Genomic DNA, 72,089 nt, shown 5'->3' with positions numbered 1-72,089 from the left:
GTCCAGGTAAGAGTAGGTCCGGGTATACCCTGCCAGACTCAAGGTCAACTTCAGAGGATGAGATCGCCAAATACTGTGACGTGGTCTTTTACCTTGCTTATCGCAAGGTCGAGTAAAGAAGATGAGTGCGTCAGGTCCGGTGACGTAGGATCATACTTCGAATCAGTGGTGTTGCTGATCCAGACTTATTTTTTTGACATCGTTGAGTGATATTACCACTCTTGGCAATCTGAGGCAACAACACCGACCTTTGGGTTTGCTCCAACATGATACTAGCATCAGTAACTGGTAACGAACCCAGTCAAACCTGGCGAATTCGTCACCCGATGCATTATACTATTCTTTACTAACGTTGAGAGAGTCAGAAATGATTTGCTCGTTAACAGTAATGTTTGCCTATTATCGCCAGGAGAAAAGCTAGGAGTGCAATTGCATACACTTATGTCAACAATGAACGGCGTGCTTTATGTGTTTTGTCAACGTCAGTTCAAATTCATGGCGGTTGCTTAGCGTGGTATAGAAGGTAACTGTTGAAATACGTTTTGTTTACCTGGTTACAGCTGTTGTGTCAACGCATTGCTGTGGTGTCCATGAAGGGCTACACGATCTGCCTGCTGCTCAACTGAACGTGACAGGGGAGCCTAATATTACACCGTCATTGTTGGTATGTTTGTGTTACGCACATAGCGTTCAAGAAGTCTATATGTTGTAGATACTTAGAACATGCCCATGCGGGGTGGAGTTGATCGCCATATAAATGGCCTTATTAAATATTATTATTATTATTGTTATCCATAAAATTTATCATTATTGTAAAACCTGAACGTTACGTTTAACACCACTTCACCTGACCCCTACAACATTTTAAAAAACACATATACTTGCAGCTCTTCTCACCATGGTCTGTGGAGGTGATTCAAAAGTCGGAGACATCTCTTCAATTATCGATGTTCAAGGGATTATACAAGATTGGGCATGGGATACCTTCATTAAAGACATAGGATATTTTAGAAGGTGTTTCATCAGACGAAAGGACTTTGTTATTGACGTCCCAATGAACTATTACCAATTTTCACATTCGGATGCAGTGCTGGAAGGCTTGAATATCAAGAGCGATTCTAAAACAGCACCAGAGATTGGAGAAGGTATGCCCAACACATCCATACTCGCCACTGACTATCATAATGACACAGACATGGAACAAGTTTACAACTTCAGAATGGAACGTGCCAGAAAAGCAAGTGTATCAGTGACCTTCCAGAAAGGATTTACAATCGGCGGCACTGCTAATTTCTCTGTTTGTGGTGTCGATTGTGGACTTGAAGCAAAGCTTGAGGTCACAAAAACAACTGAACAGACATTTGAGGAAGTCTTGACTTTTGAAACAAGTTGTGAAATCAAAGTTAAAGAAAACACTAATTGTGAGGCCAAAGTTATCTTCACGGAGAAAGAAATGTCCTACAGGTTCACAGTTGAGACCACCATGAGAATGCCATCAGGCAAAGCTCCAGTGTACATAAGAAGGAAGAAGGACAAGAAGGTAATGATGTCGTGGAAGATTCAGGATCTAAGACACATTTTTCACAAGTATAAGGAGGAGAAGGATCCGGATAGGAAAGTGGACTTTGTGAGGGAGACAATTATGTTGAACGGGAGAGAGTACAACAACTATGCGATCAAGCTGACAACGAAAGGGCTCGTCGAAGGAACGAAGTTGTCCTCTCAAGTGGTGGAGCTACATGCAAAAGGAATAGACAAGAAGATTGTCCCTGAAAAGAAGAATGATGTGAAGAGTCCAAAGCGTAAAGAAAATTCAGTTAAGGGAAATGTATAGGAAAACGACTGTATTTTCACATTCCGAAATATCATGTGTTGGGATAATGGGGCAGTTTGCCCCTCCATAGAAGTGTGTTATCCGCCAATGTATCTCGACAGGCATTTCGAACATTATGCTATTTCGTTGAACACACATTGGATTACAGAACAGATGGTGTTTTCACGTCTCCGTTCGTAGTGCTCAAGAGGCAGAAAACATGGGATATTTGTTGGATAAGTACAACTGTGGGATATCTCATATGAGTTTCAGTAATACAGCTGCAGGTTGTATTAATTGCCAGTGATGACTTACCACAGGATCAAGCTGAAATGAAAAATGTTCACAGTGATCTTTTTGTGTCTATTCTGAATGTGTTACACGATAAGGCATGACAGGACAATTATAAAGTCATGTTGAAAACAAGTTTGATCATAGAAGGAATAGATTATTCTGGTCTTCGTTGTGATCAAATGGAGCTCAAGAGTACAATGAGAACATGGTTTAACTTTTTAAGTAAAGATTTAGGATAAATCATTTTGTGTTTCGGTGGATTAAATATGTGCAGCTTACAATCTGCAATACAGTTATCAGAAAACGAAGAGGATAAAGAGATATCAAGAATCTGTATGTGCTTGGAAATACATGTGTAGACTCGATGATAATTGCAACATAAGTTAGTATGAGTAAACATTTAATTTTATCGAATTATTTTTGGGGGTATCATACGTTTTCAGACGGCAGTGCTTACTCACCCTATGAGGTGTGTTGCGCAGCATGGACAGTGATACCTGAATGATGGCTTGTGTTTAAGATAAAGTTGTTTTGTGCACCACACAAAATGACTGTATTACCCAAATTTACTAACATTAGGGAATATATGTTGCATCCGGCGGCCATATGAACAACGCTTGAAATCTACGTATCATCTGGCTGACAGATTTACACACGTTTAAAGTGTTAAAATAAACGAACATTCAACTCTACATTTACTTGTATTTCACAGGTATGTAAATCTGGCCATTGTTTTCATGTGTTTTCTAGCATGTGTAACGTATGTAAATGCTGTGATTGTAGGACATGCATTTCATTACCTTTGAAATCTCGTGTGACCAGGGTTAGGTTTGTAATATATTTAGTACACGCGTAAATGGTTGGTAATGGGTAAATATAGTGTTACCAGATTAACACTACTTTAACATGTATTTCAATGGTTCTGTAATATAACTGTCACATCGGGCTCGTTACAGCGTCGGACCACGCCATAATGCACGGAGATCATTAGAACCACGTGGCGAAGTGATACCCATGACTGAGCACCACTATTAACGTGCCTGCCTTTCTTGACATACACATGATGTCTGTTTAAAAGGTTACAATATTGGGTCTATGGGCCAGAGCGATATGCATGTTAGGGAGTGTGTGTGTGCATGTGTGTGAGAGGGAGAGTATGAGTGATTGGGTTGGCCTAGGGTGGGGTGGTGGCGGTGGGGTACTGATAAGCCTTTCTGATCAGTAGGTAATACCGTTTATACTTTTTGCTTTGGAAATTACATTATATACTAGGCACATAAAGAAACTGTGCATTGTCAAAATATTATCCCAGTTGATAAGTACGATAACAATGTCAAAGGTACATATAAACTGTAATGGAGGGATCATGAGACCATAACAAGTTGGGAGAATTTCAACTGAAAAGTCAATCACAATGACGTCACGAGTCCACAAGCGGGACCGGGGTCAAACGACCATGTCACAAGCTCAATAACGGGTATGTCCACCATCGACATTGAGAACAGCAGTGCATCAACGACGCATAGAGCCTATCAAACGTGCAAGGAAGGTTTGTGGGATGTCACGCCAGATTCTCTCAAGGAATTGTTGCAAGAGCAAGGACGTTATCTGGCGGATGAGGAAGACGGCGTAGACGTAGATCCATCTCGTCCCAAACATGTTCTATCGGGGAGAGATCCGGTGAATTTTCAGACCAAGGCAGTAAGTCAACGTTGTGGTGTTGCAAGGAATCCATAGCAACCCTTGCCGTATGAGGGCGGGCATTGTCCTGTTGGAATGTTAACCCAGGGCCATGACGTCGCAGAAAAGGAATCGCCACAGGTCGAAGAATTTGATCCCTGTAGCCCACACCAGTTAAGTTGCCCTGAATGATTACTAAGGGGAGTTCTTTGGCATGCTGTTATTCCACCCCAAATCATCACGGAACAACCACCAAAGCGATTCCTCTGCAAGACACAGACCTGTGCATAACGTTCTCCCACGCGTCTATAGGCACGTTGACGTCCATCACTATGGGAAATGTTAAACCTGGACTCATCTGTAAAAACAACATTTCTACACCAAAACAAGGGTCTGCGGACATGATTTCGGCACCACATTCGGCGAGCTTGTCGATGACGTTGTGTCAGGATAGGCCGTATGGCGGGACGTCGTGTTCTGATCCCGTGATGACGTAAACGTTGTCAAACTGTGTTGGGGAGGATACGGCGAAGTGCTGGGATGTTCCGGCAGTCATCACTGCAGTCTGTAACCTGTGGCGAAGATGGGTCACCCTTATCCATCTGTCCTGTCTTGGCGTTGTTACACGTGGACGTCCAGAATGTGGCCGATCGATGACGTCATTTGTGTTCTGGTAGCGTCTCATCAGTGCAGAAATGGTGTTCCGGTGGCTGTGGAAATGTGCAGCCACTTGTCGTTGAGACATTTCCCCACAGGACCACCCCAATGGCCTCATGACGTTGTGCAGACGTGAGCCTTGGCATGCTATGCGTTTCTATAGCCGTATAACTTTCTGAACGATCGCAAGGGCAGGGGTTGAGCTTTCCAAAGTGACAGTATTGTATGGCATTCATTTGCTCTGTTTCTCTTTCCCGGAATGCACGTGCAACAACGTCCTGCACGTCTCAAGGACGTAGCCACTGATATCACGGAACGTGGCACGTGCATGCATGTTGGATACATGTCACTAATCTCTGAGTTTAAATCCTTATGTGTCTACATAGGTTTGATAAATTTAGATTTTAAAGTTTTGTATGCACAGTTTCTTCATGTGCCTAGTATATAAAGCTTTGCAACCTATCGGGCTTACACGAAAAATGATAATTTTTCTTTCTTTCTTTTTCTCTTTCCTTTCTTTACACTTCGATGTATTAGTTTGAACACTTCGATGAATTATTTTGAACACTTTGATGTATTAGTTTAGACACTTCGATGTATTAGCTTGAACACTTCGATGTATTAGTTTGAACACTTCGATGTATTAGTTTGGACACTTCGATGTATTAGTTTGAACACTTCGATGTATTAGCTTGAACACTTCGATGTATTAGTTTGAACACTTCGATGCGTTAGTTTGAAAAACATTATCAACGTGCGATGTGTGCACATGATACTTAACACTGACGTAGTTTCATAGGGGTCGTGTTGAACATAATTTTGGTCTGTGTGCCTCAATGATAACTGTACTGAGCTATGACACCTCTGTGAACTGTTAATCATTGTTATGGTATGTTATGGCTTTGCCGGGTTTAACAGAAACCAAGTCAGAACCTCGCTGCTGGAATCAAAAGAGCTACGTGCTGTTGTAAGACCATACCCCTCTTTTTATACCTGAACTGGTATACATTTGCTGGACAAAGAGCAAAGTAATATTCAAGGTTGCGGTACTTCTCATAGCTACATGAACAATTGTCCTAAAGGTGCCTCCACATGACGATTGTGAACCTTGGTCTCTCCTCTCGGTGTTCACATAGTACATTTGTTTGTCACAGGTACAGTAGTTAAGCTGTCGAATGGTGTTTACAGGTTATTCATTGAAGACAAAAGATGTTTACCAGTCGTTGTCAAGTTAAGATGGTGAGTGCTCAGTGTAGGAATTTATGCAATATGGAAATCGGTAATGTATGGTGCATGCAGTGACATAATTGCTATATTGCACCTGCAAGCAGGACCATATAAATGTAAATAGTATCAACAGGGCACACAAAGGGTCCTGTGTAAACTCAACTGACACCTTTCACACCAAAGTGTGAAGAAGGTGGGTTACTTAGAAATACTAAGCTGTATATATGGTATACTTTGCTGTACATAACCAACGCATGCATACAAAACATCTGGAGTGACAAAAGACTTAGTGAGTGAATACGTAAATATTGCTTAAAGGTGAGTCAGCAGTATTGCAGGTATTTGCAGCTAAGTTTGTAAGAATATATGGCGAAACCCTTAATTGTGTATGATTATATCAAAAGTGTGATATTTATTATCCAAAATGTCTTCTGGTGGAACTACGGAAACATAAACGACCCACTCTACTAAAATTCATTGTGTATGTAGAATATTTGTGCATATAATATATTGTGAAGCGGTTGCAATGGTATGTATGTATGTCCGCCATCGTGTTGGAAAAAACACACTCATACACTCACTTGACTTTCTATGGCATGTTTGAACAAACACAGCTGTTAACCTCAATGATCTTGAAGAATATCTCATTTGTAATCGGTGTGATGGTCTAAAACTAGAATACGATAATGATCACGTGACCAGCTACCTTAAACTCTTAGTGATCATTTTTTTTCATTTGTTCCCATGATTGAATACAAGTATATAGAGTAAAGCAAAAAGTGTAAATATGCATGATCAAAGTTCATCAACTGGTAGCATGAAGAAATTATAATGCAATAAAGTTATTCAAGTTTGATTACAGATTAAGTCAGAGATTGAAAACTGAGGATAAAGGAAACCATTTATCTGAAAATTATCAAAATTATTGTTCCTTCTGGATATGACCTTTTCAACAGTATAAGTGTCTTTCAAAAATTTTAAGACATTATTAACTTTTGGAATTATTTTCTTTAAATTTCAAGTATACATATGACTTTTAGCAGAAAAGATTATATGATTTAGCAATGGCTTATTACCAAAACCAAACCAAACCAAAGTCTCTTCTTATTTCAAATTTCTGTTTGTTTTGGATTATCCAGTTTTCAAGTTTTTATTCCAGAAAGTTTGGGTTACAACATATTCCCAATATACATGACATAAAGTTTCACTATCAACATTACAAAAACATATATGTTCCTCCAATATCAAATTTGAGTTTCAGATCTTCAAAAGACATAAAACTTTCTTCATTACAAAGGCCCTTAATTGTTCAAATTCCATTTTTAGCCCAATGCCCAATAGATTGATTTGGGTTTTTGAAATTATCACCATGAAAATAGCCCCGGGCTTAGACATGATTTTGAAAATGAAAGTTGGGCAAGGCCTCAACACTAACTAAATATACAGCTTTGCAACCTATCGGGCTTACACGAAAAAATTGGCTTGCAACGCGCCTGGTAAATGCGTTCAAATGACAGGTCGGCATTATTCTTAAGTTCATCTCACAGTACAAGGTTCACTTCAGAAGAATTTCAAAGAGACTCCCTTCCTATTCCTAAAATACTTTCAGTAGTACTTAAGCAGTATCGGGATATATCGTCTCTTGTGGAGATACATCGATGTATCACGGACCCTTGCGATATTAATATCCTGATGTATTGTCTAAATGTGTTTTGTATTGATGCATTCGTATCGCATAGTTGACTATGCAAACATCAATACTATCGATGAATCGTTACACCACTACGTGAGATGGCCTCTTTTGATTCGGAATACAGATGTTGTCCCATACTCTCAAATTTCAGTTACCCGACGGAATATACTGTACACCTATTTTGATTCCATCTCTTGGGTAGATTATAGAAAGTTGTAGTGATTGCAATTACTAGTAGTTCATAAAGTTAGATAATTAAGCAGTTTCTGTAATTATTGAAAGCTTACTACCGGACATCATTTATGTTGCTCATGCGTTTTTAATTTTTGCTGTTTGCTGTTTGATTTGTTATACATTATATACTAATGTTAATCATTTTGGCATCCCAATATCATGGAATATAATGTGAACTTATAAATGTATCAAAGTACAGAAACGTTTTATAACTATGCTTTACTGTTATTGGGTGAAACTGTTAATTAAATGTACCTCCGTACAAAATTTCCAGAAATTAATAGAAACTGAAAATTGCTAAATAAATGGAAAACTAAATTGGGTAAAGATTGCAAACAGTTATTATTTATATACCTGTTTTAAATTATCAGTGAGCATGTCATGTCACAAACATAAAAACTGAAGGATGGGTGTAGAAACAGTGGGGGGAAAACACGTGCAAAGTCTCTGAGTCAGCTGAGATTATCCTTCAAAAACATCATTTGTACATTTAAAAATCACTTATCATTAAGTGCAACCAAAGCATTACTAAAACGCCATATTTCCAGACAGCATAACATCACCTTTGGCTTAATCATAGTCACAATGAATTATAGGCTGCTATGCGTTTTCCAATGTGATTGAGTCAGTGAAATACTAATATTTACCAAATCAAATTCTAAAGGAGTTTTCTTAAGCAGTGACTTAAAATCATACATAGCTAGACTTGCTTAGATTATAGACTTCATATAAGACATCATAGATATTTCACAAACATGGTACAGGACCCTTAGCCTCATTAGCGTATTGCCTCACCACTTGCGAATTAAGCGTTGGCAGATGTAAATGTTACTGAAGATGTTGGTCCCCCCGCCAGCCGCCGGTGTTTGGTATTGTTAACTCTGTAACACGAACCCTGCAGTGAGTTTTAACATACGCTGAACCTGGGAATATCTGGATATGCTTCATTTAAGGCGTAAGCATTACAATAAGGGCTGGGCGGAAGGGGAAATAATATCGTTCTGTGACTATGATAAAACAGAGACTATATAATAGACTATTGTATGGTCTCTGGATACAGATTGGGACAAGATATGGAAAACAAAATATTTGGACAACAGACCATTGTTTGAGTCTTTTAATTGTAAATATGATTCCGATAGCTTAACCTAGATTTCGATATTCTTCGAATGTACATTTGGTTGAAACTGGAAAGTATACATGTATCCCGTGACAAGAACGAATACTTAATAATTCAAAAGCAAAACAGCACGAGTATCCATTTTGTCTTTGCCTACTTACGCTCAATCACATGAATTGTGACTCCAGGTCACGGAGCATCAGTGGTTTAGGGGCCCGTATTCAATTCTCGTGCGATTCCATGTGTTGTTGACGCGGCATGGACGCCTGGTAACATCACTATTTGACTATGATTCACAAACACATGCTCATGATATGGTTGGAATCGTGCCATGGATTAGCAGACATTTATCATGAAAGGTTTTTATGTAGGTGGCTTGAAACGCGCTTTGACAAAGGCCTATAGGTTCGATCACATTAATATTCGTTTTACAGCTTCTTTTCTCTAAACATGCTCACGCCAAAACTGATTTAAATTCTAATCACCATGACAACCCTGTGACATTTCACCTTATGTAAGAGAGAAATAATACGATGCTGGGTATGGCAGTACTACTGCAGATGATAGTGTATGTCGTAAATTTCAACGAGTTGCTGCAGCGCTATCCCTAATCACTGGATATCTATACCATTATATGTGTGATGGAGGAGAACCTGCGTCGCTACTTTTCTCAGTAATCAGAATACATATATGTAGCGTGAAACAGGCAGATACCTATAGAAGAAAGTGTTTGCCCTACCTGTAACAACCATGTCCCGTGTCTTTAAAGGGGATATAATGTGGGAATGAATGACATGTACTTTCATCTGGGCCCGTTTATGATGATTCATATTGCGATCTTTCACAATAATCTCACTGGCTTTCAGATTGAGGGTACGTTTCAAACATAACCGGTATTTCTATTATTGTATTTATACAGAAACATTCTTCGAACTTTCTCCATATACGTAAGCCAGATACATTGCACACTACCCCTTTCTCTCTTGATCTTCTCAAACGACTGTTGCAAGTTCGAAAAGTCTTAAGACTATTCCCTACAAATCTGTAACTTACACATTGTACCATAAATGGGTAGAGCTTCCGTTCGGGGAATATCAGGAAGACAACGATATCATTATCTCCAATGTTGTAGAAAGCACTCCACTTACTTAGGAAAACAATAACCCACTGAGATATTGCATTCTTGTCGGAATCAATATTTTCGGCACCTGTCAGATCTGAACTTGAACATGTGAGGTCTGCGTCGATGTCAGGTTAAAGGTCTGCAAGATGTTTAGCAACACTGGGGCGTAATAGTCATAGGTCTGCTCCAAACAACGGAATATATATATTGTTAGAAGGTCTTCTCCGACATGGAAAATTACAGCAATGCAACATCACATTTACTTGTGTGACATTTGCTTTCGGAATCTGGGTTTATGGATCGTCAATTTAAACAGGACAATCAAGACGAATTTTACAAAAGGCACAGAGGCCCAACATGCCAATGGTATACTCAGAGAACGCACCCGCCTGTGCCATCCGGTCATAATCGCTACACGATAAAAACCATTTATTGTGTGGCATTATTACAGCAAAGGCTGGGAGGAAGGCGAAATAACATGGTTCAGGCACTGTGAGACTATTAAGAAAGGTCACATGCAGTGCAATAATATTCAAATTATGTACTGCCAAAACTTATTTTACAGTACTGATGCGCGAGCTGAAGACACTTACGAAATTACGAGTTGGTTCGTGTAGCATATTTGGCCGTGCTCAAAGAGAGATAGACTAATGCTTAGTATCTGAATATATATAATTTTGATAGTAACAAACAAGCCCATTTAAATTGGAAAGGAGCCCCTGGGAGACTAGCGATTCAGAACCTGTGGAAATCTAGACTTGCTTTATTTAGGGCTTTAGCACTGCAGAGAAGGCTTAGAAGCAGGGGAAATAATGTGGTTCAGGGACTGTGAGACAGACTACAAGTGAGATAAAGTGCTATTCTGTTGGGACAGCTAGGGACACTTGCAAGGACAAAGGGGCAGCTCATCGCCCTTTTGTTCACCACTCACAAGATTTGCCAACACCGCAGACTAAGCGTAACTGATACTGGCAACAAGTGCGAGAGCAGCTTAATCAGCCATGTAAGCTTGCGTAATACCGCTTTCTTAGTCAGGCTCTTTTGATGATAAGAATACTGAGGTCACGTGAACGTTGATTTCAAACGTACTAAAATGTGTGAAAATGAAATTACATGAACCAAGTAATTCACATAATGGAAACAAATGACCATCTTGTTTGAGCACAGGTAACATGAAGGTGTATGAACCGTTCATATACATACCCCTGAAATCTGGTATGATACATAAATATCTAAGGTGTGTAAACATTTGCACATGTGTAAATATACAAGTGTTTCCCCGCCTAAGTAAATTTACATGTTTCCAACCTGGGTAAACTTAGAACGAAATCGGAAATTTCAGCACCCATTGAAATTCAAAGGAATGCATCGGAAATACTGTATGATCATGTATTTACCGGGGTATCTGTTTTGCAATTCATGTTTGGAAATGCCTGACAATCCGGTCATGGCATACATGAACGAGGTACTTCTGCATACGAAAATTTACGATGAGCATATGTTTCAAAGGTATAGATTCATATGAAATATATGCCCGAAGTTAGGAAATATCTGAAAACGTGCGTAAATCCGGTCATGGCATGTATTTCCTACTATATTTACGTTTATTTCAATGGTTTACTATCCGGTTTTTTGGTCCTGTGGAGAAGGTTTTACAGTTGTTGACATCAGTAGCGATTTTTTTCTGAAATGTCCGTAAACAAAACGAGGGTACTCATCTATATTTGTCTGATTCAGTTTTATGCCTGCCGCCATATAACTGGAATGTTGCTGAGTGCGGCGTAAAACTAAACTCACTCACTCACTCACTGTTTTATGCATTGAATGGTTTATGCATTGAATGCATTATATATTCATTCAGCCACTTATTGTAGATGGGATAACCTTAAATGTGACCATCTCATCTGTTCCCATCATTACTGCTATCTTTGGGGACCCGTGAAGATCCGGGGTAGAATAGGTCTTCAGCAACCCATGTGCTTGCCATAACAAGGCGACTATCTTGTCGTAAGAGGCGACTAACGGGATCGGGTGGTCAGTTTCGCTGACTTGGTTGACAAATGTCATCGGTTCCCAATTGCGCAGATCGATGCTCATGCTGTTGATCACTGGATTGTCTGGTCCAGACTCGATTATTTACAGACCGCCGCCATATAGCTGGAATATTGCTGAGTGCGGCGTAAAACTAAACTCACTCACTCACTCACTCACTGTGATCTTTGGGACATGTCAGCACCGTCAGCCAAATAATCACTGAATGTGGGTACGTGATCTCCTCGGTTACACCCCGACAGCAACACACCAACACACTAAAGAATTGATAATTTAACCAAATAGCTGAACATATTATCAAACAGTGTCGTTGGAGATGGTCAAATATGCTATACCTAATCACATATGAAAAGTGATGTTTGTATGACGGATTGTCATAAAATGGTCGTTTAGCAAATGATGATTCCACTGTGTGTACCCTGTACACCATTCGTAACTACTCGCCTCTTTCCGTGGGCTACAATGACACGAGTAGTTACGAATGCCTGTACACAGTAACAAGGAGGGCGTCACATCAAACGAGAGAACAGCCAACTCGGAGGAAACTGACATGGATGAATGCATGTGCAGCGATATATTATCCTGAGCGTAACGCACTCACTTACTGAACTGAACTGAACTTTATTTACACTCCGGACGCGTTCTGCGGCATGAAATATAAAGTGGACATATATACATATCGCTTGGTTGCATGAATAAACTGTCTGTACATACATTTGACCAGTTAAATGAACAATATTACACATATACGTTATTGGTTATCTTTTGTGGTGGCGTTGCTTAAAATGAGACCTTATTATTTTGCAAAATATTGCTAATTTCCTAATTGTTCCTAGTATGTTAGAGTGAACAAGCTGGTTCATTTTGTGCATGTTCGGGTTTCTACAGAAATAGTTGTTGATATATTTTGTCCTTTCTTGGGCTAAGGTAGGTCAAATGAACAAAACGTGAAATTCATCACCAATATCGTTTGCATTACAGATGGTACATAATCTTTCATTTGGGGATGTTTTCGATTATTTCAAAGCAGAATTTCGTCAAGGTAGAGCATTTTGTGCAATAAATACATATATGAAACGTCTTTCTAATAAGAAAGTAAGATTGTTTATGAATAACAACTTCTTTTATTATATATGATGCGACGTTTCGGTATGGATCCTTACACCGTTGTCAAGCAAGAGTGAAGTACTACAGCACAGAACAGACATATATACATGAACAGGGATTAAGTAACATGTTGTTATTACTTTATCCCTGTTCATGTCTGTATGAAGTCTGAGTTTAGTTTTGCCGCACTAGCAATATTCCAGCTATGGCGGCGGTTCAAATAATCGTCTTTCTCCAGTGATCAACAGCACTAGGTCTGTGAACTGATGAAATACAGTGAAACAAGATCCCGTTAATCTACGACAGTTCAAGCACATGGGTTGCTGAGACCTAGGATATTTACGGGTGAGTCTGGCTATCGTTCACGTCGTTCTGGTGCACCAGGTTCAATAACTTAATATATTTGAGTTGTATGTTTGAGTATTGTTTGTTACTATCAAAATTATATACATTCAGAGACTAAGCGTTAGTCTACTTTTCCCCCAAATTCCCACCCAACTGCAGAACACTATATTTGTAAATGTTAGTTTACATCGAAGTAATTAAATCTGGCTTGAGACTGCTTTAAAAAACTAGTTTACATATATCACACCGCGTCGGAGAAGAGGCAAAGCGAGACACATAGAAACGAGCCGTGAGGCTGTGCGTTCGTTTACCCCAACATGCTTCACTGAACAAGCAACTGAATATAACCAATGCAGTATGCGTCTTTGTGAACGGGAACAAACTATGCTATAGGTTAACCTGACCTTACTGTGAGTTTGTCGTAGCGGGAAAGTAGGTCAGGTTGATTTATGTGCGTGTCTCTGTCCTCAGCGTAGTGGCTATTGTGATTGTTGTCGTTCGGGACTTGGCACGTCGCGCGAGATCGACACGTTCATTCACATCGGCAGCCTTTCAGTTCGCATGTTCAGTGAACTGAGCAGTATGGCAGTTATCGTATGCCCTTGCATATTATAATAATATGTGCATTATTACAGCACATCTGTTCACAAAGTAGCATGCTGTGTGCGCTGCTCAGACAAGGTGAATGTAAGAGAAAAGTCTTTTGAAAGAGATAAGTCTTTAGATTATTTTTATTTGAAGGAAGGAACGGTTTGCAGCTATCGTTTTTGAGGGATGTTGGCGGGTGATTCCACAAGGTTGAAATGTTTCAGAGGAGACATGTGGAACACATTACCAAATTTGACATAGCTCAGTGACCAAATGTATGGCCGTTGCATTTCTTTGATTTTTATCATATATTCCCGTGTGTTTTTCTGGTGGACAATTCACATGCCTTTGTGTTACTCTGGAGGCAGGACACGCTCACCGAAATGCAACGCCCAATTTCATGTTAATTTTGATGTAGCGCGAATGAGTACATTCATACTATTCTCCTCAGATATATTATCAACTTAATTGTACTAATCCATTAACTTTCAGGAGGAAATGTCTTGCCTGGACAATATATACTTTTATTTTATGAGTGGGTGACTTTTTTAGCAGCTTTTAGCAATATTTTGGCAACATCACGGCGGGGAACACCAGAAATGGACTTCACACACTGAACCCATGTGGGGAATTAAACCCGGGTCTTCGGCGTGACGAGCGACCGCTTTGAGCACTAGGCTAGCCACAGCCCCTGCTCAAAGGAAATACTTAAAAAAAGGAAACAGGATACACCGGTGGACGATCTGGTCCCTGTATTACGAAGCAATGCAACCACTACGGCGGCCGGGTTAGACTTACGATCGCTTTGTGGACTGACTGACTGAGTTTGGTTTTACGCTGTTTTTAGCAATATTCCAGCAACATCACGGCGAGGGAAACCAGAAATGGGCTTCTCACATTGTACCCATGTGGGGATTCGAGCCCGGGTCTTCGGCGTGACGAGCCAACGTTTTAACCACTAGGCTACCCCACCGCCCCTCGCTTTGTGGAAGGTGAATTGAAGCAAAGTGGGTTATTCTGGAATATAGCGAGATACAGGTATACAAAGTACATGGACTGGATTACCAGTTGCCGGGCTTTCATATTTTGTTTTTGAAGGCACGGTGGCTGAGTGGGTAAGATCGCAGAATTTGTGTGGTGACTAATTGGTGCCTTACTGGTGAGAGTGTGAAGGCGAATCCCTGTACGTAATAGAATCATCACTTTACTGAGAAAGTATAATCCCAACTATAACATTTGTGGCATTAGATCACTTTCTATATGATAACGTGCATGTACAGCTTTCGGCCTTCGGAGCAGCTCCAGTTACCTTATGTCAGGGGGCTACACAAAGTATGCACACTAGGCTACCAGTCTTAATTTCATTTTTGAAGAAGCCATCGGATGTTAGATCGCATTGTCACATTGGACAACGTTCTGAAGTGTATTCAAAGGTACGATCCGTTTGAGTAACGTAGCATCACAAGTGAACTTGTGTGAGATGAATCAATCGCTCAATCAGTAGGATAAACAGTCACGTGACAAATTTGCACGTGTCTCACGCTTAAATGGCTGTCACCTGAGCTGTCGCTACATCCTTGTCACAAATCGTGATAAAGCAAATGAAAACAATGATAGCTTGTTAAACGACTTTTCTATTTTGTAGACAAAATTTATGACACAATTCTGCAGGATTGGTGTGTATTTCCTATTTACCTTTCCGTTGGTTTGGGTAATTTACGATTCTTTGTTTTTGAGTTAGAGTGCAATTCATTGGGGGAGATTTTGACTCAAACGGACTACATATCTGTCGTTTTGTTTATCAGAAATATTCCCACCATGACGGCGGTCTGTTGATAATCGAGTCTGGACCAGACAACCCAGTGACCAATAGCATGAACATCGATCTACGTAACTGGGATACGATGACATGTGTCAAACAAGCCAGCGATCCACTTACGACAAGCATGTTTTGTTCAATTCTACTTTGTACCCGGATCTTCACCGGTTATATCTGTTGTTAAACCAGCAGGCCATGGCAATATTGTGGTAAAACAGAAAAGCTCTCGATATGAATTAGTTACACTGTGATGTTAACAAAGCAAATAGTCATAGATATTTCATATGTTATTCCATTTCTGAATTCTCCTGAAGAGAAAAAATACAAACAAACAAAAATGTTGTTTTTGAATATTCCATAATTGTATCATGAAGATGCGTTAACTATTCTTTCTGTCGCACATTTCGACCGATCATGTATTGGCAAGGCAACTGATGAGGTAGCATTGGTGTCATTGCTGCATTGGCAGCCACCTTGTGGAGCGGAGCTCTTTGAACGTCAACTCAGACTTGCTGTGGATATCACCCATCCTATCACTTTGGAGACTCTTCAATAGCCTCTTGAACTTCCTCAGACTTGTCAATATTTTGCATCTGTTGCGATGGTTTCCCAAAGATTCCCACCAAGGCACCAAAGAATGCCCCAAGCAGGAGAATAGTTCCTGCAAAACCAAAAACAGCTTTGTACGTTTCCAATCAAGTGGTCAAGAGAAACCATTTTTGAATCATTATCACTTCTAGGTTTGTTAGTTATTTGGTTTGGCACTATGTGACGTGGCTGCAGTTCCGCATTCAGATTGCATGCATAATCAATGCCAGGATTCTACAAACCAACCAAAACGATTCCGAGAAACTAACACAAATGTTTATATACACATGAAAAAAAGCATTGCTTATGATTTTAATGCTCATTTTAAATTCAAATCGTAAGTATGTTGTATGAGTATTTGCAACCATCGGGCACAACGATACATTGTTTTAAGATATGTACTTGCTACGATCAAATATGTACATCATAGATTTTAATTATTTCCTTTTCTATTGTTAATGGCAGCATGTTAAGTCTGGGAATACTATCGGGTGTTGCCATACATTAAAAGCTTAGAAGTATCAGGTTTTCAATCATCGAAATACTTTATTTTGAATCACATATTTTAAATATATTTTGGAAATTACGTTATTTTTCTCAGTGTTCTAAGTGATTTATTGAATTTACCTGCAAATACGAACGTAAAGTCATAACGCCTTGTCGCTGAATATATGAAACCTGAAATGGAGAAGTTTTCCAAAAGTTAATGCAAATGGGCAAAATGGCCATTCGTAACATAGGTTATCAGATAACAGCAGCTAATCAGCGTTTATGATACAATATCCACCTGGTTTAGGTCAACCTGAATCATCCACTTAGACTTGTGCTTTCACGACTGCCACGTGTTCTCTGAGTGTCACAAGATAAAATCAAATAAAAAGAATCATATTCTGTTTTCAGAGGTCTCTTAATGGTTGCAAAAAAATGCGTATTCATTTCCATTTGATTTTTTCAAATAAAATATAATATGACGAGAAAGGTCAAAATTATATGAAAGGAAAATACTAACTTGAAAGAGGAGGGCCAGCGAAGAAACCAATTCCACGAAAGAAGTTCCCGATGCCCGATCCAATAGCTAAATGCTTCAAGCCCATTAGTTCTATGGTTATTGGGCAGATAAGAGTGTTAAGACCACCACTATACAGCCCATATGCAGCACTAAATGTCATCTGAAGAACGTAGGTGTTTGAGTAAAGAGGAAAACACAGTGTTAGGAGTCCAGACATTCCCAAAAGTCCCATGTGAAGTGTCACATAATCCACCGAGGCATCACTTCCAGCAAACCCTGTCAGGAGCCTAGAAATGACACTTCCCACCCCCATGACCGTGAACAGACTAGCTGCTTGAGTTTCTGTACTGCCTTTATGTTCGGCATAGTTGGGAAGGTGGAACAGACATGCTCCTTCCCCGAGTGCCCAGAACAGAAAACTAAGACAGTAGCTGATGAATCCATATTTGTTTAGTATAGTTATTCTCCTTATGCGTTTGAGGCAATTTCTGAAAGGGTTCGGCGATCCTTTCTCGTAACATGAACTACAGTGTGTGTTATTGTCTTTGGTCATCTTACCAGAATTGTTGGATGCACCTATGAAGCATTCTTCGTCATCAGTGGATGTCAAAGGGAGAAACTTCCCTTCTAACGTGTTACCTTTATGTTTCGATTTAATGTGGTTTTCCTGATGATTCATGGAATGTTGTGCAGTCCCACCACTACAATTGTCAGTCACCAGTGGTTCTACTGCAGATATGAATTCTACACTGTCGACAAAACATTCTTCTCTTGATATTGCTGTATCTTTGAAAGATGTTTCTGAAATGCCTGTGCCCGCTTGATGGTTGGTGTCATCTGTCATTTTCTTTCTGGTGCTTGGGACGGGTCTCAGGAGGCAGGCTGCAACACACATATTGGAGGCGATAGCGCCCAAGATAAGAAGACAGCCACTGAGTCTGTACTCCTGGATCAGCATCTGACATAGAGGACCTCCAGTACACATGCCCATACCAGCACCTGATACAGTCACACCAAACGCCAGACTTCGTTTTTTGACAAAATAATGGCCAGGAGCTACACCCGAGGAATTCAGCCCTAGTCCAACGCCAAACCCTGAAAAATCCAGGACAATAAATGAAGATCAAATGAAAGAACTAACGAGCGAACGAATACAACATGAACAAATACATCAGATCTCAGTGGCTTGTTTTTCTTGATATTGTTCCATGCTATGGAATCTTTCTCGCTCATTGAGAGTAATGGGTAATCAGCATGTAGGGAAATAGTTGTCTTGAAATCGACAATATAAAGGACAATGAATTACGAACAGACGGAATGAACGAGTCAACTAACAACCGAATATATACAGATTGAGGTAGAACAGTAGCTTGTTCTTTTTGTGTAGTTTTTCTGGCATTTTAATTAAATTCTTTAGCACATAGTTAAATTATTGGATAATTACAAAACGATACATCGATTACCTATACATATGTCAAATGTTGTTGTCTAAAATGTACTAAATTAATTTAGTATGGTAATAAGTAGTGCTACTGTACTTAAGACGATGGAACCGTTCTTCTTTGTATACCTATGCCCAAGCTTGTTGTGTAACAATCTGTGACCCTTCAACGTACTTTTAGCACCAGGATTACTGAAGCGTCAACTTGCTTTCCAAGAAATTTATTATTGACTATACATCTCGTGATCACCTCCAATAACTCCGTATGTTATGATGAGTCCGGTGACGTCATGAACAAAGGATGCTGCAGCGAGTCCCATCAGGATGAGTACTCCTCCCCCGAAACAGGCTAACCTGTAGCCCAGTTTCTTGGTGATCAGACCCGCCAAAGGACCTGGAGAATAGTTCACAGTGAATGCTTGGTTTTTGTTTGAATGTTTTTTCTCTTGGTTCGTTTTCACCCCGTTGCGTAAGAAGTGGTCAGGCTCGCTGATATGGTTGATAGATGTCATCGTATACCAACTCCGAACATCGATGCTTATAATGTCAATCACTAGATTGTTTGTTCCAGACTTGGTTATTTTGATTATACTATCTTGATTAGCCAGTGATGAGAGGCGTTTAACAACAAAGAAACAAAGAGTGCTTACTCACATAAGCCAAAGAAATACTGAAGCAAGGAGAATTGTGATTATGGAGTTACAGTTGTAATCGGAAATTAATTGCGAATATAAGTAAACTTTCAACGAAAATGTCGAAAATGATTTCTTAATGATAAAGGCGGGATAAGATCAGCGTATCTGAAAAAAAAGAGTTAATAAAATGCATTCCATGTAAAATGGAGTGGGTGACGAATTCAAAGACACATCAACAGTACTTAGTGAGTGAGTCGGTGAGTTTAGTTTTACGCCGCTTTTAGCAATATTACAGCATTATCACTGCGTGGACACCAGAAATGGGATCCGCACATTGTATCCATGTAGGGAATCAACCCGGGCCTTCGTCGTGACTAGGGGGCGGTTGGGTAGCCTAGTGGTTAAAGCGTTCGCTCTTCACGCCGAAGACCCGAGTTCGATTCCCCACATGGGTAAAATGTGTAAAGCCCATTTCTGGTGTCCCCCGCCGCCCTGATATTGCTGGAATAATGCTTACAGCGGCGTAAAACTAAAACTCACTCACTCACTCACTTACTCGTCGTGACTAGCGAACTAGAAGAAGTTAATTCGAATCATTTTGTTTCATCAAACTAACTATCTTTAAGAACCTACAGCGGCCGGAGATGACCTTGTATAAAATGCATTTAGGTCCACAAGGAAGCTAGACCTACAGTGTATTTTAAAAGTATCTTATTAATCATACCCATGAAGGTGAAGGTCCCTAGCATTGTCGAGCCAACCCATGACGTCCGCGAGAGGTCGCTGTCAACTTCCTCCAAGATGGCGGTATTGATGACCCCAGTCGAATACACCATCATCCCACAGATGAACATCGCACAGAATGAGGCGAACAGAACGACCCAGGCATATCCACGGTCTACATCATGTGTTGGCTTCATTCTGACACGTGAAAGCGGGGAAACATTTCATGACGTTTGCATACACAACTGCATTTTAGTTTGATAGTTTAAAATACCATGCTATCACGCCCTTCTGTCCACGCAGTAAACACTAGACGTATATGTGGGAAGAACACTTGTGAACTAAAATATACTAAATTGCAAAAGGTATACACAGCCTGCCCAAACAACAGACACCAGATTGGTACGTGGTCATTGTAAAACCTGTCATTCATGTTCTTCACCGTGTTTTTCTACATTATTTATCATGTGAAATGTGACCACCATTGCCTCCTACATACGAGATACTAAAAACGACAATTCTCCTTTGGATAATCCTATAGAGTCACTAATTAAAGGAGATGCATGTCCAAGCGTTATTCAAAATAGAAGATAGTACATACGTAGACGATACTTTTATCTATCTTGAAGATTATTTCCTTTGTGTGAAAGATACTCTCTTCTTCGGAGAAGATACTTTCATGTCCTTAATATATGACATTATAATGGTGACGTTACTGAGACTTACGATTCTAGTTGGGTATAGTTTAAGCATGCGTTAGATATAGATTTTTCAAATATGTGTGTGTGTGTGTGTGTGTGTGTGTGTATGCGTGCGTATGTGTGCATGTGAGGGAGAGAGACTTTCATGGTTTTCATTTGGCCTTTTCTGTATTTTATTTTTACAATTATAATCGTTTCAAAGTATCAGCGTTATGGTGAAAAAAAGCCGAGCCCGAATAAATTGATCTAAGTACATGTAAGTATAATTTATGTATAGAGAAATATCGTGTACATAGTTGAAAGTATCATCTACCCAGATGCAGTATTTTCCCCGTGGATAAAAGTATCTCCTAAGTAGATGTTAGTACCGTTCACGTAGATGTAAGTGGATGTATATGTCGATATACAGTGGTATTAATGTGCTTCCGTACACTCTCGATATATTCGAAGACAATAACAAAGTCTATTTCACCTAAATCCACTGCGTTCTATCTCGCCAATACGATTATTGAGATTCATAAACCATGTCGCCATACACACTATATTTCACTATTGTCGACACATACACATTCAGAGTCAGACACTATCCCGCCAGGTAGATGCTATAATCCCCCAGCCTGAGACCTCTGTTTACAGAGACTCAACCACTATGATGCAGGGACGGATAATACGATGTGCCGTTGAGACTGACATCCAATGATCGAGGGAAAAATACCAGCGCCTTGAGCATGCACTAGTTGCCTGGATATGTGCGCTTTATAAATATCCTACAATCATAAAATAAAAAAATAACATATATGCACATAGAACATCCTTATTACAATATGAACGAAGTTTTCTGCTTGGTAACGGTGTCAGAACCAACACCAAAACGTCCCACCTATTGCAATGAGGTTATGCTACCGTACATCTAATACTTCCTTGTACTCCTACTTCTAAATGCCTCTCAAAGAAGTCACTACACTGAAAAAGTACGAACTTTGCCACCTGACGTAGGTCCCTTCTCAGTAGCAGCTGCCGTCTCGCCCCCTACCCACTATTCACCTGCATTGGAAACTGACTCACCTCCGATTCAATCTCGTTCTCCCCGTGCACATTGACATTCAACAATAACGTCCCTTCACAGATAGTCAGCCGCTGTCTTGTCGACGAACACACGCCTGCTACTCAATACACTACACCTTGTGGATCCCCTTGGGTGATTCCATGTTATTTATGTAGTCATCCATTTGAACACCACATCTCTGTTTCAGATAACAACAAACAAATCGTGTGTACATTCGAATATCATAACTAAATCTTGCGATTCAACAAACATCTTCATCGTGTGAAATGTGAAGCTAAAAGTATAGACCAACCTTTAGCAGTGACCCACTTGTCTTTCAACCATGACGTTGTGAACACGCCAGTCCTACACATTCCATGTGACACAGCTAAGACTTCCACCCGATTTATCCTCGCCGACTGGGTATCCACCCGATTTATCCTCGCCGCCTCGGTATTCTGGACTTCTGGCAAGTCTTCACATGTATTATGATTTATCCATAAGTATTCACGAGCCCAAGTGTCGGTTTAATAAACTAACTACACCTCTACTGTATGTATGGCATTCATTGCAAACAAATGACTGGCGTCATCGGTAAATCGAGACTTGGTATTATTAGACATTGACGTGGATATGTTTACGCTTCAATGCCCTTTATTCCAGGTTCCATGGTCGGTAGGGTAGCCCGATGGTTACAGCGTTCGCTTGTCTCGTTTAAGACCCGGGTTCGATTCCCTACATGGATACAATGTGTGAAACCCATATCTGGTGTACCCCGCTCAGTCCAGTGATCGTGCCTGTGAGAGGTGAATGGAACAAAGGAAACAATTGACACACAGAATCGTTTCTTTCTTTTCATTGTTTAATCATCAATATTCCCGCTATGCGCTCTCTCCAGCTTCAGAGATCGTGTTTGTGAGAGGTGACTCGAACAAAGGAAACACTCTTAACGTATAACATAGGATTGTGTATGGACTACCACTACGTATTTTGGAACAACATACAAACAATTCTTACGCTAAAGAGTAATATTTCTTTTGTATTCCTTATCTGATTTCTTTTGTAGAGAAAAGAAACAACGTGATTTGAGGTCATTTCATAATTGTTTTATAAATTGAATTGTTAACTGTTAATCATGTCATACATTTCGACCTACGGTGTCCTTGCTAGGTAAAGGCATTGGTAGTAGGGGTTGTCATGGAGGAGCAGCCTCTCGACTGTCACTTCCTTGAACGTCAGCTCATATGTTGTGGCAATCCTTGTCAATCCTTTCAAAGACACATCCACAGCCTATTTTACTTCATGTGGTGCCTGAACACCTTGCATCTGTTGCCTGTGCTTCCCAAATATTGCCACAAGGGCACCAAAGAATGCCGCAAGTAGCAGAAGTAATCCTAAAAAACAACAGTCAGCTTTGTACATGTATAATCAAGTTGAAAATGATACATAAAATACCTACCATTTCATTGCCCTAAAATGCGTTTGAATAATCATAGCTGTTTGGTTGGCAGTTCAAGGAAGTGATTTGTGTGAAAAACATTATTCATGTCGCACGAACAGTTAATAACAATTTTAAGATCTTGAATACCATGTTATAGTGAAAAGAAAATCTCCAAACACTGTCATAATATATTAAGTGTAATTATCTTTGTGCAAATTAACAGGCCATACGTTAACATATTCCAAACCATGAGACTCACACGAAACAGTATATATATTGGAATTGTCACGATGCTTTTTAATAAATGTATTTCAACAGACACTTAGCTTCTTCATGAATAGATAATGAGTCTACCAAATTAAAATTAGCCCATCCAAGTTAAGCTCAAATATAGCATATCTAACTACTTGTTCAGACGCCGCAAGATAGCTGCCGCATGAACTACAAATAGGCTGGAACAAACAGCACCATTTACTGGCAAATGAATGAACAAGGGACAACAACAACAATATTCCAGCTTTATGGCGGCGGTCTGTAAATAGTGAGTTAGTGAGTTTAGTTATACGCCCACACAGCAATATTCCAGCTTTATGACGGCGGTCTGTAAATAACCAAGTCTGGACCAGACCATCGAGTGATCAACAGCATAAGCATCGATCTGCGCAATTGGAAACCGATGACATGTGTCAACCAAGTCAGCAAGCCTGACCACCCGATCCCGTCCGTCGCCTCTTACGACAAGCATGGGTTACTGAAGATCAATATTCTGTAAATAATCGAGTCTGGACCAGTGATTGACACCATGAGCATCTATATACGCAGATGGGATACTATGATCCAGCGATTCTGATCACCCGCTCCCGTAAATCCGCTCTTACGACAAGCATGGGGTGCTGGATGTCAGGATCTTGATTTGTATGTGTTTAATGAAGTGGACAAAGGAAGACTGAACTTTGACAGACCTACCTCGTTTTCGTGGAAGCTATTTGGTTCCAGGATATGATGTACATGTAAGTTGTGATCTGCACGTACATGAACTAACAAGGGAGGACTGTTATTCACTAAATTTCCAAAAGTACCATAAACTGCTGCCAACAGCTTTCAATTCTCCCAAACTTTCAACACCTCCCTAAACTGAAGGACAACGTTCCAGATATTGTGAAGCCTGGGAATATCATCTCTCGAAGCTTTCTAAACATAGTATTATAAATTCCTTGTTTTCTTAATAGATTTTAAAAACTGTTTGGAAAGAACTTTATGTCTTTAGTGTATTGATCTCACCTGCAAATACGAACGTGAAGTCGTAACACCTTGTCGCTGAATATATGAAACCTGAAATACAGAATTTATTCGAAGATAGTGCCAATCGAAATGGTTATTCATTTTGGAAAAATGCGTTAATAAGAACATATCCTCTGGTAACCGATCAGCTATTTTTCAGAGGAAGTCCCACGTTATCATTACTCGTTTATGACTGCCGTTCATTTTCCTACCTTGAGTAACAAATTGAAAACATATTCAAAGTGAAATTTAACATTCGAAATATATAGGTTCAATTAAAGACATTTCTCAATATTTAGAGTACTCTTCTTTGCAAGAATTATTGCAAAGAATTATCAAGAATTCATAAAACATACAATTAGCGAGAAATTTAACGGTATACCAACTTGCAATAGGAGGGCCAGCGAAGAAACCAATTCCACAAAAGAAGTTTTCGATCCCTACTCCAACAGCTAAATGCTTCAAACCCACAAGCTCTATCGTTATTGGGCTGACAAGAGAGTTAGGGCCGCCACTATACATCCCATATGCAGCACTAAATGTCATCTGAAGAACGTAGGAGTTTGAGAAAAGTGGAAAACACAGTGTTAGGAGTCCAGAGATTCCCAGAAGTCCCATGTGAAGTGTCATGTAATCCACCGAGACATCATTTCCTGCAAACCCTGTCAGGAGTCTTGAACTAAGACTTGTCACTCCATGACCGTAAAAGACTAGCTGCTTGAGTTTCTGTACTGCCTTTATGTTCGGCATAGTTGGGAAGGTGGAACAGACATGCTCCTTCCCCGAGTGCCCAGAACAGATAACTGACACAATAGCTCATGAAACCATATTTGTTTAGTATAGTTATTCTTCTAATCCGTTTGAGGCAATTTCGGAAAGGATCAGGTGATTTTTCCTCATAAACCGAACTATTGTGTGAACGATATTCTTTGGATTCCATGCCCATGTGGTTACGCTGGTCAAGGAAGCCTTCATCCTCATTACTTGAAGTGAACAGCTCATTCCGATGTAACACATTTTACATTATGTCCAACTCTGATTTGTTTTTCCCGATAGTTCGTGGAATGTTGAACTGCACCACCACTATTACTACAATTGTCCAACATCAATGGTTTTATTACAGATGCGACACTATCAACACTGTCGACACTATCAACACGCATTTTTTTGCTTTGATATAGCTGACTCGTTGAAGAATGTTTCTGATATGCCAGTGTCCGCTTCATGTTTGGTTTCTATGATAATCTCCTGCTTGGTGCTTGGTGCGGGTCTGAGGAGGCAGGCTGCAACACACATATTGGAGGCGATGGCGCCTAAGATGAGAAGACAGCCACTTAAACCGTACTCCTCGACCAGTATCTGACATAGAGGACCTCCTGCAAACATGCCCATACCAGCACCTGATACAGTCACGCCAAACGCCAGACCTCGTTTTTTGATAAAGTAATGGCCAGGAGCTACGCCAGCGGAATTCAGCCCCAGACCAACGCCAAACCCTGAAAAATCCAGGACAATAAATGAAGATCAAATGAAAGAACTAACGAGCGAACGGATACAACATGAACAAATACATCAGATCTCAATGGCTTGTTTTTCCTGATATTGTTCCATGCTATGGAATCTTTCTCGCACATTGAGAGTAATGGGTAATCAGCATGTAGGGAAATAGTTGTCTTGAAATCGACAAAATAATGATGCACATAAAATGATTATTACAATTTGATGCACTGCTGTTTTCTGTGGATTGACCTATCCAGTGAAATGTTGCTTCATTGAAAAAGCGTGTAATTGTTCAACATATTTGGAGCTGAATTTCTAACACATCAGTATGCATGCTATGGTGGTTAGTACTTCCTACGATCACCTGCAATGACTCCATATGTAATGATGAGTCCAGTAACGTCATGAACAAACGATGCCGCAGCGAGTCCCAGCAAAATTAGCATTCCTCCTCCGAAACAGGACAGCCTGCAGCCGAGTTTCTTTGTGATCAGACCCGCCAGGGGACCTGGAAAATGGTTCACGTTGTGTATGTCCTTCACACTGAATGCCTGGTGTCTGCTTGGACGTGTATTCATTGTGTGAAGAACTGAGTCAGGGTGGGAGGGTATTGTGACCCTGTTACATCGAAAAATATATTGTCCCAGGAATTGTTTAAAAAATAATTGTCCTTCAGACTGTTGAAAATAGACTAATCTGACCCTATTTGTATATGTGTTGCCTCTGTGTATTTATTTAAAGAACATATTCTGCGGCTCAAATCTATTAATGTTAGTCCCCAATGACAAATATCCTGAATCTGTACTTTGAAAATAATTATGTACATGGATGTCAGTTTGTCATTTGATATTTCAGCTATATGACGGCGGTCTGTGAGTGAGTGAGGGAAGTGAAATTTAACGTCACATCGGCAATATTGCAGCCATATCGTGACGAGGAGTAGAATAAGAAATAAAGCCGTAATAAATATAGTTAAATAATAAAACCCTGTCAACGAAGGACAGTAAAATAAGTAGAGCATCACAGGTGAAGATATAAAACTAGTATGAAAAACTAAAAACTTTTAACTATAGAAGACAATACAATATAAAACAGGCTATTGCCAACAACTGAAGGTAGACCAGCATACTGGGGACCATGGTGACTTACAGTGCATTTTCTTCCTGCATGGGCCCTGGGACGGCGGTCTATAAATATTAAACTCTGAATCAGAGAATCAAGTGATTGATGCCATAAATATCGATCAATGCAATTGGGATACGATGGCATGCATCAACCAAGTCACCGAACCTGACCACCCGATCCGGTTAATCACCTCTTACGGCAAACATGGGTTGCTGAAAACCAATCATTCTTAGGCGGGTCCTCACAGGTACGAGAAGCCAAGCTAACGGTATATTTGGCAACATGTATGTTACATTCTCTTAACCATACCCAATGAAGGTGAAGGTCCCCAGTAGTGTCGAGCCAACCCATGACGTCCGTGAGAGGTCGCTGTCAACTTCTTTCAAGATTGCGGTGTTCATCACCCCAGTGGAGTACACCAACACCCCACAGATGAACATCACACAGTACGAGGCCAGCAGAATGACATAGGCATATCCACGGTCTACGTCGTGTGTTGTCTTCATTCTGTCGACCGACAATAAAAATAAAATTAGTGACACACCCAACAACAACGTTTGCCTATTGGGATGGATCGTCAAAACGGAGTATAACTTACTCCCAATGTTTCACGAACCTGGCACATTCATTTACCGCCAGTCAGCCACTCTTTCTCACATTTTCCCGCCTTTACTGGATACATGCTTACCCCGGAATCAAACACTTCCCGCCCACATCTGCTGCCTTTCACCCAGCAGATCTGTTCATTTTACACTTACTCAGGTTCAACAATTACCTCGACACTTAGACACTGTCCCAAATCCGTCTTATAAACCAAACTGACTCAGTTTCATCCACTATCTCGCCACGTAGCCACAGTCTTCAATCTGCCGTAGACTCTTTACTGACTCAGTTTCATCCACTATCTCGACACATACACACTCTCTCTAATCTGCTTAGAAACCTTTTGAGTGTCGTGTTCAAAATATGGAACAAAAGGCAATGATTCCAATGGGGATTTATTTTGCATCTTTTGGTGTCACTGGTATTTGATATGCCCTCCACCTGTCTACCATAAAGCAATTTAAAAACTTTACTGGGGTCTTGAATGCTGTAACTTGATCAAACAAACTTTGTAAATGGGTTTTAGACACACCATGACACAACATAAAAACTGCTCAAAACACTCACATACACTTGATAGTCTCACTTCCTCACTGACAGAGCCATTTAAACAATTGCCTGGCAAATCCCCTTGTCGATGTTTCCTGTAACTGTGTGGCGTACAGAACGACGTTCACCTAGTCGTCCTCAAGTTAAATGTGGAATAAAACAGACTAACCTTTATCAGTGACCCAGATGGTGATCAGCTACGTGTCTCGGTGAATACACCCAAATCGCTTATCACTGTGAAAGGTGATCATGTATATTGCCAAGTACGAGGTAATGTTTGCACATTATCGAGGTACACAGTTTGGTCCGTATCACACACTCATCAAACACAAGCTCACTTGAACACAGTGACACTGTCATACAGTCGTGCAGTCACTTTTTTGTCATGGACTGTAATAGCATGTTCCGTTAATATGAATGAATGAAAAAATGAACTGCGGGTAGCACACGCAAGGGCTGAAACTTCAAACGTTTCAAAACAGCCTGGACCTCTCCAGCTGTGCATTAAATGAATGGCAAACTGTGTGGAGTTAAGCAAAGAATGACAATGTAGGCTTGCGAATAGCTGTTACACTGGTCTTTAAGTGGGTGTGCAAATATGGCTTAATGTCGCCTTTTGTTTGTAAGTTCAACGCTCGTGATAATGTTAGGTATCATCAGCTGGATGCAGGTCGCAGATGTCACCATCTAGTTGAAACACACTGACAATACACATAATACGAGGCAGGTTCCAGACACGTTACTGTTAGAGCCCGTCAGTTAGCCCTGTACGAGGATTGTAAATTTAGGTCAACGACACCGTCGATTTTCTATTTGTTTTCTGCCTAGAATAATTCCTGTGTGTATTAAATTTAGCATATGAGAAAAGAAATAGAGCAAGCTGTATTCCTTAAATTGATTTAATTTAAGGACCATGACCAAGTGACCTTAATTGAAAAGTGAGTAAAATAATTTGCACAACTGTCTAAAATATTTTTACAACTTCCGTATTTATTTATTTTCGACAGTCCAGTCTCTTCTGTGTACTGGTTGAGGATGTATATAATAAGCACACTTTACACACACATTGTATTCGGACACCCTGACCGCGTTCAAAATATATACAATGGAGGGAATGTATTTATCAAGCAAAAAAAACCAAACGCCTCAAGAATACAAATAACATTAGTTTGTATATTGTATGAGATATCAAACGTTCTTTAGGGATGTAATTAAATGTGTACACACTTTAGAACAATACGTTTCAGGATTAAATGTTGATGACGACATTAATACAAACAGATAGCTTAAATGTGGGACGATTACACAATGACATTTAGAAAGAGGTCAAATGTAACATATGTTATATTTGGGATAACACTTTCTTAGTAAAGTACAAATTCTAGTACTTTTTGGAGTTGAGTTGAGTTGAGCCCCATCCCATCCGGGATTCGAACTCACACCTTAGGCGTCTGACTTTGTGTGCTGGTGATTAGGTGCCTGACTCTGAGGGTGTGATTTCGAATCCCAGATGGGATGGGGCTCAACTCAAAAAGTCCTAGAATTTGTACTTTACTAAGAAAGTGTAATCCCAAATTGGGACAAGTAAATTTCATGAACATGTGTGTTATATTTATAAAGATAAAATGTGTCAAAATTATAAATGTTAGTAATTATCTGAATTTTGTTTCCAGTTCGAGATTAAGAATAATGACAATTATTATGGATATACAACTTCTTTTATTCTGTGGAGGCGTCATTATGCTTCATCAACTCAACTTCTAAAATGCCCATCAAAGAAGCAGTTCCAGATTGCAATGTCTCGCCAACTCACAACGCTCGTAAAATGTAACCGTACAAATTTCGGCGTCATCAAGCTGCTAGCGAATGTTCAAATCTCTGAAATTGACGTCATGAACAGTATATTTCAAAATGAAATAAAACACTCCTCATTTTCAATTGCTCTTCACTTTTAACCTTGCTATCTGATATGAACTATTTTGGCTTTAGCAAAGTGAGTGAGTTAAAGTTTATAGTCACAGCGGCATTACTGCAGCCATTTCGTGAGTAAAAATAGTTATTAATTCATGATAAATATATACTTTTTAAAACGTGTCAACGAAAGGACATTCTTTCGCAAAGACCTCGCACCGAACCCAACACAAATAATGAATGACCCGTACAGGCCTGATCCAGAACAGGAACAACACGTATAGTAGGTTAATCCTACATTAGACTTGGGGTCCAGCAATGCGAGTAATGAGTGTCAACGCGTGGTATATGCGTCGACTGGGGAATAAGCTCATGTTTAAGTTGAGGTGTACGTACAATACGTTGACAAGACGAAGGAATACGTCGAGTTCAAACTTCTTTAGTTACATGACAAACAAATACACTGGACATAAATGTGGTGAGCGGAGTACCTGCTCAACCCCAGGACGTTTCCTACGAGCGGCATTATCCTGCTTGTGGTCGTCCCAACATAGCCAGTCGGAATACCAGACTCGTACTCCTTCACAGTATAGATGTGGGCATACTAAGTATATATACAGTTTTGACAACAATGGACAGGCGACGACTCAACAATGGACAGATAGAAAAACAATAGCACTTCCTTGACCAGTTGATGTGATTGCAGACACGGCCAAGGGGATGACCAATAAAGGTTATAAATGTCATATACAGTAATTAATTGCCTGACAAGTCAATGTACAATGCGGAATACAATGGAATACAGACTAGCATCATATAAATAATTACAATAAAGTCTCACATGTCTTGAGTTTTTACATTTTAAATATTTGGACGATGGCTGTCCTGAATTAGTCCCTATAACAGGAGGTCATATTATTTCCGTTTGCCATCTGTATGTTCAGCGCGCTGGTTATAGAATAATTGCAGTCAGATATTACGCACACGATCACGCGAGATCAACAAAGCGATATATTCAGTGAGAAAGGGAGAATACTGAGTATGAGTGAGCGAATTTCTTTAACGGCGCCTTCAACAGTACTTCCGTTTGACAGTTTTACTGATGTCTTCGGTGAAATCTACGAAATGTGTTATGATGGTGGAATACTAAAACCAGAATCACAGAGAAGTGGGATTCGATCCACAGTTATACGTGTCTGCCACGTATTCTTTCGATTTCTTAAACTGGCCACAATTGCATATCATCTGGACTTTTTTAATGATGACTTACCTGTGATTAACTTTTTCCAAGGTCAGTTGTAAAACATGAACGAACCCATGTCGTTTGCCCTGCCTATAGTGTATCAACGACAGCATCGGATGTTGTACAATACTTGTGTATAATGTATTCTGTACTATGACCCGTCTGTCAGCCGCATTTCCTTTCCCTTCGTGTTTAGATGAATGCACTAGTGACTCAGCCAGCTCACTGTCGTGTGACCAAATTATTCACGTCAACAACAAAATGCTTCGGGACGACATATGAAACTGTCTCAATTGTCTTGCTAGAGGAACATTTTTCTGACTTATTTTTATCGTTCATTTGGAGAACGGCTGTACTTATACACTGCAGTTATACCTTACCTATTTCACATATGAAATGAGACGCTATGTCGGATTGTCATAATCGTTGTTTAACAAATCTTCCTATAGATGTATGTATCCTATGCATAGTAACCAGTTGCGTAGATCGATGGTCATGCTGTTGATCACTGGATTGTCGGGTCCAGACTTGATTACTTACAGACCACCGCCATATAGCAGGAATATTGCTGAGTGCGGCGTAAAACAACAACCCCACGTCAAATCTCTGTAATACCACACCCCTCACTCTTCCGTCGTAAAATGAGCATGGTATTGGATTTTGTATCAGAGAAAAAAACCTGCCAAAAGCTATGTCCACATATAATCCATCTTTAAGATGTGGATCTGTTGCGATTTAGGAATGGAATCTGTTGGTATATGACGAGATGGTGTCCACATGATTACTTGCAAAAAACCTAGTTGCGGGTACATCAACGTGCAGTAAACTTGGACAAAAGTACTGTGACTATCGTCCCAGTCCACCCATCTGTGAATGGGTACCTCGTTAGGATGAGAAAGTCACATTAACTTGGTGCGCCTTGGTACTCCCCAGGAGTTGAGATCGATAATACGATGTGCCGTTGAGATTGACATCCAATAATCGAGGGAAAAAATATCAGCGCCTTGAGCAAGCACAGGTTGCGTGGATATGTGCGCTATATAAATATGTTATAATAATGATAATAATAACATATGCCTTCAGGACATGCATACATCAGGTCGGAGTGCCTGTTCACCCGACGCCATTAGTCAATACCTGCCGTGCCTTTGCTGAAGATCAATTCTACCCTCGACTCCTGCAGGAACAAGCCAAGAATGATTGAGATACCCGTGTCGATTTGAGGACAATGCTGGGGGCTTAACAACAGGAGACAGTAGATACTCAGGTGTTTACCTTGGTCACGGTTGATAGCTGGGCACTCCTGATGGCAATGACCTCCCGTAGGTTCGTCGTGTCCCTCCTAATGCAGCTTAACATCCATAATTGTACATCCTTTATGTTATCATCTGGATGCTCCGTAGAAGTCAGTGTTAACACGTGGATGGATCTCAGGATCTCTATTCGGTCTCTGACCACGCCATAATGTTGACATGCATGGTTGGATATGGAAGCGGCGTAATCGTTTGGAATGCACTGGATAACTAACAAAGCGGAAAGAAGTGATGCAATATACTTCAGAGTGACAGCTGTTGCATGACGTCAAACAGTAAATCTTTCATGTTTGCAGTTAAAAACTTTAAATTATGCAACGATCTTCCAACAATGGAATTAAATTTATGTATACTATATATCCCATGCTCTTGTACCACCGTGGGTGGTTAAAGAGAGTAAAGATTGATTGATTGATCAATCATTTATGTTGACTAATTATTTCAGGTTTCTCCCGGTTAATCTTGTGAAAAAATATGTCGTCAAGTCTGGACGGCGGGTTCCCACGGTTCAAGCTCATAACGCCGACCTTTCGACCAAACTTTACGGTAGAGTGAAATATAAAGGTCGACGTCCTGAGACTAGTTTCATTTTGCTAATTAATAATGGATTCGAGGACAATGCAGGATCAAAGAGTTGTTAGAGGAGGATGAGAGCGCACCTAATGAGAAGATGACAACAGATGACAGATTTTTATCAGTTGACAGTTTTTAGCATTTTTAATAAATACATCGTAAATTCATATAGCATACATTTTTCACAGATTTTAACCTAAATGCAATAGGTGGGGTGCTGAATCAGCAAACTGCCTCACGGACAGTGTTCCTTGTTCAAGCCGGTGACAAATGTCATCCAGTCGTCGCTCAAATCCCTGTATTTCCTCTTCTTGGACGGACGCTTCTGGCCAGCAGCATACTGAACCAGCTTGTTTTCGGTGTTGGTCTGTTCTCGAGACAGGAACGACACAATCTCGAAAATGTTTGGATGAGCCTTGCCGACGTATTTCTTCAGGCGTGAATGCCACCCTTCTAGGTGGTTGTTTGTTCTTGGCCCATCTGTGTTGTGGTGGTTCCATTGCGTCGTGTGCAGACCTCCCTCCACCCAGAAGTTGGTCATGTAGTCTCCGAGTTGTCGGCAGCGGTCTTCATCAGTCTTTTGCAGTACATATCCAAGATATCCAGTCTCGTTTTCTCTTGCTGACTCTGCACATGAACCCGCCAACAACCAAGTAACGACTGCCGCGAGCTGTAGGGATGAATCTCTGATCTAGCTGTGCATTTGCCATTTCGAAATAGAATGTGAATCCTTTGGCCATTCCATAGATATTTCTACCAAAGATATGAACAATGTTCAATATTGGCACTCTACTAAGTGTTATTGTAAACTTTTCAATCAATTGGAAGTGACATGTGCGACGAGTTCACCTTATCAAAACATCTAGAGTAGATTATCCGCAACGCTAACTAAGCCTAATCAGAACCTAACCTTCAAAGGAAACCGCAGGTCGGCGTCCTGAGACTAGTGGAAAATCGAAAGGTCGGCGTCCTGAGACGACACCGTTCCCACTTTGCCGGACGCTTTTGTTCGGAATAAAAATCGCTGATGCGCGATAATCCCTATAACAATAGGGGATTAAGTTATAGTCTGTTTCGATCTAACAAACGGTATAACACACTACACTTCAGCTAGAGACAAGATCCCTTTTGTGCTCTTAACCCTAAACTTGTCACCAAGATAGATTAAGTGTCTACCTCCTCTTGAATTCGGAATGAATTCAATGTTAACTTGTGCGTTTGCCATTTTGCAATTACGGAATCATGTCTACCGTGTTTATATACAGGCAGAAATAGCCCTTGGAATAAGGTTCACTCAATTTAATATAATTCGTGTTCAGTCAGTCAAATTAGTTACTGAAATCGAGTTCCTCCAAACAAATTGATGCTTAGTAATAATGAGTTCGAACTCAGCTGCCAAACTCTGCTGTCCCCAAATGAGACTACAGGTGACAATTACTCACTGAAAACAGACTATAGCCGGCAAACCAGCGGACCGTTACTCTTAATCCGTTATCATCACATCAGCTGTCCGGCAAAGTGGGGTATGACCGTCTGGACCACGGCGTCAAGTGAGGCTTTAATTACATTCGTGTTGTGTGTATAGGGCCCATGCCATTTGAATGGTATTCAGACTATGAACTCCTTCTGAATGGAACGGGAAACAAAAATGACGTCACGGACGATGGCTTGGCGTCTGAAGATGACGTGACACAGCCCGAGTTAGATGAGGAGATCAGTCTGGAAGAAATGAAGTCAGCTCTTATGAAAGCAAAGAGTGGGAAAGCACCGGGCGTGGACGAGATACCGACACAACTGCTGAAAGGGGAATTAACTGTGGGACTATTACACAAACTAATTAATGTATGTTTCAGATCAGCTAAAATCCCAAGAATGTGGTCGGAGGGTATTATCAATCCAATACCAAAATCATCGACGGTTGACAAGTTGGACCCACTAAACTACAGGGCGATAACTCTTGCCCCAGCTGTTTACAAGATGAAACCAACTTCATTAAATTGGGTTAACGAATCTTACAAGTTGAAGCTTAACTATACTGAGTCAAAAAAAGGAACTTCACATTCTTTCTTCAGGGCACTATAAAAGAACAAGAGATGGAGAGATTTTAAATTGTTATTATGTCATTGCTGAGATCTGTGTGATGTACTCGATACACTGACAGTGCCATAATCAGTTCCATTAGGCTATACCGCCGTTCCAAAACATGGGTATACAGAATGTCAAGTCACAAGAATAAATATGCGAAATTTCTTAGTTCAATATCGTGTATGGCCGCTCCGAGCATTCACCACTGCCAAACACCGTCTCCTCATCGACTGCCTGATGCTTGTGAACACGTGGTTGGGGATTCTGCGCCATTGCTCTTGCAAGACAGCGCCAAGTTCCTTCAAATTCTGAGGTTTGTTCCTAGGACCACGAAGCCTTCTCCCAAGTGCATCCCAAACGTGCTCTATTGGATTAAGGTCAGGGGACCTCGATGGCCAGTCCATGACGTTGATTCCAGCGTTTTGAAGGAAATTTCGTGTCAACATCGCGGTATGCGGCCGAGCATTATCATGCTGGAACTGTAGACCTGGGCCATGAGCCGCCATGAAAGGAACGAGTTCAGGGGTGAGCACCTGGTCGCGGTAAACAGCAGCTGTGAGGTTTCCACGGATGACCAGAAGTCGGGAACGGTTGTTCCCACAGAAAGCACCCCACACCATGCAACTGCCGCCCCCGAATCTATCCGAACAGCGTCAATATCGGCCCACGATATGGACGTCGAGAATGGAGATTGGCAGCCCGCAACCGATTTCGAATGGTCTGTGAGGACAGTCGACCTCTAAACATCTCAGCCCTGGTTCGTGTAGCCGGCAGAAATCTGTCACGTGGGTGACGTAGGACGATTTGACGGTCTTCTGCTCGTGACGTCACACGTGGACGACCCGACCTTGGGCGATCAGAAGTGGTGCCAGTTTGTTGTAGACGACCTCGCAAGTCATACACTGTACGACGGCTGCATCCCATTGTTCTTGCGACGTCAATAACTGATCTCTTCCCGCTTGCAAAGTTGCCTACTCTCAATGAACTAGGGGCTGTGGTTGAAGGATTTTCCAAACGGTGTTGATTCCCTAAAGTTATTGGTGCCATTGACGGTACTCATATTCCAATCTTTGGTACATCCTGTAATAGAGAAGCATTCATCAACAGGAAGGGTTACTCGAGCATGCAGTTACAGGTCGTTTGCGACGCCAAACTGCAGTTCACCGACATTTATATAGGCTGGCTGGGGTCGGTTCATGACTGCAGAATTTTCAAGAACAGCCCATTAAGACGCAAACTTGAGCAAGGATATTTGCCACCCGACTTCCATCTTATTGGTGATTCAGCCTAGCCACTTGCTCCGTACATCATGGTTCCATTCAAGGACAATGGGCATTTATCCCTTGCAGAAAAGAAGTTTAACAAATGCCATGCATCAACAAGGGTGGATGTTGAAAGAGCTATAGGACTCCTGAAATGTAGATTTCGGAGGCTGAAGTATCTTGACATGCAGCTAACAGAGGGAAATGTGCAACTTCATTGTAGCAGCATGTGTGTTGCATAATTTTATTCTCATGAGGGAAATGTTTCATGATGACATTATTGGTGATGACAATCACCAGGCAGATGAGTTGATCGATGAAGAGGCACTACTCGAGGGTTGCCAGCTGATGCTGTTGCAAAGAGGAATGACATTGCCCTTCTCCTGTAGATTTAATCTGTGTTTTCAAGACCCTTAACTCATGGTGACTTCAATGTAATAATAAAGACAAACTGATAACAATCTGCTTTTTAAATTATTTATTAAAATAAATAAAACAATAAAATAAAAAAGTTTGGCACTTTTTGTTCATTCTTTTCATCAACTTGGCCCAACTTGTCAACAGCGATTACATGATCTGTTAACAAAAATAAATAAACATTTTGGTTTTCAACATGTCCTCAGACTGGAAAATCCACTGGTTAACTAATGTCCACAGCATGGCTTGCTAAAATTGTAACAAAGGTCACTGTTATGGTTTGCTGAAAATATATTACTCAAACATCAAAAACGATAAGTCTCAGGTAAGGCATGAACATTGATATTCACAAGGATCAAAATAAAACCAAAACTGGAAGCTGCAAATATTTAAAGTTCTTGTAAAGATAACTACTGCTTGGATGACCCTTAGCCTTTGAGTAGGTATGGCTAAAAAGTGTCCATCGGGAACCAGAAAATAGACATGAAAGAGACATACTCCTCTACTTTTTGTTTAAGATAGCCTTCAATATTTCATTTCTTTCTTTCCGCTACTTCATTTGCTGTTGCTTGTTGCATGACCAACTGGGACGACTGTTTTTGTTTTCCTCTGTAAACTGCTTAAACCATTCTGATGCTTGTCGCTTCCGACCAGCCTTAGATGGTGTCTCAGCCGATGAAGATGCTAAGGATGTGGAGGGAGATTCTGAAGCTGACGGAGCACAACAAGTTGTTTCTTGGGCTTTTCACCTGCAACAATATACACAAACAAGACGTTTTCTACACCATACACCTAATGTGAACAACAGTAGTAAAATATAATAAAGATATGTTTACTCTTTCAATCCATAAAATTTTTGTTCTATCGTTTTTTATTAGCATTATATTTGTGGCATGCAAAATTATAATGAACCTGTGACGAGTTCCGTCACCCCATAGTGGTTATAGATCATTCTTCTTAATTTGTCATTCAGAGAAACATTTGCACATACCTTCAAGTGAAGAGACTGTTATGGTTTGCCGGACTGATGGGTTGCCAGCCTGCAGATCTTCCATAAGATCGAAAAATTCCCAAGTCCGTTTTCCCCTTCCAGTTTTGCCGTTTCCGTCAACTTTTACCATGTGTCTGAATAAAGACGTACACTTACTGAATACATTTAATAACAGACACTGGCCGTATCAGTCTGATCAAAATATAAAGTTATCATTTTAACTCTAAAGTGAATACACTAAGCATTTTTTTCCAGTTAGATTTAAAGAAATCAAACAAACAATTTCTGTGACTCTTCAATTGAAGTGTCATTTACCTACCGATAATACATTTATATGAATTATCATCTTGTAAAATGAACACTAACATAATGCATCACTTTTAGCAAAGATGACAACAATGTTTACAATCTATTCAGTTAGACAAATGACATCTCAAAAATTACCTGTACTTCAAGCTTCTCATTTTTTGTCACACTGATCTGCGGTATAACTATAATTCTGTTTTTGTAACTCTTTGGCCACTCGTTTCCAAGCATCAATCTTTTTGTAGGCAGAAGATTTAAAAATATATTGAAGATCTCTGTAGGTTTCAATTAGAAGGGACCCGTGAAGATCCGGGGTAGAATAGGTCTTCAGCAACCCATGTGCTTGCCATAAAAGGCGACTATCTTGTCGTAAGAGGCGACTAACGGGATCGGGTGGTCAGTTTTGCTGACTTGGTTGACACATGTCATCGGTTCCCAATTGCGCAGATCGATGCTCATGCTGTTGATCACTGGATTGTCTGGTCCAGACTCGATTATTTACAGACCGCCGCCATATAGCTGGAATATTGCTGGAGTGCGGCGTAAAACTAAACTCACTCACTCACTTGAATTAGAAGGATGGTCGCAGAGTACCCCCACGTGCAGTTGGTAGAAGCTGTAAAGAAATAGTGTACTACATACTGTGCGACATGTATAGGGAACTATAATATACACGTAATCTATTTGCAAACAATATTTACTCTGACTGGAATGTATGTAGTCTGTTATGTCTATTGCATTTTCCTTCTGAATCACTTACTGTGAACTTCATTCTCCACGTTGTCAGTGTCATCTGTCCCGAGTTCGTCAATGGCACTGATTTCAGTCGGTGTTGCAGTTTTCTCAGTACCCTGGTGGTCTGTCTTGAAACATATTGCAACATGAACATATTTTTGGAACACTGAGCGTGTAAAATGCAGACATAGCATGATCACATCTAAAATGATGCTGCAAAAGTAGAGTGCTGTATCCTAATAACAAGACATTTTTAACTTGGCCATAATGGCGGCATGTGTCAACCGCGATTTCGTTGGGTTCATAGGTAATATTAAGTTACCGCCATTGTATAAGTACTTCAAAAGTCTTCAGGACTCACCACAATCATGCTCAACAATAGCTTCCATCGTAGCAAAGAAGATGCCACACACGGAGCACTTGTAAAATGTCCCGACTGATGACACTGATGCATCGTCCGCCAACTTGGTCAATTCGCGTGCAACCTCGTCAGACTGTTCGCGGTTTATCGTAGCGTTGCGAGGAAACGGGTCGTCCAACAGACAAAACGTCCCGAATGTTCCGTAACGTTTTGCCTATTGAACGCAGGGCAGAGCTGACCTCTATAAAATCCGGAAATTCAGTGTTATATGTTAGTCACAAGTTGTAACATTAATTTTGTCACCTCAGTTATAGCTTGGAACCTACCTGACTAATATAGGCATTCATTTGAAACGCAAAGTAAGGAAAGGTCATCTACGATAGGCATCCACTAGAAATGCCAAGTAGAATGAAGATCATCTACAATAGGCATCTACTAGAAATGCCAAGTAGAATGAAGATCATCTACACAGGCATCCACTAGAAATGCCAAGTAGAATGAAGATCAGCTACATCATGCACAACTACAAATGCCAAGTAGAATGAAGATCAGCTACGATAGCCATCCACAAGAAATGCCAAGTAGAATGAAGATCATCTACGATAGGCATCCACTACAAATGTCAAGTAGAATGAAGATCAATTACGTTAGGCATCCGATAGAAATGTCAAGTAGAATGAAGATCATCTACAATAGACATCCACTAGAAATGTCAAGTAGAATGAAGATCAGCTACTACATGCACAACTAGAAATGCCAAGTAGAATGAAGATCAGCTACGATAGCCATCCACAAGAAATGCCAAGTAGAATGAAGATCATCTACGATAGGCATCCACTACAAATGTCAAAGTAGAATGAAGATCATCTACGATAGGCATCTACTAGAAATGCCAAGTAGAATGAAGATCATCTACAATAGGCATAACTAGAAATGCCAAGTAGAATGAAGATCATTCACGATAGGCATACACTAGAAATGTCAAGTAGAATGAAGATCATCTACAATAGGCATACACTAGAAATGCCAAGTAGAATGAAGATCAGCTACAAGATGCACATCTAGGAATGCCAAGTAGAATGAAGATCATGTCCGATAGGCATCCACAAGAAATGCCAAGTAGAATGAAGATCATCTACAATAGGCATCCACTAGAAATGCCAAGTAGAATGAAGATCATCTACGATAGGCATCCACTAAAATGTCAAGTAGACTGAACATCATCTACAATAGGCATCCACTAGAAATGCCAAGTAGAATGAAGATCATCTACAATAGGCACCCACTAGAAATGCCAACCAGAATGAAGATCAGCTACAAGATGCACAAATAGAAATGCCAAGTAGAATGAAGATCATCTACAATAGGCATCTACTAGAATGTCAAGTAGAATGAAGATCATCTACAATAGGCATCCACTAGAAATGCCAAGTAGAATGAAGATCAGCTACATCATGCACACCTAGAAATGCCCAAGTAGAATGAAGATCATTTACGATAGGCATCCACTAGAAATGCTCAGTAGAATGAAGATCATCTACAATAGCCATCCACTAGAAATGTCAAGTAGAATGAACATCATCTACGATAGGCATCCACTAGAAATGTCAAGTAGAATGAAGATCAGCTACAACATGCACAACTAGAAATGCCAAGTATAAGGATGAAGATCATCTACAATAGGCATCTATTAGAAATGTCAAGTATAATGAAGATCATCTACGATAGGCATCCATTAGAAATGCCAAGTATAATGAAGATCATCTACGATAGGCATCCACTAGCAATACCAAGTATAATGAAGATCATCTACGATGCACCATTACAAATGCCAAGTATAATGAAGATCATTTACGATAGGCATCCGATAGAAATGTCAAGTAGAATGAAGATCATCTACAATAGGCATCCACTAGCAAACCAAGTAGAAGGAAGATCATCTACAATAGGCATCTACTAGAAATGTCAAGTAGAATGAAGATCATCTACGATAGGCGCAACTATTAGCAATACCAAGTATAATGAAGATCATCTACGATAGGCATCCATTAGCAATACCAAGTATAAGGAAGATCATCTACAATAGGCATCCATTAGCAATGCCAAGTATAAGGAAGATCATCTACGATAGGCATCCATTAGCAAATACCAAGTATAAGGAAGATCATCTACGATAGGCATCCATTAGCAATACCAAGTATAAGGAAGATCATCTACGATAGGCATCCATTAGCAATGCCAAGTATAAGGAAGATCATCTACGATAGGCATCCATTAGCAATATCAAGTATAAGGAAGATCATCTACGATAGGCATCCATTAGCAATACCAAGTATAAGGAAGATCATCTACGATAGGCATCCATTAGCAATACCAAGTATAAGGAAGATCATCTACGATAGGCATCCATTAGCAATACCAAGTATAAGGAAGATCATCTACGATAGGCATCCATTAGCAATACCAAGTATAAGGAAGATCATCTACGATAGGCATCCATTAGCAAATGCCAAGTATAATGAAGATCATCTACGATAGGCATCCATTAGCAAATGTCAAGTATAAGGAAGATCATCTACGATAGGCATCCATTAGCAATATCAAGTATAAGGAAGATCATCTACGATAGGCATCCATTAGCAATACCAAGTATAAGGAAGATCATCTACGATAGGCATCCATTAGCAATATCAAGTATAAGGAAGATCATCTACGATAGGCGCCCATTAGCAATGCCAAGTATAAGGAAGATCATCTACGATAGGCATCCATTAGCAATACCAAGTATAAGGAAGATCATCTACGATAGGCATCCATTAGCAATACCAAGTATAAGGAAGATCATCTACGATAGGCATCCATTAGCAATGCCAAGTATAAGGAAGATCATCTACGATAGGCATCCATTAGCAATACCAAGTATAAGGAAGATCATCTACGATAGGCATCCATTAGCAATACCATAAGGAAGATCATCTACGATAGGATTAGAATACATCATCTACGATAGGCATCCATTAGCAATACCAAGTATAAGGAAGATCATCTACGATAGGCATCCATTAGCAATACCAAGTATAAGGAAGATCATCTACGATAGGCATCCATTAGCAATACCAAGTATAAGGAAGATCATCTACGATAGGCGCCCATTAGCAATACCAAGTATAAGGAAGATCATCTACGATAGGCATCCATTAGCAATACCAAGTATAAGGAAGATCATCTACGATAGGCATCCATTAGCAATACCAAGTATAAGGAAGATCATCTACGATAGGCATCCATTAGCAATGCCAAGTATAAGGAAGATCATCTACGATAGGCATCCATTAGAACATCTACGATAGCCAAGTAGAAGGAAGATTATTATAGGATATTTATATAGCGCACATATCCACGCCACTTGTACATGCTCAAGGCGCTGATATTTTTCCCCTCGATCATTGGATGTCAATCTCAACGGCACATCGTATTATCAATCTCAACTCCACGGGGATCATACAACTCTCAGCCATTAAGCGCACCGAGTTATTGCGGCTTTCTTATCCTTGCGAGGTACCCATTGACATCTAGGTGGACTTGGACACATAGTGACAGTACTTTGTCCAAGGTTACTGCATTTTCTGTACCCGCCACTAGGTGTTTGCACGTATTCATGTGACCACCATGTGGTCATATACCAACGGATTCGTGTTTTTAACTGCACAGGGTTGTGTACTGTATACTAGGGCTGAATGGGTCGTTGTCGGCACGGGTACTACAGATGTGTACCCCAGGTACGTTTCTGTATACAGAAATGTACCCTAGGAAAAATCAGAATACAGAAACGTACCCTTGGACGATTCCATTCTACATTTCTTGATCGGAACTGTCATGTTGTTGTATTAGATGCATTTGATTGCGTTGTATAAGAGCATACACAGTAACGAGTATTTCACGGTGCACAACGTACACCACTCGCAATCAGCTGAACGGGAATAACTACATACGGTTTCGGTTTTGGGTTGCGGAGTATGGACTAGTCCGTCGTTTAGGGTACCGGGTACGTTTCTGTAGTTTGTTTAGGGTACATGTCTGTATACAGAAATGTACCTGGGGTATCTGTAGTACCTGTGCCGACAACGACCCCTTCAGCTATACTAGGGGTTGTCACAACACTGATAGAGTCTGCATACAAAACTGACAAGGATTTTACACCCGGACACAGGTGGGCTCGATCCGGACACCTCAAGCTCGCTGGATCACTAGCCTGCCGCCTTAGCTAGCTCGCCCACCACGCCCTACAGAAACCTCAAGATATGTCTGTAATGGGAAGGTAAAACTGTAAATATTGCAGTTTGGACGTTTAGCAATCACATTAAAATGAAAAAACATAATCGCTTGGTCTGTGTAAAGCAAATCTAGCTCACCGCTAGCAAACAAAGCTGGAGCACCTTACTGGGGACAGGTTCAGGAAGCGTATTTACCGCAACAAATACCGAAACATGATAGTATCTTAACAGTAAAGTGTAATTATGCCAATTTCACTTTTCTACGGTTCTGTAACCATTTCTCGAAAAAGTTCGAGCTTTCTGTTTCACACTCAAGCAGCACCTGTATATATTGAATTAACAAAATATATTTTACATAAACAGTAAACGTTGTTTGTAAGAAACACCTTTATAACTGACGGATATAACAAACTACATTGAGGTTCCTGGCAGATATTACATTTCTTATAATTAGTCGCGTATGATGTAATGCGTATGGTGACCTACAGGTATAATGACCGAATTATGGTCCGGTTTAACCTATTTTACTGTATAAACGCTCGTCCTATATACTTGTTGTATTATTTGGTGGTAGGTGCAGGTGCCACGATTTTACAATCTGCTGCGACTCTGCGTGGTGGAGAGTCGTATTACATACTAACATAAGCATGTGGCACATCCATGGCACAATCATGTGGTTCGTCCTGTATACGTTCTGATTCAATCATTTGTGCAAACTACTTTCCAAATAATATATTCGACGTTTGACCATTACAAAACACAGCCATTGATAGAAGTAACGACTGTCGTTATCTCCAACAGGACGCTCCTATCACGTGATCCAAGATAAGTGAACGGACAGCTGCCAATGCTGATAATAATGCCAATTAAAGTCATAACGAGTCCACGGTAGAATGTACGTGGCGGTTGTATTTTTGTGTGTGATGCTGGCGGGATCTCTGTCGGGACTAATCCTGCCAATGACAAATTCAGATGGTTCTGCAGACATGCCCAGTCTTTTGAATCATGTGTCACTGCTTGAGCAAACTTTGACAAGTCTTCAAACAACAACCTCACAAGTCCAGTCTGAACTGCATGCCACAAAGAAAGATCTCCAGGCCACGCAGTCACAGCTTCAGACTACCATGAACGACTTACACACAACTCGAACACAACTACAGTCGAGCGAAACACGACAACAGTTGGCAGCTGCTGAAATATCATCTTTGAAACACGAAGTTTCATCACTGAAGGCAGAGCTTCGTTCAACATCGGATGAACTCATCATGGTCAAGACACAAGTGGAGGATATGACACATGGTTATCAGCATGATAGTGTTCATCATAATCAAACACTTCTGGATGCCATCAGTCACGATGTGAACTTGAACACGGCACAGGTAAAAGCGGTAATGTCTGATGTCAAGCAGTTAAACAAACAACTAAATCTTGTGAACTCGACTGTGTACGACGTAAAGACAGAAGGACATGGTTTCTATCAAAATATGTCTTCCTGGGTGCAAACATTCACAGAGAAACAGTCGGAAGAAAGCATGAAACTCCAAGCCGCCAAATTGCTAGCTCATACTGCATCTAAACATATCGATAAGCTTGAGGACGATATGAAGTCATCCTATTCCAACATGTCCCTTGTCAGGCTGGATATACATTCAATCTGGAGGGATCTTCACTTAGCACAGAGTAACCTCAGTCTGGCCATCTTCGATGTTTTAACTTTGAAAAACAACTTATCTGTGGTTGAGAAGCAGTCCATGGAAAACAAACTATCACTATTGAAGGTTTTACAAGGTGAGCTCTTGTTCAGGATAAATTCGGTAAAAACGCGTGTGCATCCATTTACATTACCAGGAGGGTAGCCCTAGAAATTATTATCTCTAATCGTAGCCAATGTGTTAATAATGGGCTTAAAAAGTTCGTAGGGATACGAACGTTTCGAGAATAGCTAGGCAGATCTTCTTCAATAGGATATCTAAACTGGAACCATTCATAATCTACCATCTTAGATTCAGTGGATGGTCAGTGCTCGTTTCTAATTACTACTCTTAAACGATTTTTTATAACCGAAGTCAAAAAGGTATTGTGACACACAAACAACAACCAGAATTGGTGAAAAACGTTTAGTGACGAAAATGAAATGTTATTACATGAAAAGACAAATATTTCAATGTACGGTATCGATCAATAGTCCATAATAAAAGTGCATTTGGCATATGCAAATGGGCCGCAACACAACAGGGTGTTCACAAGCAAGTCCCATCTAGAGTAGCGTGTGTCTACCTTGTGCATGTATGCAGGCCCGCCTCACCGAGGTCACTAAACGTTGATGAATGTCTTGGAGAAGATCACCCCATATCAGGGAAGGGCTTACAATTGCATGCCTCAATTTCGGTTAACAATACCAGATAGATTCTGTTCAAAGGCAAGTAGATGTGCATAAGATTGACAATGTTCCCATAATATTACGGAAAACATAGTGTTCCATTGATGATCGTACGTTTATCTGTTTTGTGTCCTGTTAGCATACTTCAGAAGGGGTAATTTAGTCGACATTTTAGCTTCAGAAGTGTTACCGAACACACGATGTGCCGTACGCATAATGATCATGCTCTCAGGAATATATTTATGACCATATTCTGTTATGAGAAAGAACATTATTTCTGTTTCCTTAATTATGTCAACCCTTATTGGCTATAAGGTCATAGAGTATGACATATTGTATCCCTTCTTAAAAAGAAAAATGAAGGTTACTTTCTGGTTTCATGGTTAACTGGTTGGTCTTGTAAGCATTTTAGGGGCGGTTGGGTAGCCTAGTGGTTAAAGCGTTGGCTCGTCACGCCGAAGACCCGGGTTCGAATCCCCACATGGGTACAATGTGTGAAGCCCATTTCTGGTGTCCCCCGCCGTGATGTTGCTGGAATATTGCTAAAAGCGGCGTAAAACCAAACTCAGTCAGTCAGTGTAAGCATTTTAGGGGCGGTGGGGTAGCCAAGTGGTTAAAGCGTTCGCTCGTCACGCCGAAGACCCGGGTTCGAATCCCCACAAGGGTACAATGCGGAAGCCCATTTCTGGTGTTCCCCGCCGTGATGTTGCTGGAATATTGCTAAAAGCGGCGTAAAACCAAACTCAGTCAGTCAGTGTAAGCATTTTAAATGTTCAATTCCAATCCAATGCTTTTGAACAATTTGCCGAACTGACTGTCTTGACTGTAAGTTTTTATAACATTTTCATACGTCCGGGGTAAAGAAATGTCTTGATATTTATAAACTACACTGATACATTCCACTTGCTGAATGGTAATCTACTTATTTTGTGATCTAATTGTTGTTGGGTTTTTTGCGTTAATCTACAGAAGTAAAGACCAGAAATGTGGCATTCAATGTGAACTACCCTTCAAGTCCATCATCCGAAAACACGCCATTGATATTCAGCACCATCCTCTACAACGAAGGCTCTGGCTACAGCACCAGCACGGGAACGTTCACTGCTCCAGTCTCTGGAACCTACGTCTTCTGGACACATCTGGCACTGACGCATGCAAACACTAACATGTCCTTCGACATCATCAAGTCAGGAGGAGTGATCATGGCCAACGGCTACACGGAGACGGACTCGAGCATTGATGAAACTGATGCTTCTGCCATTACGGTAACTCATCTGGACAAGGGGGAGGAAACGTGGGTGCAGATGGCCTTCTCACGTGATATCTACCCAAGTTCATCATATTTCGGTGGCGCTCTGCTATCGGAGGACTGAGTACTGAGTTCCATCATGCACTGACAGGGACACCATAAGTGGCATTGTGATCATCCCAATCATACACGACACCAACGACAAGCAATACGTATATCTCTTTCCCCACTAGCAATCTGGTTAATAGTGAGTGAATGAGTGGGTTTAGTTTTACGCCGCTTTCAGAAATATTCCAGCAATATCGCGGCGGGGGACACCACAACTGGGCTTCATACATTGTACCCATGGAATCGAACCCGGGTATTTGGCGTGACGAGCGAACGCTTTAACCACTACGCTACCCAACCCCAAATCTTTTTAATGCTTAGATGCATTGAGTATATGGGTATTTTCAGGTGACATTAGAAGAATAGCGACATATCCCTTTCCATAATGTTTTGAAATGTCTGCTGAAAGAAGAGCGATTTGCTCGATTTCGATTTTGTTATAAGAAATCGTTTATGAACCTTATCGGAAACATATTGTACAAATGGGGCATTATTTTGAGTATTGGAAACTGATGGGTTAAATGCGGAACTATCGTCACTGTTGAAAAACATCCTGAAAGCTTTCCTATAACTTTGAATGATATATTTTTGATGCAACAACTTTAGCACGAAGTAAACTTCGTCAACCGCGTCACCAATTATAACTACCCGATCACCATTATGGAAAGTACGTACACTTCACAGAATAACGTATTACATGCATGTATTGCATTATTTATAAACGCATAAACATTTTCATATTAGTGTTGTTTATTTCCTAAAGTTTCTTCCATGTGGCCATATTGGACCAGACTACATTTGTTAGCCTTCAGTTCTATTCCTGGTGGCGGCACACCCTTTCAGTGTGTTTTTTTCAATGGATGTAGGTAACTTAAAAGGAAAATAAATAAAACTAACTCTGTTCGTGAAATCGAACAGAATAAAGATTTTTGGGGCCACTGTAACGGTTTCATTCAGGTTTTTTTAGTGATTCCCGCAGAGGTGTCTCTTAATTCTTCAGACAGAAACGAAAATGGACCGATCTCAACAAAACATTATGCCTTTTGTGAGCTTTTGTAGAGTATTCTCACCCAAGGGCTGCTTATATAATCAACGCATTCAGACTCATAGCAACCCGGCAGAAGATAGATTTACCCGATGCTTGGGGACAAATGAACGGAACGGGCCATCTGGCTTACTTTACAACCTCTGCAATCTCCCTGCTTACATTACAATCTATCTCGGTCGATGAAACGAATCTAGCACATGATCTATATCTGTTGACCTCACTACTTTCATTGGGGTTACACACTACATTTTACAATGGAGCTTACCGGATCGTTCAGTCTTGGTGACCTCAGTCTTGGTGACCTCACTACTTTCATTGGGGTGACACTCTACATTTTACGATGGAGCTTACCGGATCGTTCAGTCTTGGTGACCTCAGTATTGGTTACGTCATTCTACCATATCGACGCACTTGGTATAGATTTAACACAGTGCATACAATATTGAAGTAATGTATTTTCTTGTCATTTTGAACGTTTGGCGTAACTTGCAGCTTAAAAAAAAATCTCATGCATGTCGTAAGAAGCTACTAACGGTATCTATTGTTCAGGATTGCTGACTTAGTAACCAAGTAACCAAGTGAGCAACCCAGGGCCCCGTTCCTCAAAGCGATCGTAGCGCTACGACAGTCGTAACTCCCATACTTTAACATAGACTTACGACTGTCGTAGCGCTAAGATGATCGTAACTACCATACTTTAACATAGACTTACGTCTGTCGTAGCGCTAAGATGATCGTAACTACCATACTTTAACATAGACTTACGTCTGTCGTAGCGCTAAGATGATCGTAACTCCCATACTTTAACATAGACTTACGACTGTCGTAGCGCTACGATTGCTTTGAGGAACGGGGCCCTGGCCACTAGCTATGTCATCGTATCCCAACTGCGTAGATCGATACTCATGATGCTGATCACTGGAATGTCTGGTCCGGCTTCGATTATTTACAGTCGCCATATTGCTGGAATATTGCTGATTGTTGCGTTAAAACAACAAATAAAACAAAACACCTCAACGGTAATGATATTTTCAGTTCGATCTGTCCATATTTCAAACATTACACAGACAACGAACACAACGACGTTGTTACTAATATGTTCATTGTATAAAGATGTTAGAATGAAATACTTTAGATTTGAAGGTACCCAACACAACGACAATCTATACTGTAAATGAAGGGTAAATTAGCCTTAAGAGGTCAACTGAGAGAAGATATATTAAATATTATTAAATATGAATGTATTGAGATTTAGCAAAATTATGTGGCATTAATGGCAATAGATCACAGGTATGCGAAACAAATCTGTCTCTCTAATATTTGAACTGACCTGTGTCAATGTTTGTAGCAATGTAATCATGACTCCAGGTAACCGCTTACCGTCCCGCCATGCTACAAACACATGGTTGCTTAAGTCAATATGTGGTTAAACTGATTGATCTGCCTCGCAGCTGTTTTATTTGTTCCATTGTTACCGCAAATAGTTAAAAAAACACACACACCACCACCACCACACACACCCTACCCCACCCCACCAACTCCCACCAACAACACCCTTTAGAACCTGGGGAAAATCTAACTTGATCATATCCATATAGCTGGAATAATGATGAGTGCGGCGTAAAACTAAACTCACTCACTCTAACTTCCATTTAGGCTTTCGCTTTGGAGAAAATGTCAGACCGAAGGGGCAATAATGTAGAGGGACTGTGATATAAACCCCATATTCTACACCTTCACTACAGCTGAGCTCCACTCACCCCCACCCCAATCACGATCCTGACTGCCCCCCATGTACATGTACTCAACTCACCCCCTCCCCAAAAACAATGTACCTCTAACCCAGGCCTTCTACATGAACTCTCTCCCCGACCCAACGCCTGTTTACCACCCCTCTACACTTAACGAAAAAACCAACTGACTCACCCTAACCTTGACTCAACCCTACCCCGATTGTATTTCCCCTCCCGTTAGCCACTCCCAACTTCATACCGGCCATGTTGGTTCCAGGTAACACTAGTAGCTTAACCCTATAAAGCGAGACATGCACGCCTTGGCAACGTCCGTTCATTTTACCTGATACACAAGCCTGACTTTCGAACAATAAAGCTGACCTTCGATAGGTAGAGACGGTGTAAGTTGCAGTACTGTAATGGGGGGTATACGGTGTTTAAATATATCATGAAGTAAATATAACCTCATAAGAAACTGAAATTGATTCATATATCTTACGAGTATTTAACTGACTAATCGATCCGAACCACATTTTACAGTTCAGTGACTGTCGTATTGTCCCTCGTAAACAATTATACCAAGCCTGGGCGGTGTACCAGGCATACATGGTCTTTTGTTCAAGGTCACGTGAACCAATCAGAGATGGGCATTCTTACATGCGTGTGGATAAGGGTTTTTTAGTCACGGACAACACGTCAGTGTTGATAGTCGGGCAATACCCAACTTTACAATGAGTCGGACTAAATCATCTTTTCTTACCCTATGCATATTGGTCGGGACTGTTATTGTGGTATTTATGTGGAAGAACAAGGAGGACCAATACAGGTAATTACTATATACACAAACACGGAAAATATAACGTCGCCAATGTGACGAGACCAATTTTACCTACACAAAAGTAAGGTAAGGTTCTTTTTAGAAGTTGGTGTTCAAGTAAAATGCAAATATTATGGATGACAACTTCTTCATTATTGTATGTCACAACGTTTCTGGGCTATTCCTTGCCCCTTCGTCAGGTCAAGATATATCAATGAGTATATATACTAAATGTACAAGACTGACTGACTGACTGAGTTTGGTTTTACGCCGCGCTTTTAGCAATATTCCAGCAACATCACGGCGGGGACACCAGAAATGGGCTTCACACATAGTACCCATCTGGGGATTCGAACCTGGGTCTTCGGCGTGACGAGTCAACGCTTTAACCACTAGGCTACCCCACCGCCCAAAATGTACAAGAAACCAGTGTTGCATGTATATACAATAAATTGGATAAGAAACGGGAGATGATAGAGTAAGATGTACAGATAATGGGCATGCCCTGGCGAAGGGGCAAGGAATAGCCCAGAAACGTTGTGCCATGCAATAAAGAAGAAGTTGTCATACATAATATTTGCCTTTTACACCAAAATAACCAATACTTCAAATGAGGAAAGGCCAAATCCACTACTTTCCCCATATTAGTGGACAAAAAAGTGGATTATTAATTAAAATGAATAATCATATCTTTTTTGTAGACACAAACAGGTACGATATAATATTATTTACCAATTCTTCTATTGAAACAGTGTAATTGAACATGTAGAAACACATGAACAGTGTTTACACTAAATTTCACTTCATTTAAAAAACCGAAACGGACTTTGATCAACAGCGAATGCTACAAAAATATACACTTGAACACAGTCGTCGCATTTCTTGTGGTAAATTGGCTCCTGTTAGCGGTACAGTCAGTAATTTACGGAAGCGTAGTAGGGCCACGGTGAAAATGTTTTTGGTTACTATCTCCTACGTAGGACTTAATATCTCCTACGTAGGACTTAGTATCTCCTACGTAGGAGTTAGTATATCCTAGGTGGGCATCTCCTACGTAGGACTTAGTATCTCCTACGTAGGACTTAGCATCTCCTACGTAGGACTTAGTATCTCCTACGTAGGACTTAGTATCTCCTACGTAGGACTTAGTATCTCCTACGTAGGACTTAATATCTCCTACGTAGGACTTAGTATCTCCTACGTAGGACTTACTATCTCCTACGTAGGACTTACTATCTCCTACGTAGGACTTACTATCTCCTACGTAGGACTTACTATCTCCTACGTAGGACTTAATATCTCCTACGTAGGACTTAGTATCTCCTACGTAGGAGTTAATATCTCCTACGTAGGACTTAGTATCTCCTACGTAGGAGTTAGTATATCCTAGGTGGGCATCTCCTACGTAGGACTTAGTATCTCCTACGTAGGACTTAATATCTCCTACGTAGGACTTAGCATCTCCTACGTAGGACTTACTATCTCCTACGTAGGACTTAATATCTCCTACGTAGGACTTAATATCTCCTACGTAGGACTTAGTATCTCCTACGTAGGACTTACTATCTCCTACGTAGGACTTACTATCTCCTACGTAGGACATAGTATCTCCTACGTAGTACTTAATATTTCCTGTATGAGATGATCGATATACGTTTTATGGATTAATCTGAAACGGTCGACTTAAAGCCCCAGACACGCACACAATCTCCTGTTCCACTGTTTCAGTCACTGTAAGAGTCTACAGTCATTCGTTTCATTCACTATTAGAGTCTACAGTTATGTGTTTCATTTACTGTTAGAGTCTACTATCATGTGTTTCATTTACTATTAGAGTCTACTGTTTCCTTCACTATTAGAGTCATGTGTTCAACTAACTGTTGCACATTAGTACTGTGTTGGACCGACTGTTATACTTTACTGCCTTGCGTTCAGTTTGCTCTACTATTACGCGTTGCAGTTAGTTCACTGTTATATGTTACACTTTACTATTATGCATTGGATATTTCAGAGGTCGTTGCACATGAATCATAATCTGCGTGTACGGACGTGTCTTAGACTATCGGTGGCAATCTATGTGTACGTATCCCCTTATATTTATACAAATAACTATAATGACAATTCTTTGCCTTTTTGAATTTCGTATTGTTTGACGCCGCACTCAACACTTGTCCACCCCAGTCAAGTCAACCTGCAAACAATTACGAATAAAACCGCAAACGAGCGTTGCATCCGATCCAACTTAGCCCCATCAAGACAAGCAACAACTTGCGGAGGTCGTGTTATAACCCGAGTTTCATATCACAACCTCACTCCAACCATCCCACCCTCCTCTCTCTCTCTCTCTCTCTCTGTGTATGTGTGTGTGTTTGTGTGTGAATAGATGTATGTATGATAGATTAACCATAACCATACCCAAACCTCCATAACTGCAATTAGAACAGGGTCCACATCACCCTAACGTAATACACACACAATAACACTGTACAGTAACACTGCGTTAGTGTCATGCATATTCACTGACTCACATTTCGACTATCTCACGTCCTGCATAGCCAAACATTTCTCAACTTAGTAACCATCCTTAAAAAGGATATATTAAGTCCTACGTAGGAGATACTAAGTCCTACGTAGGAGATACTAAGTCCTACGTAGGAGATAGTAAATCCTACGTAGGAGATAATAAGTCCTACTTAGGAGATAATAAGTCCAACGTAGGAGATACTAAGTCCTACGTAGGAGATACTAACTCCTACGTAGGAGATAGTATGTCCTACGTAGGAGATTGGTGGGTGGGTCCTACGTAGGAAATACTAAGTCCAACGTAGGAGATACTAAGTCCTACGTAGGAGATACTAAGTCCTACGTAGGAGATACTAAGTCCTACGTAGGAGATATTAAGTCCTACGTAGGAGATAGTGACCCCAAAAAATGTTTTCACCGTGGCCCTACTACGCTTCCGTAGTAATTTGTAACGGACTGTAGTTTCATCTTTCAACCAGGTACACCAGAACTTGATCATATGTACTAGACAAAAATAGTTTGGGATATATGTAAATTTTGAAATTATGAATAATGATCTACTTATTCATTGACACACTGATAAAATATCAGTCATAAAAATACCAATATCCCTAACTTATTTTGTCCAGTATATTTCCCTGCCTAGGGGGCGTAAACTGTGCTCTATATTACTTTGCCGTGTTGAAATAATACAGGACTGACATATTGATTAGAATATTGTACTTGCTTTATTAGTTTTTGTTAATTCATTATTATTTGGTTTGTTGCATATGAATGTTAATATATCAACTTGCTTACTTGGTTAAATTGGTTAGGTTTTATGGCTTTGATAAGTGGCTAATTTGATGGCATTGTGGTTGATTTCAATCGGACATTTGATCCACAGATCGATTAATTGATCGATTGGTTGGCTGCTTGATTGGGGCCAATTCGGTTGTTTTGTTTTGTTGGTTGGAAGATGGGTTGGTTGGGTTGGTGGAAGATGGGTTGGTTGGGTAATGGGTGGAAGATCGGTCGGTTGGGAGGGTAGAGATTGGTTGGTTGGGTAGTTGGAAGATCGGTTGGTTGGGAGGGTGGAGATGGGTTGGTTGGGTGGGTGGAAGATTAGTCGGTTGGGAGCGTAGAGATGGGTTGTTTGGGAGGGTGGAGATGGATTGGTTGGGTAGTTAGAAGATGGGTTGGTTGGGAGGGTGGAGATGGGTTGGTTGGGTGGGTGGATGATTGGTCGGTTGGGAGAGTAGAGATGGGTTGGTTGGGAGGGTGGAAGATTGGTCGGTTGGGAGGGTAGAGATGGGTTGTTTGGGTTGAAGGAAGATTGGTCGGTTGGGAGGTTGGAGATGGGTTGGTTGGGTAGTTGGAAGATGGGTTGGTTGGGAGGGTAGAGATGGGTTGGTTGGGTGGGTGGAAGATTGGTCGGTTCGGAAGGTAGAGATGGGTTGGTTGGAAGGGTGGAGATGGGTTGGTTGGGTAGTTGGAAGATGGGTTGGTTGGGAGTGTGGAGATAGGTGGGTTGGGTGGGTGGAAGATTGGTCGGTTGGGAGGGTAGAGTTGGGCTGGTTGGGAGGGTGGAAGAACGGTTGTTGGATAGGTGGAAGATGGGTCGGTTGGGACGGTGGAGATGGGTTGGTTGGGTGGATGGAAGATGGGTTGGTTGGGAGGGTGGAGATGGGTTGGTTGGGTGGGTGGAAGATGGTTAAATCAAATGCAATTAAAATCTACCTGATCGTGACATATGCTATACCCATTACAAGGCAATTGATGAATAGTTGAGCCTTGAGAAAATGAACAATTCAGAAACCTGTTCAAAAAGGTGTTTCCAAACAATATTTGTAAAGTAATAGAATATAATTGGAGGGGATGGGTCTGTCATGAATTTTTTCAAACCTTATTTTCGTGTTTGCAGAAACGTACCTCTTAGTGACACCATTGAGGCGCATATAGTTGTAGAACCAAATAGCGGAAGAGTAGTTAGCGACGCTCCTCGCTATCTGAATGAGGCAAACATGATCAAGGGAGGTAAGCAAAGAGATACCCGGAAGTGCACAAGTGCACACTGCTCCACAATGACGTTATTAAATCCACAGCCTCTGTATAGACTCGGTGACGTCATAACAGTGGAGATCAACACTTACAATCATTACGGAGAGAAGCAAACAGTTGGCGGCGATTTCTTTAGATTATGGATGGAAAACACAGAGGACAAAGTTGCAGTTGCTGGAGACGTCTTCGACAACAACAACGGCAGCTACACCGGGTTTCTCAGAGTCCAGTGGTCAGGCATGGGAAGGATCCGCTGCTTTCTCGAGCGTCGTAGGGAGGAACTAGCGATGTTCTATTCCACCATGGCTGATCATGGAACGCTGTGGCATCTGAAACGAGAGTTCGTATGGGGCTTCTTGGTGAAAGAGAGTACGAGCTGCAGCATGTTACGGAACAGCCTAGGAGACATCTGCAACTTTACTTCTCTAAATGACGGTTTCCCGTGGTACTGTGAAAAGCCGAAAAATTCACTCTTTAGCTGCGACACCTACAGTAAGTCCTGGTCCCTGAATGTAGCATATCTCCCGAAGGAAACACAGCAACGTGACATATACTATTTGTAAGTATGATATTATTCGTTTTATAGTATTTTGTTCCTAAATATGAACCAGATTGTGTCGTTACCAATTAAAGAACGTTTCCGTGCAAAATGTAAGCAATTTAGATGTCTAGAACTTTTGTTAAAGCAGATTACAGCGTTTTTTTGTTTTCACTTTGACGCTGATACTTTGAAATGATTTCAGTTGTCACAATAAAATGGAAGGTCCAAATAAAAAACATATGTCTCACACTCACAGACAGACACACATGCATACATACATACATACACACACGCGCACACACGCACGCACAGACATACAGACATACAGACATACAGACATACAGACAGACATACAGACAGACAGACAGACAGACATACAGACAGACATACAGACAGACATACAGACAGACATACAGGCATACATACAGGCATACAGACAGGCATACAGACAGGCATACAGACAGGCATACAGGCAGGCATACAGGCAGGCATACAGGCAGGCATACAGGCAGGCAGACAGGCAGGCAGGCAGGCAGGCAGGCAGACAGGCAGGCAGACAGGCAGGCAGACAGGCAGGCAGGCAGGCAGGCAGGCAGGCAGGCGAGGCAGGCAGACAGACAGACAGACAGACAGACAGACAGACATACAGACATACATACATACATACATACATACATACATACATACATATATACATACATACATGCTTTTATTACTTTTCCGTATCTGTGCTAGTGGATTCATCAACGAGAAAACTTAAAATATATTCCTGCACCATGTACGTATAACGTAGCCTTTCAAGGATATCATCAACAAGTTGAACCTCAGTTGCACCACCCAACCCTGCAAGTAACAGAAAGAAACCGCCTGTTTCAGATCATCTTAACCAGACAATGACTTCCTTCTGCCCACCTTACAAATAACGAGCGAAATGGGTAAGTATGTGTCAAATATATATCAAATCTCAAACTATGCAATATTCCCATTATAGGATTAATAGGTTGTTGTTTTTTAACACCACACTCAGCAATATTCAACCTGTATTGCGGCGTTCTGTATACGATCGAATCTGGACTACACAATCAAGTGATCAACATCTGGACCATCGAACTACGCAATTGGGATACATGTTTTAATCACCTCTGTGAGCCTGACCACATGATCCATTTAGTCGCCTCTTACAAGCACGGGTTTTTGAAGACCATATCGAACCTGGCCCTCACGGGGCGACAGTCATTGGCTGCTGAAGACCAATTCTCACCCGGATCTTCACGGGCTCTACTTAAAAGAAGTTTAACACCAAAACTTACATATAACTTTTGGTGGTACTGTCACTATGGGAACAGGATATTGAAGCGAGAGCGAGTATGGTTTCAAGCCGCTTTTAGCAATATTCCAGCAATATCACGGCAGGAGACACCAGAAATGGACTTCACACATTTACCCATTAGGGGATATTGATGAATGCGTTTGGTGTTGAACAGAAAAAAAGACAAAACACCCAAAAACAATCTGGCATTTGAATTACCTATTTTTTGCATCTTTCAGAAACTGGGAATAAAAAGGTGGACACGCCTAAAACGCCCTGCAGTCAACTTTCGCCGAAGTATACCTGGCAACGCAAGTATCCTGTTGGAGTTATTTACATAACTAAGTGGAAACCCACGCTGTGTTTGGACACCCTAGAATCTACAGCCCGGGCATATCGACAGTGTTTAAGGAACCGACGACTATGGATCCCCGGGGATTCAACCAGTCGTCAATTCAAGGAGGCCCTTCACGTCACACTCAACTTACAAAATCGAAATACTCAGCTCTTGGAGGACAAGCAAGACAATTTTTCCGTGGCTTTGTTTGCTCATGAATTCCCACTCTTTCATGGACAGGAACGTTACTCTCCATTAACTAACCGAGCACAGCATATTCTTCTTGAATCTTTGCCCAATAACACAGTGGACATTGTGGTGCTGTATTTATATGTCCACTTCAATTTAGTCCACCCGGACATATACCGCCAACATGTTCAGCGACTTGTTCGGGCAGCTACGTCTCTCCTTAAACGGGCACCTGGTGTCACACTTGCTGTTCGAGGACCCTTTGCTTATTACAGGAATCCGGCTCAAGAGCTTGTGGCCTATTGGGGACTGCTATATACAGATATATTGCATGAGGAGTTTTCATCTATTGCACACAGAGTGGTGTATATAGACTACTGGGATATGACGGTGGCCTTGGGCCAAACCACATTCATCCAGATACATCAACGGTTAGAACTATGGTTCACTATATGATGTCTCTTCTCTGTCATAGACGGGTGGGGAATACGACTTAACCAGCCGATGCCATTGCCTTAATTCGTCAGCTGATCCGTCTCCCCTAGGTGTGCTCATCAATTGTTCCAATCCACGATTTGCCCTCAGTTCAAATCCCTGGTCTGTGAACATTCCAACGACCCCGTGTTAACCGTCCACGACTTTCTCCAATTGGTTTTGTTGAAAAAGAGCATCTCTTTTCCGCCCATTGTACGTTTGAACATTTTTACCCTTTTCTGACACTTGTTGGACACTCATCAATTAACCAATTGTAATTCATTTCCGTCAAATGCCCATATACCGGAAAAGCGACGTATTCGTTGTTGTAATGTCCTTTCATAATGATTTCTTTTCAAATGATTGCTCAAATATGTTACAGTATGATGACTTTCAGTGATAGGAGATATAGGGGGAATGTATTCTAGTCACGTGTTATATCTGTTTTCAACTCTACTCAAATAGTTCAGTACTCTAATCAGTCGACTGAAGCGAGTGCCCAGTTATGGTTCTTTATTAAATATCAAAATCAGCATTAAAGAGACAAAATATCTGTCAGACACAAAACGGTTCGAGGACCTTGCATATTACAGAGTCCAGCTCAAGAGCCTGTGTCTTTTGACTACAGATATCCATGAGGAGTTTTCATCTATTGCACACACTCGTTCACACTGAGTTCTGCCTACATATCCTTACCACACATTTAGCCCCTACCCCGATCTCTTTAATCCCATAATAGCACCTACCACTAAACCAGTTGGCTCCAGAACCTCAGACTACCCCTGGCACGAGCATCAACCCTCTGAGACTAATCATACGCCGACAGTGACCCCAGTATTAAACTAATGGTAGTCTCTGAACATATATATATGTACCTCGTCATAAATATCTCACCAACAGCTTTTTTCACTTAGTAAAACTGGATTTACAACCTCATAAAAATGGTGCTTACAAAAGCACATTAAACTGTTTAGATGGCATCATGTGAACAACACAAGACCGAATTGAAGGTTTAATCGTAGCAAACCAAAGTTCACTAAAGTCACCGTAAAATACGGTGCAATAAGTATGACTGCCCGGGTCATTACAACAGACACACAACACAGTTAACATTTCATTAATGTTGAACATGGTAAGGTCCACAATGACTGGCTAACGGTGTCGCCTGATACATTTTCTACATGCCGTCGCATGCTGGCCACCAGACGTCTGATTGGTCTCTGCCATTCATTATGCAATACATGGGTCAATTCCTGACGGTTCTGAACTGGAGGTTCCCTTGCTCTCACCCTACGTCCCAAAATGTCCCACAAATGCTCAATAGGATTCATGTCTGGACTTCTGGCTGGCCATGGTAGTGTCTGGCGTTGTGTTGGAGATGCTGAACAACAGCTCGAGCACGATGTGGTCTGGCAGTATCGTCCACGAAGACTTGACGTGTAGCGAGAGCATGGCTATAGAAATGAGGCACAACAGCACCGTCCAGGATCAAGTTCTGCTACCTCTGTCCATTCAATGCCCCGGGAACTGTGATGAGGTCAAGTTTACAATCATAGGAACAACTTCCCCACACCATGACGGATCCACCCCCAAATGGAACTTAAGCTTGAATCGTCCTCTGATCATATGCTGTGCCTCTGTGCCTCCAAACTCGTGCCCTCCCGTCTGTATGATACAGAAATGATAAAAAAACGGCTCTCATCGGACCAGTGGATCCTTCTCCATGTTCTCATGTTCCAGCGAGCACGTGCTTGGCAGCAGGCTAAACGGGCATAGCGGTGCAACTTTCTGAGGAGTGGACTTCTGATTGGTCGTTTTGCTCTCAATCCTGCAGAATTTAGGCGTCGTCTGATGGTGCTGATGGACACTCTGTTGTGTGGATGCCATCCATGTCGCAGCTGTGTACAGGTAAAGCACGATCTTCCCTGTCCTAGGTTTTTCTGGGACGTCCAGACCTCGGTGCATCCTCACTTCACCGGTAGCATCATGCTTACGCATCAACCTCCTGATGACAGTGTGATTAATGTTCCGTTGTGCTCCAATAGCACGAAATGACATACTAGTTTGGTGCATACCAATAATTTGCCATCCTTGCTTGGGCTTTTCACTAGTTGGTCACAATAAAGCTTAATTTATGCCTAAAATCAAATTTTAGCTGTGTCTGCCAACATAACATACGCCAAAAGAGGATATGTGCATACTGCATTTACAGCAAACCGACCCCGGAACATGCATGCTTAAGGCATGCATGCACTTGCAGTTCGGAACAGGGTCTGTTTGTGATGTTATGGTCACAGATGGTGTTGTATATTACATATCTAGGTGTACTATAAAAAAACGAAAATGATAGTTCTACTTTGACTTTCAAATGGGTGGTGCAATACTTTTGACGAGGTGCATATATAGTTTTCACAGGGACCAATGATTCCAATTAATTTGAAAAGGAGCCCCAGTGTGACGCGTGATTTAGAACCTGGGGTAAATCTATCCTGATCCATTTAGGCTTTCGCTTTGGAGACGGACTGTGAGATGAATACCAAAATCAACAACTAAATTACTGCTGAATTCAACCCCCTACCCCTGCGACCCCCAATCACGATCCCGGCTGCCATGAACTCCCGACCGAACGCATGTTTCTCACCCCTCTACACTTAATGATCCCAACTCACGCTATCCTAACCTTGGCTCTTATCTCAGCCCTACCCCGATTGTATTTCCACATTTGCTCCCCCGTCCCGTCTTCCACAGAAATTCCTACTTGCCATGTTGGTTGCCATGTTGGCCTAACCCTATAAAGCGTGACATGCATGCCTTAGACACATGTCCATTAAAGCCTGAAATCCAATACAGCTCGGATTTCAAAAGCAGAGACCAGACCTTATAGTCACAGCCAACGTGTCAGTGGTGAACATCGGGTACAACCCAACTTCACAAATGAGTCGGACTAGATCATGTTTTCTTACCCTATGCATATTGACCGTGACTGTTATTGTGGTATATATATGGAAGAACAAGCAGAGACTTGAGGACAAATTCAGGTAATTACTATATACACAAACATGGAAAATATATGTATTATTTTAGCCAAAGTGACGAGACCAATTTCAACCATGTACACCAAAAATAACCAATAATTCAAATGGTGAAATGCTAAATCCACTTCTCTCCCCATATAAGTGGACAAAAAGTGGATTATCAATTTTAATGTTCCATAAATAATCATATTTTTTGTGTGGATGCAAACAGGTACGATATTATATTATTTACTAAATCATTTATTGAAACAGTGTCATTGATCATGTAGAAACAGATGAACAATGATAACACTACATTTCACTTCATTTAAAAATACGAAACGGACTTGGATCAACAGTTAATGCTAAACACATATAGGCTTGAACACAGTGTTCGCATTTCAGGGTAATATGTTGGCTCCTGTTGGCGGTACAGTCAGTTATTTTTAAAGGACTCCCGTTTTATCTTTGACCTTGTTACAGCTGAGTTTGATTAAATATTCCCCTGCCCAGGGGACGTAAACTGTGCTCTATATTACCTTCCCGTGTTCAAACAACACAAGATTAATTTAATGATTTGAATGTTGCACTTGCTTTACTGGTTTTTGTCAAGTCATACTTATTTGGTTTGTTGCATGTGATTATTAATAAATAACTTGCGTACTTGGTTAAATTGGTCAAGTTTTCTAGATTTGATTTTAACTGGTGAATTTGATGTGGTTGATTTCATAAATTCATTGATGGGACATTTGATAGACAGGTCGATTAATTGATCGATTGGTTGGTTGGTTGTTTGGGGACAATTTCGGTTGTTTGTTTGTTGGTTTGTTTTTTTTCGCTGGAAGATGTATTGGTTGGGTGCATAGGTGGGTGTCTAGGAGGTTGGTTGGGTGAGTGGGTAGAAGATTGGTTAGTTGTTGGGTGAATGATAGGTACATGACTACATGTAATTAAAATCTACCTGATCGTGACATGAGCCAAGCCAACTGTAAGTGAAAGAATGAATATGACATGTACCAGGCGTATTGCAAGGCAAATGATGAATAGTTGAGCATTCAGAAAATGAACAATTGTGCAATCTGTACGAAAAGGTGTTTCCAAGCAACATTTGTAAAGTGATAGAAGATAATTGAAGGGGATGGGTCTGTAATGGATTTCTTTTTCAAACCTTACTGATCAAAATTCATACCTCATTTATCATTATTGTGTTTGCAGAAACGTACCCCTCAGTGACATAATTGAGGTACATATAATTGTAGAACCAAACAGCGGAAGAGTGGAAAGCGGTGCTCCTCGCTATCTGAATGAGGCAAACATGATCAAGGGAGGTAAGCAAAGGGATACCCGGAAGTGCACAAGTGCACACCGCTCCACAATGACGTTATTAAATCCACAGCCTCTGTATAGACTCGGTGACGTCATAAAAGTGGAGATCAACACTTATAATCATTACGGCGAGAAGCAAACAGTTGGCGGCGATTTCTTTAGATTATGGATGGAAAACACAGAGGACAAAGTTGCAGTTGCTGGAGACGTCTTCGACAACAACAACGGCAGCTACACGGGTTTTCTCAGAGTCCAGTGGTCAGGCATGGGAAGGATTCGCTGCTTTCTTGAGCGTCGTAGGGAGGAACTAGCGATGTTCTATTCCATAATGGCTGAACATGGAACGTTGTGGCAGCTGAAACGGGAGTTCGGGTGGGGCTTCTTGGTGAAAGAGAGTACGAGCTGCAGCATGTTACGGAACCACCTAAGAGACATCTGCAACTTTACTTCTCTAAATGACGGTTTCCCGTGGTACTGTGAAAAGCCAAAGAATTCACTCTTTAGCTGCGACACCTACAGTAAGTCCTGGTCCCTGAATGTTGCATATCTCCCGAAGGAAAATCAGCAGCGTGACATATACTATTTGTAAGTATGATTTTATTCGTTCTATTTTATTTTGTTCCTTAATATAAACCAGATTGTGTCGTTACCAATTAGAGATCGATCCCGTGCAAAACATAAGCAATTCAGATGTTTAGAACTTTTGTTAAAGCAGATTACAGTGTTTTTTTTGTTTTCACTTTGACGCTGATACTTTGAAATGATTTCAGTTGTCAAAATATAATACAGAAGGGGCTTTCCATATGTGAAAACATACATACATACATACACACATACACACACACACACATACATACATACACATACATACACACACACACAAAAAAACCATACATACATACATACATACATACATACATACATACATACATGTGACATACATACATACATACATACATACACACATACATACATACACACACACACACACACACACATACATACATACATACATACATACATACATACATACATACATACATACATACATGCTCTATGAACATATAACGTAGCCTTTCAAGGATATCATCAACAAGTTAAACCTTAGTTGCATCACCCATCCCTGCAAGTGACAGAAAGAAACCTGCCTGTTTCAGATCCTCTAAACCAGACAATGATTTCCTTCTCTCCACCTTACAAATAACTAGCGAAAGGGGTAAGTATGCGTCTAATACTTATCAAATATCAAACTATGCAATATTCCAGTTATAACATTAAAAAGTTCATGTTTTTTAACACCACATTCAGAAGTATTCCAGCTATATTGCAGTGGTCTGTACATGATCGAATCTGGATTAGACAATCCAGTGATCAACATCTGGAGCATCGAACTACGCAAGTGGGATACATGTTTCAATCAAGTCAGTGAGTCTGACCACCTAATTCCTTTAGTCGCCTCTTACGACAAGCACGGGTTTCTGAAGACCAATTCCTACCGGGATCTTCTGGTGAATCGCATATTCAGATCAAAATAAGTAAAGGACCAACCAAAACCTATATATTTATCTTGCAGTTTGTTGCTCGCATGATGCTCGCATGTTGCTTAAATTATCCGTCGTGACAAGATCACAACTTTTCCAGGTCTTATCAGTATGTGAACAGGATATTGATGCGAATGCGAGTATGGTTTTAAGCCGCTTTTTTAGCAATATTCCAGCAATATCACGGCTGGGGAAACCAGAAATGGACTTCACAAATTGTACCCATGTGGGAATATTGATGAGTGTGTTTGACGTTGAACAAAAAAGGAAAAAGGCAAAACATCCAAATAGTGGAGCGGTTAAGCAGATAAAATGTGCACTTAATGATAAAAGCATGAAAGTTTGCACATTTATAGACTGATACATAGTGAACATTTTAGGATATGGGAGGCACTCAAAATAATTTAATTTGCGCATGCGCAGTAGATAAATAATATTTTGCCTCTTCTGGCTCCCGATTATAGCTATGGGCCTGCCATCAATTTACAATAATGGGACGACTTAAAAAATACTGACCCAAAATACTGGTTAAAACATCTTGAAAACATAGCTGAGTCAATGTTATGAACACTGGCTCTCGCACCAGTGCATGTAAGTGAGGACACTTGCATCGGTTGTTACATCCCTTTGTACTGACAAGATACCAACTCCTGACAAGATTCTGGTGTAGTGTCGTCCAGTAGGGAACATACTATCCACTTTCCTTCTGTATCACTCACTTTGAGATGGGAGTTCAGGCTGTGGAAGAATGACATGACCTGCCTGGTAAGCTGCCCTTTGACATGCTGTACATGTGTTGATGGGATGGCATGAATTGAATTTTTCTTCGCAAATAATATCAAATAAAAGTGATTGAACATAAAAAGAAAAATATCCCTAAAGCATCCTTCCATGATGGTAGGGAACGAGCAGTTGCCATATAGTGCTCTTTGGTTTTTACTTCAATGTGGGTTTGTAAGCAGAGGGAGGTTCTAAGCCTACATCTCCGTGTGCTCGAAGTATCACCGATCTCATCAGAAGGATATCTTAGTTGTTTTGGATACTTCTGCTGTGACATCTCTCATGAGCGGGATGAAGAGTCGTCTTAACTTCCTGACGTCTGGTGCTCGTTCTACGTAGATAGATGCGTGGGACTAAGACCAGACGCAGTGGTAAAGTCTTCCTTATCTTCATTGCCAGAAGCATTGAAGATAATAGTGGGATGTGAAACTGTCCGTCTGGCTGATTTTGGCAATAAAATCCAAACGGAGGCCAAGATGCACAGATGTATTGGGACCTTTATCAAATCTGGTGAGGCTGAGGTCTATAGAATGGAATTCTGACATTCTGAGTGAGTTCAGAGCCTTCACCATGTTGATGAAACAGAGCTGATGGGTGCTAAGAGCCCAGTCTTGAGATTTTGAGGTTTCGAGGTTGTATATCGGCTGGAATCTCCTTACTTCACAGCAAATTGGTCAAGACTCTTCCACTTATCATCAAACAGGCTTCAGGGTAGATCTGCATAGAGACCGGAAAACTTCTGCTCTGCTGGAATAACCGCGCCTGGTTAAGTTCTTCTTGATATGCTCCATGCGTGCAGATCAGAAGACACTCGGATTTTGATACTGCTTCTTCATGTGAGGGATAAGTTAGAAGGTTTGAGAACCGGATTGCCTGCTAGCTGGATGAGTTGGCTGTCCTGGTCTTCAATGACCGATTGGTCAGTCGAGGGGCCCAGTGGTTAATTGCTCCGGATAACTGCCTAATCTCGGTGATTGATGTGAAGTGCTTCTCTTCTGGAGACCACAGCCCTGAGGTTACATCTGTGTCGAGGTGTGCTCCCCAATCCTGTAGAGACGCGTCTACTCACAGATGCAGGTTGAAATTTAAGCTCGCCCAGAAGATCTTTGCGCCGGACCTTTGATTTCATCGTCCACCACTGGAAATACTCTGGTAGGTGATGTGGTAGTTGTGGTCTGAGTCCTGCTGGACCAGCAGTCAGGCTAGAAACCTCTGGTTGGGTCTTCGTGAGTGATTGGGATGACGTTGGGCAGCAATCGTAGCGTGTAATTCAACTGACGTTTGAGTTTAACGGCTTGTTGAAGTGATTTAATGCCATTGTCTTTCCAAGGCGTTCCGACTAGCACCTTTACCTGTCAGGTAGATGGTATTTTACCTGTCGGTATCCCGTACCTGGGATGGTGTGTCGTTACCTGAACTACGGTATACCCCGTACTTCGGTCCTGACGATATGGGATGAGCGAGAGGTACAGTGTCAGTACCCGGGGCCCTTGGAACTCTACCGTAGTTCATCCAGCAAACACAAGACGATGATCTTCGTTCAATAGTTTTTATTGAAACTGTGTTGCTGGTCAACCTACTCTATGGTCACTCTATAAGACTTCAGCCGCAAAGCTTCAGTCTTAAGCCAAAATGCTGGTGCTTCAAGATAATTTCTCAGACGGTTCCTAGTGACCAACAGCAAGAGCAGGCCCGCACCAGACTGCCGTTTCTGATCTTTGCTCCCGCTTAAACCTGGGTTCCTACGTCACAGCCAACACCTTTTCCTTTTTTTCTATTGGTCAATAACCCATAATCTGACTATCTATTACTCTCCCCCACCTCTATTTCGTACCTCCACTACCATTTTTGTACGACCGTGAGGTGGATTCCAGGAAACTCAGGGTCTCTCTCCCCTAACCATATATGGCTCGTAGAATACTAGGAACTGGTGGCCAGGTCCCCGGCCAGGTCCCCGGCCACGTCGCCCCATCTTGATAGTATAGTTGCTTTTTCCTCTATCTAAGCTATGAGTCATTCCCCCCTATGCACTCATCAGCTCCAGCGACCTACTTTCATGTTCATTACCTACATTACTGACTTTCTACCTTACCTCCCACCTTACAACGTTACCACTCACTTCATATCTTAAATATCTAAACTCTCCCAATTTGTATCTTCTGCCCCCTTAATCCCCTGTCATTAATAATGTTAATTGTATATCTCTTATTGTAATAAAGACCATAATCTCATGCCTATAATACGGCCCTGGTTTTTAGAGGGGGTAGAACAACTTTAATTTCATGACCAGCTGTTCTACTGGGTAGGGGCCATCCGTCTCTTTAATACTGGAGACGGAGGCGTTCAGGAAGGTCAGGCAATGCTGACTCTGTTCCTAAATAAAACAGACCATTGATTCCTCCGGGACCACTTTAACTCTCCGGGGCGGTAGTAATTTGTCAACGTCATGACGCCATATCGGCTTAAAAGCTGCTGGGTGGGAACAACACTGGATGCTGGCGGAGGGTGGACGACATGTCGTCCGGACACCGATAAACGGCTCTCATAGGAACCCTGTAATCCGGGCACTGGTTGACATTCAACCAACTTGGGAGACGTGGAGTGGGGACCCCAGCCAAAAAGGCCTTCCAACCCGTCCATGCCGTTGCCTTTGGGGTACAACCAGGCATATGTATGTTTGCTCCCCTGGTGCCATGTCATTTCGTGTCACCTGGCGGAAATCGGAACCCAGCTTACTTTCAAAAAAGTGTGGCCGCACACCCTGTGTGTTGAACACGTCGACACTTCATTTGCAGAATGTGAGCGCAGAAATTTCCCTACGGGTGTCTCGGATCGGGAATATTTCCTGAGTACACCAGGGCGCAAACCCTCAGTGCCTCCTTTACTGAAGGAAAATCCCATCCTACTTTCATGGAAGCTGGACGCCAGCTCGCCTGACCCCTGTTGCCACCTCTTTATCCGATGTTGGATTAGAGAGGGCTTTCCAAACCCTTGTTCTCGGAATGGGTAGCAGTTGCAAAGGATTTCGCCAGAATCTCTCGTAGTTCCGCACTCTATGCTCAGTATGGAGTTGAGTCAATTGGAATAGAATGGTCACGTCCCTGTCCCTAAACGCCGCTTTAACGGTTCAGACCACGAGGAGGGAAAAATCAAAGTACAGGCCATACATCAGGGCAGCACCTACCGGATATCCAAAGCCTGATCTATATTTTCTGGATGGACGGGTCTCTCGCGGCTAGGCGTGACGGTCTCGCTTACGGCTACAATTAGGGCCCTCCTTATTCTGTCAGACAAATCAGGGGGCTGTAAAGAATGGCTGGCTGCCAAGAAAAAGACGCCTCTCCTTAATTTTCTTCCTGCACGTTTAATAATTCCGCCTGATCTTTTTAATATTTGAATTCCGGGTGGGTCCCTAATGTTATAAACATATGAAAACAGGCATTTTAAAACGAGTGAGAAGCGACACACAATTTGTTCCACACATCGTAGGAATGCTAATTGGTGGGGATCGTCTTCAAAGTCGTCGCTGCTGTAATCTACCACACGGTGTATTGATGAAGCCCATGATTATTTAAGATTGATAACAAAGAATAAATTAGGATACAATATATGGGCAATACGCCAACCAAACACTAGATATATGAAATGCAAACTCAATAGTGGCCATATAATGTACGTGTGGAAATAATCTCCGTTAAACAGTTAGATATACACCATAACTCGATCTATAGCGTAATATATAATAATAGTGATAAATAATACTCAACAGATTTTTCTTTCTGCCAGTCCCAGGGTAACACTCTGTCGAACTGGAATAGGTTGATCTGCTTGAGTGCGTCCAACAATATCAACACCAATGGTACATTGCTAATTTGTCAATGATTTCCGTCGAACTTTACCGTAATGACTCTACGAATATCTCTCACTGGTTTTTTTTTTTCCTCGCCATGTGAAAATGGCTGCAGACAAGAATGTTACATCTTCCATGAACCTCCAAATTTAGCCTGTAGGCACATGTTTCTAATTACCCTTGTGTTACCGTGAATCTGAAGTGAAAACTAGACCAACCGCATTTCTAAATGACTGAGTTTCTGGAGGTGTTCGTGGTAGTAGGTGTATATGCCATTGTAAGTGTTGGAGATGTGTTATGGGATTAGGCCTGTGGATGGATTGTCGATGTGACCTGTAAATGCTGAAGTGATCAGGTAACCCCTTACAGGACGACCCCTAAACAATTAAGAGACGGATGAGGAGACCCTGTAAGCATCCTCTGTTAATTGAACTGGTCAACCCCTGTAACCGGAGGAGGCGCTGATGTGCCAGCCATAACCGGATGCAGGCCGTACCGAAATTGCACTAAGTACAAAAATACACAGGCATTTGCCTTTGCAAAGATGTTGTACAGACGCCCGGCCACGTATCGGGAACGGTTTAACACCACTGGTGGGGAGTTACCGCAGGTATCGGTGTTTTTGCTGTATAAAGGATACATTGTCGGGTGGGCCATTTGATGTGTATTTCTGATGTGAACCAGTGGTGGTTTGATCTGCACGCTGTCTGGGATATACCGTGGTTGCTGGTACGTAATTCGCGATACGGACGGTTGGTGGGGCATGCGACCAGAAACGCTGATTCGGACATTTGTGGTGGAGGAAGAAAAACTTCTTAAATACAGTTGTGGTAGGCCGTACTATTTTGTATCTTTATAAAAGTATACATGGCCATGCAGCGAGAAGAGGGTTATCACAAAATAAAAAGGACAATCATTTCGAGGTTCCACAAGGGTTTGAGTACATAAGCCCGCGACCCCGACAGGGCTGGGGTGGTGGCTGGTCCGTCCCGTGGTGAAGTTGGTGGCGTCCATATTAAGGGGCTACTGAGAGCTGAGGAGTCCGCCCCTGTTGCTGACGGCTAAAGCCGACCTCTATTAATAGCACTACGACACGTACGGCGCCATGCGACGGTTAGTGAGGAATAGTAGAACTGCTAGGATCATTATGAAGCGCCACATGCATGCAGATAATAGGAATAAGCCACGGAGCCGAAAACCAGTCAGCACCCTCACCACCGTACTGGTCAGTTGCGTTCATATACACACGGGCCAGTGGGGTCAGTATAGATTATTTACATTAGTTTCTCATTTTTGTTATTACTGTAATGGCGGAGGTTTGCTACCTCATTGGTTTGTCTGTTTGGATATTAAGTTTAGTGAAAGACGCGTTGGCTGTATGGAATTCTGCTGTTGTTTTATATTGTACCGGTTCATCGGTAAATGCTGCCAAAAAAGCCTACTAAGATGTCTTGACAGCATGCCAAAATAAGGCCACGTTTAGGTATAGTTAAGGGAAGATGTATCTTGGGCTTGGCGACAACCCGCGGAGTCGAGAGGCAGCATCTTATCTTCGGCCTTGGACGAAAGTAGCATGAACAATAGATAGGCGCTTATGCAGAAGTTACAGCCTGGCTGTATTTTGTAGAGTTTTGATTAATGCGTAGACAAACCTCCTGAGATTCTTAACAGCAGTACCGATTCGTCTAATCTTCGTATAACTGGGGTTGGGTAACTGTCGGCACGAGATGGAAATTACAATCTTCAGTTGTGGACCAAATCAATGTTCAGTAATATGGCTAGCGTACAGGAGAGGGGCTTTCGACAAAACTCTCTCTCCTCGGCCGGTAACCTTAGACAGTGCGTGTGTGTTGTGCTTACACAGGATCTACAAACTCTTTAGTAAATCTCGACGAAGCTGCTTCCTCCTCCCGTGGCTATAGGTAAAGGTTCCGGACTATGGTGGTACAATAGACTCCTCGCGTAGTGGACAGAACAGTAGTTGATTGGGTAGAGGGTTATATCATCCTTGAAGGTAATGGGAACCAAATAGACAGGAACAATACGTTTCCCTTCCGTCTGGTTTGTACGTGCATAGAGGAATAGTACGCACGAGGGTCATTGTACACCAAGTCAAATCCCAAAATCGAAGCTAGTTGTAATTCTTATCCGATTCAAGACTACAATGAAGTGTGGGTAGACAAGTCTCTGTGGCAATTGTCCTTTAAGCAACTTAGATGTACTTTCTAGCATTAAGTCTTGTGGATTGGGAGTTTAGCTTGCTGGTGATGAAGTTGCTGCAGTCAAGAGTAACAGTAGGAAAATAGCTTCTTTATACCAATCGGCTTCACGAATTGTGGTCTGTGAGGCACGTACTATTTGATCATCATCATGATTAATCTGTACTATTATCCTAAATCCGGTGATTATCCAGTCGGGAATCTCATTTGAGACATAAAGGAGGACATGGCATGGCCTGTGATGTTAAAGGCGATGTCCCTCATGTAAATTTGTCCTGCCAATAACTAACATGGTCGGTACCATTTTCAAATCCCTTTCCGTGGCGACTCCTCTGCTAGACCTTTAGCAATGTCTCCCAGAAAATCGGTAACAAGCTTTGTTATGGACTGGCTCCCTGGCCTTCCTCCCGAATAAAGTGTTTAAGTGTGTCAAGGGTATCCCGTGATGTGAGTGGTGGCGGCGTTATGTATATTGGGCGAAAGTATAATTAGTATTGGTTCTTGGCGCGCCCTTTGCCTTGTCTACACCATGACATAGAGCCCTTTATAGGAAGCTTAATGCTAACGTGGAAATGTAAAGGTGAGGTCTGTAGGGAGTGTGTTTGGTAAAGTAAGGGCAAAAGCATGTACCCACGTTTGGTCATAAGTCCAAGTCTCTTAGATTCTTAACAAAACCCCAAAATGTAGTCATGGATGTCGTCATCCTCTATGCATTCAGCCTCCCCAGATAATCTAAGACCCTCCTAG

General features: G+C 41.3%; 6 protein-coding genes and 1 long non-coding RNA gene across 9 annotated transcripts in view; 4 read left to right on the top strand and 3 right to left on the bottom strand.

Moving 5' to 3' along the window:
- LOC124270037 overlaps window positions 1–2,643 on the top strand; it is a 4,018-nt gene extending 1,375 nt beyond the window's left edge. Inside the window, exons 2-3 of the mRNA XM_046705061.1 lie at window positions 561–664; window positions 888–2,643. Of these exons, the coding sequence (XP_046561017.1) occupies window positions 899–1,834 (936 nt within the window). The 5' untranslated portion in view covers window positions 561–664; window positions 888–898 and the 3' untranslated portion in view covers window positions 1,835–2,643. The remainder of the gene's footprint in view (window positions 1–560; window positions 665–887) is intronic.
- Window positions 2,644–15,549: 12,906 nt separating this feature from the next.
- On the bottom strand, window positions 15,550–22,479 carry LOC124270034 (monocarboxylate transporter 14-like). Of its 3 annotated transcripts, none has more exons than XM_046705054.1 (6): window positions 22,208–22,479; window positions 20,150–20,346; window positions 19,041–19,184; window positions 17,350–18,444; window positions 16,968–17,018; window positions 15,550–16,413 (listed from the first exon to the last, which is right to left on the bottom strand). In XM_046705054.1, exons 2-6 carry the CDS (start codon window positions 20,343–20,345, stop codon window positions 16,286–16,288), a joined length of 1,614 nt encoding a protein of 537 aa, XP_046561010.1. In that variant the 5' UTR covers window position 20,346; window positions 22,208–22,479; the 3' UTR covers window positions 15,550–16,285. The 3 variants fall into 3 exon arrangements, with proteins under 3 accessions (XP_046561010.1, XP_046561011.1, XP_046561012.1); XM_046705055.1 differs by lacking the exon at window positions 22,208–22,479 and adding an exon at window positions 21,915–21,933; XM_046705056.1 differs by lacking the exon at window positions 22,208–22,479 and adding an exon at window positions 21,829–21,904.
- A 243-nt stretch (window positions 22,480–22,722) lies between these two features.
- LOC124270033 (monocarboxylate transporter 9-like) lies at window positions 22,723–25,366 on the bottom strand. The gene is made up of 3 exons (XM_046705053.1): window positions 25,003–25,366; window positions 24,617–24,667; window positions 22,723–23,288 (listed from the first exon to the last, which is right to left on the bottom strand). Exons 1-3 carry the CDS (start codon window positions 25,364–25,366, stop codon window positions 23,185–23,187), a joined length of 519 nt encoding a protein of 172 aa, XP_046561009.1. The 3' UTR covers window positions 22,723–23,184.
- Window positions 25,367–25,649: 283 nt separating this feature from the next.
- LOC124270028 lies at window positions 25,650–31,653 on the bottom strand. Its single transcript, XR_006896659.1, has 4 exons — window positions 31,575–31,653; window positions 27,551–27,748; window positions 26,481–26,624; window positions 25,650–26,112 (listed from the first exon to the last, which is right to left on the bottom strand). It is a non-coding gene; the product is annotated as an uncharacterized LOC124270028 (long non-coding RNA).
- Window positions 31,654–44,745: 13,092 nt separating this feature from the next.
- On the top strand, window positions 44,746–48,337 carry LOC124270027. Its single transcript, XM_046705047.1, has 2 exons — window positions 44,746–45,652; window positions 47,214–48,337. Exons 1-2 carry the CDS (start codon window positions 44,758–44,760, stop codon window positions 47,615–47,617), a joined length of 1,299 nt encoding a protein of 432 aa, XP_046561003.1. The 5' UTR covers window positions 44,746–44,757; the 3' UTR covers window positions 47,618–48,337.
- Window positions 48,338–55,785: 7,448 nt separating this feature from the next.
- On the top strand, window positions 55,786–56,325 carry LOC124270032 (NXPE family member 3-like). The gene has a single exon (XM_046705052.1). It carries the CDS (start codon window positions 55,786–55,788, stop codon window positions 56,323–56,325), a length of 540 nt encoding a protein of 179 aa, XP_046561008.1.
- A 6,676-nt stretch (window positions 56,326–63,001) lies between these two features.
- LOC124270031 (NXPE family member 3-like) lies at window positions 63,002–63,541 on the top strand. Its single transcript, XM_046705051.1, has one exon. It carries the CDS (start codon window positions 63,002–63,004, stop codon window positions 63,539–63,541), a length of 540 nt encoding a protein of 179 aa, XP_046561007.1.
- The last annotated feature ends 8,548 nt before the right edge of the window (window positions 63,542–72,089 follow it).

This window comes from Haliotis rubra, unplaced genomic scaffold (assembly GCF_003918875.1).
Source record: "Haliotis rubra isolate DU_JTF1 unplaced genomic scaffold, ASM391887v1 Scf1491, whole genome shotgun sequence".
Classification (NCBI taxonomy): Eukaryota; Metazoa; Mollusca; class Gastropoda; order Lepetellida; family Haliotidae; genus Haliotis; species Haliotis rubra.
This window is presented reverse-complemented; position numbering and strand designations above follow the sequence as displayed.

Excerpts from the sequence above, each read along its gene's own strand:
- LOC124270034 (XM_046705054.1), bottom strand. The coding sequence starts at position 20,345 with ATGAAGCCAACACATGATGTAGACCGTGGATATGCCTGGGTCGTTCTG. Across the intron at positions 17,019-17,349 it reads CGCTGGCCCTCCTCTTTCAA|GTTTCATATATTCAGCGACA; the intron begins GTTAGTATTTTC and ends TCTCCATTTCAG. Across the intron at positions 16,414-16,967 it reads CTTTACGTTCGTATTTGCAG|GAACTATTCTCCTGCTTGGG; the intron begins GTAAATTCAATA and ends TTGGTTTTGCAG.
- LOC124270033 (XM_046705053.1), bottom strand. The coding sequence starts at position 25,366 with ATGCCGAACATAAAGGCAGTACAGAAACTCAAGCAGCTAGTCTTTTAC. Across the intron at positions 24,668-25,002 it reads CGCTGGCCCTCCTATTGCAA|GTTTCATATATTCAGCGACA; the intron begins GTTGGTATACCG and ends TCTGTATTTCAG. Across the intron at positions 23,289-24,616 it reads CTTCACGTTCGTATTTGCAG|GATTACTTCTGCTACTTGCG; the intron begins GTGAGATCAATA and ends GTTGTTTTTTAG.
- LOC124270027 (XM_046705047.1), top strand. The coding sequence starts at position 44,758 with ATGTACGTGGCGGTTGTATTTTTGTGTGTGATGCTGGCGGGATCTCTG. Across the intron at positions 45,653-47,213 it reads ACTATTGAAGGTTTTACAAG|AAGTAAAGACCAGAAATGTG; the intron begins GTGAGCTCTTGT and ends GTTAATCTACAG.
- LOC124270032 (XM_046705052.1), top strand. The coding sequence starts at position 55,786 with ATGACGTTATTAAATCCACAGCCTCTGTATAGACTCGGTGACGTCATA.
- LOC124270031 (XM_046705051.1), top strand. The coding sequence starts at position 63,002 with ATGACGTTATTAAATCCACAGCCTCTGTATAGACTCGGTGACGTCATA.